General features: G+C 50.8%; 5 protein-coding genes, 1 non-coding gene and 1 pseudogene across 9 annotated transcripts in view; 6 read left to right on the top strand and 1 right to left on the bottom strand.

The window, feature by feature from the left end:
• Positions 1-3640: 3640 nt before the first annotated feature.
• On the top strand, positions 3641-5998 carry RPS11 (ribosomal protein S11). The gene is made up of 5 exons (XM_030851973.2): positions 3641-3800; positions 4488-4619; positions 4816-4891; positions 5220-5349; positions 5822-5998. Exons 1-5 carry the CDS (start codon positions 3786-3788, stop codon positions 5943-5945), a joined length of 477 nt encoding a protein of 158 aa, XP_030707833.1. The 5' UTR covers positions 3641-3785; the 3' UTR covers positions 5946-5998.
• On the top strand, positions 5019-5108 carry LOC115850228 (small nucleolar RNA SNORD35). The gene has a single exon (XR_004038299.1). It is a non-coding gene; the product is annotated as a small nucleolar RNA SNORD35 (small nucleolar RNA).
• Positions 5999-6108: 110 nt separating the features above from the next.
• On the top strand, positions 6109-8101 carry LOC132594011 (collagen alpha-1(I) chain-like; annotated as a pseudogene).
• Positions 8102-16630: 8529 nt separating this feature from the next.
• FCGRT (Fc gamma receptor and transporter) lies at positions 16631-25895 on the top strand. 2 transcript variants are annotated; one of them, XM_060289332.2, is made up of 7 exons: positions 16631-16744; positions 17154-17240; positions 17539-17832; positions 17955-18230; positions 23919-24188; positions 24921-25037; positions 25413-25895. In XM_060289332.2, exons 2-7 carry the CDS (start codon positions 17168-17170, stop codon positions 25490-25492), a joined length of 1110 nt encoding a protein of 369 aa, XP_060145315.1. In that variant the 5' UTR covers positions 16631-16744; positions 17154-17167; the 3' UTR covers positions 25493-25895. The 2 variants fall into 2 exon arrangements, with proteins under 2 accessions (XP_060145315.1, XP_060145317.1); XM_060289334.2 differs by having other exon boundaries at positions 16632-16744; positions 17581-17832.
• A 362-nt stretch (positions 25896-26257) lies between these two features.
• On the top strand, positions 26258-33996 carry RCN3 (reticulocalbin 3). The gene is made up of 7 exons (XM_030851877.3): positions 26258-26420; positions 26834-27081; positions 28950-29152; positions 30481-30653; positions 31385-31445; positions 32994-33193; positions 33442-33996. Exons 2-7 carry the CDS (start codon positions 26840-26842, stop codon positions 33547-33549), a joined length of 987 nt encoding a protein of 328 aa, XP_030707737.1. The 5' UTR covers positions 26258-26420; positions 26834-26839; the 3' UTR covers positions 33550-33996.
• A 6960-nt stretch (positions 33997-40956) lies between these two features.
• NOSIP (nitric oxide synthase interacting protein) lies at positions 40957-56337 on the bottom strand. 3 transcript variants are annotated; one of them, XM_030851872.3, is made up of 9 exons: positions 56136-56337; positions 46980-47152; positions 46293-46398; positions 44282-44363; positions 42674-42833; positions 42466-42584; positions 42145-42332; positions 41921-42029; positions 40957-41739 (listed from the first exon to the last, which is right to left on the bottom strand). In XM_030851872.3, exons 2-9 carry the CDS (start codon positions 47047-47049, stop codon positions 41668-41670), a joined length of 906 nt encoding a protein of 301 aa, XP_030707732.1. In that variant the 5' UTR covers positions 47050-47152; positions 56136-56337; the 3' UTR covers positions 40957-41667. The 3 variants fall into 3 exon arrangements, with proteins under 3 accessions (XP_030707732.1, XP_060144370.1, XP_060144369.1); XM_060288387.2 differs by lacking the exon at positions 56136-56337 and adding an exon at positions 54358-56114; XM_060288386.1 differs by lacking the exon at positions 56136-56337 and adding an exon at positions 46690-46899 and having other exon boundaries at positions 46980-47109.
• The window catches only part of PRRG2 (proline rich and Gla domain 2), a 6331-nt gene continuing 1570 nt past the window's right edge, over positions 56188-60948 (top strand). Inside the window, exons 1-6 of the mRNA XM_030851874.2 lie at positions 56188-56291; positions 57007-57072; positions 57725-57821; positions 58013-58188; positions 58372-58411; positions 60354-60489. Of these exons, the coding sequence (XP_030707734.1) occupies positions 57737-57821; positions 58013-58188; positions 58372-58411; positions 60354-60489 (437 nt within the window). The 5' untranslated portion in view covers positions 56188-56291; positions 57007-57072; positions 57725-57736. The remainder of the gene's footprint in view (positions 56292-57006; positions 57073-57724; positions 57822-58012; positions 58189-58371; positions 58412-60353; positions 60490-60948) is intronic.

Genomic DNA, 60948 nt, shown 5'->3' with positions numbered 1-60948 from the left:
CAATGATAATTAAAAATGTATCATTCATCACCTATATGTGGAATCTAAAATATGACACAGATGAACTTATGAAACAGAAACAGACTCACAGATATAGAGAACAAACGTGGTTGCTATGCGGGGCTGGGGGGGAGGGATAGATTGGGAGTTTGGGATTAGCAGATGCCAACTATTACATAAATAGGCTGGGAAAGCAAGGTCCTACTGTGTAGCACAGGGAACTATATTCAATATCCTGTGATAAACCATAATGGAAAAGAATGAAAATGTATATATATGTATAACCGAATCACTTTGCTGTACAGCAGAAATTAACAACATTGTAAATCAACTATACTTCCATAAAATAAATTTTAAAAAATGTTCAAAATTCACAAAGCTATTAAGTGTAAAAGAAATTTAAATAAACTTCAAATGATTTTTTGTAAGTTTGTAGCATTTATATTTCTGAAGTTATTACAACTTAAAAGACATCATATATATTACATATACATATATATGCAACCAGCCTTCGCTGTCTAGAAGGGCTTTTTTTTTTTTTTTTTTTTGCGGTACGCGGGCCTCTCACTGTTGTGGCGTCTCCCGCCGTGGAGCACAGGCTCTGGACGCGCAGTCTCAGTGGCCATGGCCCACGGGCCCAGCCGCTCCGTGGCATGTGGGATCTTCCCAGACCGGGGCACGAACCCGTGTCCCCTGCATCGGCAGGCAGACTCAACCACTGCGCCACCAGGAAGCCCTATGAGGGCATTTTTTATGTTGATAAAAAATATTCTAAATCTTCGCTGTTCAATATGCAAGCCACTAGCCACATGTGATTACTGAGCATTTGCAGTATGAATAGAATGAGTGAAAAATTGAATTTTAAATGTTATTCAATTTAAATAACCACATGTAACTAATGGCTGTTACTGGACAATGTAGTCTATAATACCTAAAAAGATAAGCCACACTATATCATGTAATAAGCTTTAAAAAATGCATTAAACAACAAGGACCTACTGTATAGTACAGGGAACTGTATTCAATATCCTGTGATAAACCATAATGGAAAAGAATATGAAAAAGAAATATATATGTAAAAAATTGCAGTCGTCCTATAGATTGTCCATAAACATTTGAATAAACGGGTCATCCCATGCCTCTTGTTCTGCACTTTGCTTTGTCCACATACAAATTCAACAGAGGGTAGAATATTTTGGAAGACACATTGGCAGATGATAACAGGGTGACAGCAATTGCTTCTGCAGAGGGAAACTGGGTGCACGTGTCCGGGGAGAACAGTGAGGGAAAGATTCATCTTTCACAATTTACTTTGTACTTTTAGAATTTTGTACCATGTGCATGAAATCCCTATTCAGAAGTCATCGCAAATTTAAAGATTAAAAAGTGAAACGTGTTTGGCAGCGTTTTCATTTCCGGATTGGTTGACTTACCTCATGTTTATTACGTGCTTGCAGAGTGGTCCACGATCAAGCTATGCCAGGATTTACCCATCTGCCTATAAGTGGACATTTTGGTTTATCTAATTCTCCATTCATTTGGTCAGTTATTTAACAAGGACAAACTGAGCACCTACTATGTCACAATCACCAGAAGCCCTGGAGAACAAAGGCAACGAAAATTCCTGCCCTCATTTTAGTGAGGAAGAGGAAACAAAGGATAAATAAGAAAGCATGAAAGGGGAGGGGGCAGGGGGAGTTTGGAATTAACATATGCACACTACATAAAATAGGTAAATGACTAGGTCCTACAGTATAGCACAGGCAACTATATTCAATATCTTGTAATAACATAATGGAAAAGAATCTGAAAAAGAATATATATACATTTATATGTATAACTGAATCACTTTGCTGTACACCTGAAGCTAACACAACATTGTAAATCAACTATACTTCAATTTTTTTTTAAATTGGAGAAAAATCAAAAGAATAATATTTTGTGACCTGTGTAGAAGTTTGTTGGGAGCACACATTTTATGTTCTAAATGCAATGCTTAAAAAAGTCTTTACTAGGGAATTCCCTGGTTGTCCAGTGGTTAGGACTCTGTGCTTCCACTGCCATGGGAACTAAGATGACACGAGCTGCATGGTGTGGCCAAAAAAAAAAAAGAAGTCTTTACTAGACTCATAAGTGAAAAAAACAAAACTCATGTCTTCTTCTAGTACATTTACGGTTTCATTCCCCAAACTCACCTAAATTTTATCCTTACACATCAGAAATTTACTTTGGCATACAGTAGGTGGTAGAGATCCAACTTTATTTTTTTTTCAGATGGTTGCACACTTGTCCTAACACGAAATCACTGAATATTCTGTACATTCCCCAAAGGTTTTATTATTTATTTATTGTGATAGGTAAGAAGTGGATTTATTTAGAGAGAACCACACTCTGTGGAGTTAAGAGCGCTGGGAAATTTTAGACCAAGACTTAACTAAGGAAAGAGGCATAAGACACCTATCCGTGCCAAGGTCTGGAGTTTGAAATCTCCCAACAAGGTGCAAGTCAGTTAGAGTGTGGACAGCTGTCAGGGTTGGTTTGAGACACCGGGTTCTTGCCACCACTGCCCAGAAGGGGGCCGGGTACCAAATAGGTGCTCATTAAGTGTGAAGTGACTGTAAAAAGGACTCAAAGCTTCCTTCTTTAAAGGTTAGTGACTAAGAACGCTGGAGCCAGACTGCCCAGGTTCAACTCCCACCTCTGCCTCTCATTTTCTGCGAAACCTGGAGCAACTAATGCCTCAGTTTCCCCATCTGCAAAATGGGAATAGTAACCGAACCATCCTTAGATTGTTAGCACAATGCCAGGCACATGGCAACTGCTCTGTTAGATTTTGCTTGACAAGAATTTAAAAAACAATAGTATTCAGTTATAGACGTGCACTGACAAACGCAGCAGATACTAGCCCCATGTAGCTATTCATATTTAAATCGAATAAAATTAAAGTTAGGGCCTTTCTCATCTTCTGGGATGGCCCACACTCTGTCTGTGGAATATGTTTCTCTCTAAATAAATCCACTTCTTACCTAAAAAAAAAAAAAAAGTTAAAAATTCAGGTCCTCAGTCGCACGCACCCCACTTCCAGTGCCAGTGACCACTGTGTTGCACAGCGCAGACACAGAACATTTCATCACAGCGGAAACTACTATTAGACAGCGCTGTTACAATCAGCAGAAGGCCTTTTTATTTTTTTAATTTAATTTAATTTTTTCCCGAAACCATTGTCTGGGGATGAAATGGCCCATAGAGGAAAACAACGTTCACTAAACTGCACAAAACTCGTGGGCAGTGCCCGCTCCTCACAAAGATGGCGGCGCCGCAGAGCATGCATGCTCCTAAGACTTTCCGGTCTCCGGTCCTGCAAAAAGATGGCCGCCGCCACAGCCCGTTTAAACCCTGAGCGGACACAGCCACACTGTCCCCAAACCCCACGTGGTCCCACTCCCCGCAGAAACAAGGCCGCCTCCCGCCAACTCTCGCGATAACAGGGCTGGCCACTCTTTCCCACCGTGACCTACCGCGACGGCGCGCAAAGATGGCCAAAGAGTCTCGCGAGACAGTGTCTGTCGCTTCCCGCCCCTCTGCCATGAACGTCATGGCAGCGTCCGTGCGGTCTCCGAATCGCGTGCTTGGGTAGGGCAGTCCGTCAATCAGAGTCTCGCCAAGGCTCCGCCTCAAATCGGGTTACCGTGCCCCTTTTTCGTCACTTCCTCTCTAGCTTCTGTGCAATCGATAAGGAAACCGGGACGCCGTCGCGGCTTTCCTTTTTTCAGGCGGCCGGGAAGATGGCGGACATTCAGGTTCGGGCTCGGGGCTGACGCAGACCTAGCGGGGCCCGGGCTTCAGGGGCGTGTCCTGGAGAGCGGGAGTCCGCGCCCCAGTTTGGGGGTTAATTCTGGGCGCCCTCGATTTCCCAGGGAAATTCGGGCAGAGGGCGCGTGTCTTGGCGTTAATCTCGATTGGCGCCTCCTAAATCTTAGGAACTCCGCATTTAGGGTGTAATTAAGGCTCAAGGTTTTTAGGAGTTATCTTTTTTAAAACCCAAGGTTTACAGAGTGTTTTTCTGGAGGCCTTAGGCTGTAGGGTTAATCCTGTGAGAACTGAGTCCTAAGGGCTACTCCAGGGAGCCCATCGTTTCGGTATTTAATTTTGGAGCCACATGTAATTAATAAGGAGTGACTCCTGGGTGGGTATCTTTGTGTCTTGGAGAATAATTCTTGCTGAAGGGTGTCCAGTGTGTTAGAGGGATGGTTCTGTATCTTTGGGTTTTAAGGGGTGAATTCTGCAGGCGGTGGAAGGTGCTTTAGACCGTAAATACCGACGTAACCCCGGGTTTAGAGTTGAGTCTGGGTTAGGGGTAAATTTGGGTGAGTGCAGCGTTTGGGGAGTTAAATACTGCAGACGATGAGATCTGGGGGGTTTGTGAAGCTTTCCAGACCAGGTTGCTGCCTGCTGCAAGCTTACCAGCTTCCACCTCATCCCTGTAGACGGAGCGTGCGTACCAAAAGCAGCCGACCATCTTTCAAAATAAGAAGAGGGTTCTGCTTGGAGAAACTGGCAAGGAGAAGCTCCCGCGATACTACAAGAACATTGGTTTGGGCTTCAAGACACCGAAGGAGGTACGGGGACCCTCAGAAGAAAGAAGAAGATCCCTGTTTCCCTGCACGTGTGCCCAAACTGAGTTGCCCTATCCGCATCTGAGTGGCTGTTGCTGGGGCTGCTGGGAAACGTAGTTTTGTGTCTACAGGGAGGCCACACCCCTGTTCTTTTCAGGAACTAGCATTTAGGGCTCGCTAATCCTCCTTATCCCTTCAGGCCATCGAGGGCACCTACATTGACAAGAAATGCCCTTTTACTGGTAATGTCTCCATCCGAGGGCGAATCCTGTCTGGTAAGTGAGGACCTCTGGGGGCTTGGGTTCAGATTCCCGGGTCTGAGGGAGGAGGGGCTGGGGACGCTGAGACCCCGGGGTCCTGGGTGAGGAAGGGGTTGGCAGACTCCTGGTTATGGCGGGCACTGGCAGATGATGTCTGTTATTTTCACGATGGTCTTCAGATGCCCACCGCAGGCACTGCTGAGAAAGCAGTTGGCACAGCTGATGCCAGGAGCAGGGCTTCTTGGGAACCCTGCTCAGCGGCCCCCGATTCCCAGCATGCCCTGGGCTGCCCATGGCTCCCTTCCGTATGGGGCCTGACCTGGGAGCTGCCCCTTCCCCCCAGGTGTGGTGACCAAAATGAAGATGCAGAGGACCATTGTCATCCGCCGAGACTACCTGCACTACATCCGGAAGTACAACCGCTTCGAGAAGCGCCACAAGAACATGTCTGTGCACCTTTCCCCCTGCTTCAGGTGAGCACGGTGGCCCCAGGTAGCCCCGCTGAGCTGCTCTCCCAGGCAGAGAGGAGGAGGTGGGCTGCACAAGAATCTGGGTGGCTTGGGATGTGCTTTGGCCGTTAACAGGACGCCCTGGCTGCCGTGTGAAGGTAGTCAGCTGTTGGGGGCGGGGGCGGTTAGTGAGGGGACCCTGTATCACCATCTTTGGGAGCCTCCCGTTCTCTGCAAAATGGAGGTGCTAGTTGGAGGTCTTCTGTCCTGGAAGGGTAGGAGCATTCTCTGCATGGCATTGAGCTTGGCGCCTTTCATAGTTATTGCTCATTAAATAACGACAGGGCGGCGTGCAGTGCAGATGGAACTGGAAATAGCAGCTTGGTTGGGGTTTGGAGGAGCCAAAGGTGACAGGTCTCCACCTGGAGACAGTCAGGCACCTTTAGGGCCTGCTTGGGGCAGAGTCCCTCTGACATGGTGCTGCTCACCCCCACAGGGACGTCCAGATTGGTGACATTGTCACAGTGGGCGAGTGCCGGCCCCTGAGCAAGACGGTGCGCTTCAACGTGCTCAAGGTCACCAAGGCTGCCGGCACCAAGAAGCAGTTCCAGAAGTTCTGAGACCAGACCCCTGCCCACTGCCCCAAACAAAATAAAAGTTATTTTCCCAGTCACGGGCCAGGTTCCGTATCCATGCCCTTATCAGAGGGAGGGCGTGTCCCTGGGAATTAAGTGGGGTTGATGTGAAAGATGGGGCTGTTTTTCATTCTCTGGGGGCGTAAGGATGGGGACCAAATCCTGCTTCCTGCCCTCTCGTCTCTGGGTGAAGACAACCTGTAGCAAGATGCTGCCCCTCTCTGGTCTTTTGGTCCTCATCAGCTTTTGGTGTCGGAGTACCTAATGCCTTCTACTTGGTGTTGAGCTCCCCCTGCAAGTCTCTGGGGAGGAAGTGAGTGAGGGTGGAGGTTCCTGGGTTCTCTAGACTCTGGGCCCTTTCTGGCCTCCGAGGGGACGGTAAGGAAGAAGTAGTGGCCCTCTGGGCTTTGCTGGGGGTCAGCATGTGTTGGGTGTGCTTGAGGAGTACACAGCTGCGCGGTTCGGAACTATGAGGGTCTTGACTTCAACCTGGGACTGTACCCTGACAGGGAAGGAGTGGGGCAGGGAAGCAAGGCACCCGCCCTCCTGCATGCTCCACAGTCCCCTCCTAGGTGGACACCATGCCTGTTTGCAGATAAGCAAACTCATCTAAGGGGGCAAGTTCTCTGCCTGGGGTCCCCCAAGGAGTAGCTGAGCTCCACGTGTCAGATTATGGACATTTTCTTTGCCTAAGAATGCAAGTAAGGAAATTAGCCTTTAAGATAAGTCGCTTAGTAAGGCCAGCCAGCAGTGCGGGGCTGCAGGCTGCTCAGAAATGGATAGGAAGTCCATGGAGGTGGGACTGATCTGGGACAGACCAAGTGGGGTGGCCTTGGGTGAGGAGAGAAATTGGAGATGGGGAGAAAGGGGACAGAGCCAGGCAAATGAAGGTGAAGGGATTTCTGACAGGGCAGGACATGGTGACCTTGACTGTCAGGGAAAAAACCTGGGAGATGGAGAGAGCTTAACAGCTGGTAATGGCAGGAAGGCTTTCTGTTAGAAGCAGAGAAAAATGGGGAAAGGAAGAGGGAACTTGAGTGTCAGATACAGAGATCAGGAGAGAGATTTGGGACAGAGCCCTCAGCTGAACACCGAACAGGGACAGAAACCACAGCCCAGGGACAGACTCAGATTCCAGAGGCAGAGATGGGCCTGGAGAACATGACAAAGAGGCACGCGTGGGGTGGGTGGCAGGTGCGGACAGAATGAGAAACACCACAGAGAGGGACCCAGGGACTTGGGGATCTGAAGCAGAGACCCTCACCAGAGCCACAGCTGGGCAGAGATGGAGGCATAGGCAGAAGGGAAGTGCCGGAGTCGCCCCGCTGCCTTCACCCCTGGGGGCCTGGCGCTGCTGGGTCCCCAGGTCCCTGACCCCCATGCCTGTACCAGGGACTGAGGCACACACTGGTACAAGGGTTGGGAGACAGGGCCGTGAGGAGAGAGGAGCCGCCGCTGCTGCCTCCCAGGACTTGGCCTCTGGACCGGCCCGGGGGCTCCTTTTTACCCAGGCCCGGCGAGGGCGGGGGTTCCTGCCAGAGGAAGCGGGGGCCGCGTCAAAGAGGGCAGGAAGGGGCAGGGACGGGTCAGAGGGGGGCACCGCCCTGAGGTTCAGCCTGCACGCCTGCCCCACCCAGTGCTGGAGGGATAGAGACCCTGAGGAGGGGGACTGGGACCCAGGGGCGGGGGGACAGAGCTGCGGAGAGGGAACAGAGACCCAGCGGGGGATCTGAGGCCACTCCAGGAGCCCACACCCACAGGTGTTTCCGTTTGGGGTGGGGCCGCCGTGTTTACAAAAACAACAGCCCAGCTCCCCTGCTTCCTCCCACGCGGCGGGTTCCTGGGCGTCTCCTCGGCACCCCATCATCAGGCTACCTAGTGTCGGTGAACGTGTGCCTGGTGGGGACACCCGACAGGCTTCCTGGTGGGTCAGCTCACAAACTCCAAGGAGAAGGCTCCCCGGGCTGTACCAGTTCTCTGGCCTGATGAGTGGGAGAGGACTTTACCTGCCTTTCTTAGAGAACTGTGACAGCTAGAGATTCAACTCCTAGGCCCAGGTCACAGCCTCAGAGCTTCCCCTCTGCCTACCTGCCTGCCCCCATCCTCACTCTGCCTGCACCCCTGACTTGCGCCCTCCTGCCTTTGCACTGGCTGTGCCCTCTGCCCCGAGGAACCTCTAACACCAGGCTTCCACCTGGCTCCCTCCCTCATCCCTTAATCTCTAATTCTCACCAACCTCTTTCCACTTGGAGAACCTCCAACCCTCCCAATCTCCCTTCCCTGCTTGAATGTCTTACATAGACAGGAAAACCCGTTTATGGCATATTTGCTGTACAAATCCTGTATGATATGGCACGTTTATTTGTTTACCTGTTGACCCCTGGAATACAAACTCCAAGAAGACACGGAATCTCTGCAGCCCCAGCGCCTGGAACAGATTGTAGGTGCTCCAAACATGTTTAGTTGAGTGAATTTATTTATTTATTTGTTTGTTTAGTTTTGGCTGCACCATTCCCTGACCAGGGATCAAACCCAGGCCCTTGACAGTGAGAGCGCGGAGTCCTAGCCACTGGACCGCCAGGTAACTCCCGGAGTGAGTCCATTTAAAGTTAAATCCTCACGTTCTCACAGGCCAGGCTTGACTCCTAGTGTTACCCAAAAACTGGGTTCACCTCTTGGTGGGTGTCGAGTCAAAAGACACACAGAGCGAAACATCAGGAGAACGAAGGATTTATTACCTGCGGCAAGTAAGGAGAACGCCGGGGATCTTTCCCAAAGCAGTGCCTCTCCAACAGCAAAATTGGGGAAGTTTTAAGCTAAGACGACATGCATATTCATGAGGGGGCTGGAGCAGAGAATTCAGCACAGAATTGGGGCAAAGGTCGCCAGGGTCCAAGCTTTAGTTGATTGAAGTCAGGAGGGTCAACATTTTTCTGTCCTTCACCTGGCTGGGGGCCTTAGTTCCTGAAGAGCTCAAAAACTGTATCAGACTGTTCTGTACATCCCTTGAGGAGGAATTAGGACTCTGATTATTGTTGAACTATTGTTTCTTTGACTGCTTTTCCTTTTCTCTTTGTTCCCTAACTTCCCTTAAGATCAAGGATTACTGAGACCTGTTCAAGGGCAAGCATTGCAGCCAGGCTTAGATCACAAAACGGCTTAAGCCAGAATGGCTTCTCTTATGTCAAGAAAGCCACTCCTGGTTCTTTTTTTCCGGGGACCCCCTAACCTATCTGTTTACACTAGGTCTCAAGGCATGGAGTAACCGGAAGCAGTGAACATGCTGAGAAACCTCCAAATGTAAGCATTAAGCCTGCGGGCTCTGTTCCAGATTCTAGCCCTGCTGTCATTAGCTGCATGACCTTGGGACCTTGGGCTTGACTCCCCCGAGAACCACAGAGCTTCAGTTTCCTAATCTGTAAAATCTTGCCTCCCTGCCCCATTGGGAGGATGAAATATGCTCACCTGTGCTGTTTGCGGTGGAACTAGTTCCAGTAAGTGATGCTTCTTAGGGAAGTGATTATGTCGCCTTCCTGAGCCTATTGTTAGAACAAAGCCCAGTGATGTCTTGGTGTAGCAGGCCCTGAGTCCCTTTGGACAGGCCCAAGGACAAGAGTCTTTGGCAGGTAGCCCCAGAGGTATTAAATGGTTGTGGAACCCTGGGTCTACTATAGCAAATCCTAGTGGCTTGTCATGGGATCTTGAGACTATTTTAGCATGCTTCTGGAATATTCTATCGTATGCCTCTTACAGGAGGCCCCAGTGGCCATTTTGCAGGGAAATTAGCTCCAAGCGCAATTTCATAGCAGGGTCCTGGCTTATGATGACAGCGGGTGTCAGGCCTGTTACATGAAAACAGGGCAGATATTGGTTATATCATAATGTATCATGGCCTCACATCTGTCACAGCAGACCACAGGATTGTTCTACTGTAGTCATACTGGCGAGCGTCACTGCAGCCCCCTGCGGTATTACAGCAGGACGTAGTAATGATGGATTATAGTGGGACCTCAGGGTCTTGTAGCAGGTTCTGTTGGCGGTTGCGACACCCAGGTTGTATGAGAGCTGGCGCGTGAGTACTATGTGTGGAGCGGGCACCAGGATTCATTTAACTGGCCCTGAGGTCTGTGAGTGGAGTCTAGGGAAAGGGGATCGGAGCAGGTTCATATGTTTGAGCAGCCCTGCTGCTATATTTTAACACTGCCCTGAGCGCATCAAGGGAAAACCCTGGGGTCTCACGTTATAGGAAGTCCCAGCTCCCAGACCCACGGATTGTTTCAGGGGTGAATATAGATTCTGCTAGAACATTCTAACAGGATACCAAGGCCGTTCTAGAAAAGTTATAGGGACATATTAAACCAGCCCAGGGTCATTCATTGTTGGCTTCATTCATTCTGCTAATGTTTCCTGTGCTGGCCCCTGGGGATGCAAGAGTGAGCAAGACAGATCCAGGGCCTGGTGTCTGCGAGCCTACCATCAAGTGCACCGCTGGGGACCTTAACAGCATCCTGAGGTGGGGGGGCAGTATGGGGAACAGGTTATTACTATGCTCTACTATGTGCCTTGTGCCAAACCTGTGAGTCATTAAAGCCTCTCTACCAAAGTAGGTACGATTATTATCCCATTTCACAGATAAAGAAACTGAGGCTCAGAGAAGCCCACCTGGAAGAGGCAGGATTTGGTCTTGAACTCAGGTGTGATTGCTTCCTGGGGTCAGTAGGGGGCACTACAGTGCAGGTGCAGAGAGGAGGGGCGGATGTTAAGGTGGTGATTCAGGGAGAAAGCTTGGAGCTGCCAGGGGCAGTCCCCAGGGACCAAGGCGGCTTCATGGGTGAGCGCTCCACGCTGTTCAAGCAGTTGTTCCAAAGGGACCCGCGCTTGGTTAGTTTTGAAGTCGGAACAAAGGGCCCCACGTTTTCATTTATCACTGGGCCCTGCACATTAGTAATTGTCCTGCTGGGGCTTTCTATTGCTTTATGATGGGCCCCTGAGGACATGATAGTAGGCCCCCAGGGGATCTAAAGGGCATAGGCGGAGGGACTTCCCTGGTGGTCCAGTGGTTAGGACTCGGTGCTTTCACTGTCATGGCCCAGGTTCAATCCCTTCAAGCTGCACGGTGCGTGCCACACCTCCCAAAAGAAAAAAAGGGGGGAGGTGTAGGCAGGGATCATTAGAGCATAGGACCCTGGGGATAAGACAGGAGACAGCCAACAGATGCTGTAAATGGTCCCTGAAGACATAGCAGGACCCCAGGATACTTAGCAGGGATTCCCAGTGGGTATTAAGGGACCTTGAGGGCTTTTTCTTTTGTAGCAGGAAGGAGGGACATTATGGGGAATGTTCAGGCCGACCTCTGAGAGGCCTCATGGCTAAACCCTGAGACCATTCTAACAGGAGGGAGAGGAGGTCAGAATGGGGACTTTACAGCAGGGGCACGGGAGGGCACCTTCCATGACCTTGACCGTGGTAGGCTGGATAAGGATCCCTCAAAGATGTCTGTGCCCTAATCCTCCAAAACCTGTGATTATGTGACCTTGTATGATAAAAGGGACTTTGCAGATGTGATTAAATTCAGGATGCAGAGATGATCTTGGATTATCCAGGTGGGACCAATGTCATCACAAGGGTCCTTATAAGAGGGAGGCAGAGGATCAGAGTCAGAGAGTTGTAAGGAGGACCACAGAAGTCAGAGAGGAGAGAAGGTGCTGGCTTTGAAGATGGAGGAAGGGGCCACAAGCCAAGGAATGCAGGCGACCTCTAGCAGCTGGAAAAGGCAAAGAAATGGATTCTTCCCTGGAGCCTCCAGAAGGAATAGTCTTGCGGACCCATTTTAGATGTCTGACCTCCAGAACTGTAAGAACATGTTTGTGTTATTTTAAGCCACTAAGTCTGTGGTGATCGGTTACAGCAGCCATAGGACACTAATACAACATTCTAGACCCACTGTGGACGGCCACTGATGCAGGATCCCAGGACGCATGGATAAAAGCCTGTGGGAATTTTCCCAGAGCGCCATAGAACACAGAATAGCAGGCCCTTGGTATGTTCTAGCAGGACCCTAAAGACTTCCTGGTGGGACTTCCCTGGCGGTCCAGTGGTTAGGACTCCAAGCTTCCACTGCAGGGGGCATGGGTTCAATCCCTGGTCGGGGAACTGAGATCTGGCATGCTGCACAGCGTGACCCCAAAAAACACACTTCATGGTAAGGCTAGAGGCATTCTAATAGGGTCCTGGCAGGGCCCCTAGGGCTTAGAGAGGACACCCCAAGTTCATTTTGGTGACCCTCAAGGCCACATGAGGGAAGACTAGACATATTTTAGCAGGATCCAGGGGACCTTCTGAGCATGCAGTGGGAGTATTGCAGGATCCTGGGGACGTGTTAACAGGAACCAAAGGACTTTTTGGCAGGACAGGTAGATTAGGGGTCCTGAGAGGTGTTGAAGTGACACCAATGGGACATTGTAGTAGGATTGAGGACACCTAGAGGAACAACCCAGGGCTGGGTAAAGCAGGAGCTGCAGAGGGATGTGAGCATCACAGATGGACCTGGGACCACTGGCAAGGCCCCCAGGGGCAATGTACTTGGGTCCTGGGAGCATAGTGACAGGAACCCAAGGGCTTGTCATCAGGGCTCTGGTGGCATTATTTTAGGGTCCTAGGCAATAGAGGAGAATCCTACAGGCTGTGTGAGCCATTGGAGTAGGACTCAGGGTATCAAAAGGGGATACACAGAGCGTGTAGCAGGACCTGAGGGCCCTTTTTTTAAAAACTATTTTTAAATTTTTATTTTATTTATTTATTTTTAATTTTATTTATTTATTTATTTACTTATGGCTGCATTGGGTCTTCGTTGCTGCGCACAGGCTTTCTCTAGTTGTGGTGAGCGGGGGCTACTCTCACTGCGGTGGCTTCTCTTGTTGCAGAGCACGGGCTCAGTAGTTGTGGCTTGCGGGCTGTATAGCGCAGGCTCAGTAGCTGTGGCACACAGGCTTAGTTGCTCCGCGGCATGTAGGATCTTCCTGCACCAGGGCTCAAACCCGTGTCGCCTGCATTGGCAGGGGGATTCTTAACCACCGCGCCACCAGGGAAGTCCTTTTTTTTATTCTTAGGTCGCACCAGGCAGCTTGTGGGATTCCCCAACCAGGGATCCACCCCGGGCCACGGCAGTGAAAGCGCAGAGTCCTAACCACTGGACTGCCAGGGAATTCCCTGAGGGTCCTTTTTTAGTGGGGTCTCAGGATGAGGGAGCAGCAATCCAGCTGGATGAGGGGCCACAACAGCAAGTTCCTGGGAAATGCGGAAAGTTTCTTGCCTGGTAGGGATGTTATAGAATGTCCTAGAGAGTCTGTCTAATTGTTTCTGTTTTTCTTTTCTTTTCTTTCTTTTTTTTTTTTTTTTTTTGGTGGCATTGGGTCTTTGTTGCTGTGCCTGGACTTTCTCTAGTTGCGGAGAGGGGGGCTACTCTTCATTGAGGTGCACAGGCTTCTCATTGCGGTGGCTTCTCTTGTTGCGGAGCACGGGCTCTATGTATGTGGGCTTCAGTAGTTGTGGCACGTGGGCTCAGTAGTTGTGGCCCACGGGCTTATTTGCTCCACAGCATGTGGAATCTTCCCGGACCAGGGATGGAACCCGTGTCCCCTGCATTGTTGGGCGGATTCTTAACCACTGCACCACCAGGGAAGTCCCTGTTTCTATTTTTCTATCTGTCTGTCTATCTGTCTACCTGCCTACCTACCTATTTGTCCGTCTGTTTTGTCCGTCTGTCTCTATTTTTCTAGCATCCATCTGTCCGTCGGTCTGTCTGTCTGCCTGACTGCCTGCCTACCAACCTATCTGCCTATTTTTCTATCTATCATCTATCTACCTCCTTACCTACCTACCTATCTATCCATCTCTCTGTGTCTATCTGTCTTTCATGGGGAGGTTCTGGATAGGGCAGGGCCTGGTGAGAGATAGTAATAGAGAGAACCCAGGAGTGGGCCTGGGGAGCCCCGCTCAGCTTTCTGACAGAACCTGAAGGATTCGCTCAGGTTCGGCAGCAGGGAGCGAGCCTGGGGCTGAGGGCACTTTGTGGCCGTTCCTGAGTGGGTCACAGCAATTGTTCTGCTGAGGGCTCAGGACTGATTTAGCAGGATTCAGGGATGGCGTGGCCAACTCTGTGGGATGTTGGTGTAGCCTCCTGAAGACTCTATCACTGGGTCTCAGGATACTATCTGGGACCCAAGGAGCTTGGGGGTGGGAGCCTGAGATTTTCAGAGACCCAGGGGCATGGTAGTGGCCTCTGGTGATGGTCCAGGAGAACTCCAGGGACACCAGCGTTAAAATTAGTTATGTCCATTAACAGAGGAATGGTTAAAGAAGATGCGGTACATATATACAATGGAATATTACACAGCCGTTAAAAAGAATGAAATAATGCCACATGCAACATGGATGGACCTAGAGATTGTCATACTGAGTGAAGTAAGTCAGACAGAGAAAGAGAAATATGGTATGATATCTCTTACAGGCAGAATCTAAAAATAAATGATACAAGTGAACTTATTTACAAAACAGAATCAGACTCACAGACTTAGGTTACCGGGGGGAAGGGTGGGGGGAAGGGACAGTTAGGGAGTGTGGGATTGAAATGTACACACTGCTTTATTTAAAATGGATAACCAGGGACTTCTCTGGTGGCGAAGCGGTCCAAGGAACATCAGAGTAGGGTCCTGAGGGCCTTTAAAATGAGAGCCCAGGGGCTGGAATGGTGCTCCGGAGACAGCTGGATCCCAAGGGACGTAGAGGTGACGGTTGGGCATGGCAAGTTCCCCAAGGTATTTTAGGACTCATGGGACATGAAAGCGGGATCCTTCAGCATCAGGGTGGATCTTAGTGGATATTCTAGCAGGACCCAGGGAGAGTCATGAAATGAACAGAGGTCCCTCACTTAGTTGAACATAGATTTACCATCTGTCATCGTTTAACCCATGTGTCAACTTGGCTGGGCCACAGTGCCCGGTTGTTTGGTCCAACATTACTCTGGATGTTTCTGTGAGGGTGTTTGGGATGAGATTTACACAGAAATCAGCGGGCTCTGAGTAAAGCCGACCACTCTTCAAAATGTGGGTGGGCCTCATCCAATCAGTTGAAGGTGGAAAACTCCCCTCCCCCCAGCAAGCAAAGGGGAACTCTGAGAGCAGACTGCCTTTGGATTTCATCTGCAAGATGAACTCTTCTTGGTTTTCCAGACTGCCTGCCTTTAGACTTGAAATGTAACTCTTTCCAGAGTCCCCAGCCTGCCGGCCATCCCTATCAGATTTTGAACTCACCAAGTCTCCACAATCACGTGCGCCAATTCCTTATACCAAGTCTCTTTATATATGTGTGTATATATATATATATATATATATCCTGTTGATTCTGTTCCTCCAGAAAACCCTGACTAATACATCATATGACCACCTAGCAAGTCCACTCCTGGGTATATACCCAAAAGAATTGAATACAGCTATGCAAAAACAAAACAAAACAAAAAACTTGTACACAAATGTTCACAGCAGCATTATTCACAATAGCCAAACAGTGGAAACAACCTAAATGTCCGTCAGTTGATGAATGAATGAATGAAATGTGGTCAGTCCCTACAATAGAATACTATCCACCTGATGAATTGGGAGATTGGGATTGACATATATACGCTAATATATACAAAATAGGTAACTAATAAGAACCTGCTGTATAAAAAATAAAGTAAAATTCAAAAAAAAAAAAAAAAACTATCCCCCCATAAGAAGGAACGAAGTCCTGATACAGGCTACCATGTGGATAAATCTTGAAAACAATCTTCTGGGGCATTCCCTGGCCGTCCAGTGGTTAGGGCTCCGTGCTTTCACTGAGATCTTCCACAAGCCGTGCAGCGCGACCAAAAACAAACAAAAACAGTATGCTAAATGAAAAGCCAGACACAAAATGCCACAATATTGTAGGATTCCATTCATCTGAAACGTCCAGAATAGGCAAAATCCATAGAGAGAGAAAGTAAATTTGTGGTTGCCAGGGGCTGGGGGGAGCAGGGGCCCCTTAACGTCTCTAGGGTCCCCTTTGGGGTGATGAAAAAGTTCTGGAACTAGATAGCGGTGATGGTTGCACAACATTGTGAATGCACGAAATGTAACCAATAGTAACTCCTTTGTTTTGTGCACTTTACCACAGTAAAACAAATGAATGGGAGCATTATAGCAGGAGTGTGGGCTGCCGGTGGGTGGTTGGAGGGTGCCCCGAAGCATGATAGAGTATACTGGGTCTGTGCGTTATTGAGGTCATATCAGAAGATATTAAAGAACTGCAGGCGCACTTTAAGGGGCCCCTTGGGGGAGGGGTTGGAAGGAGGAAGTGTGGAAGTATCTGGAGGACTTTTATCACAGCAGGAGCTAGTGACGGGCGTTGGGGGTGGTGGGGATAGACAGCGACCTAAGAAGGGGACGCACACAGACCTCCCAGTTTGGGACTCCGATAATGTTGATTCCCAACTTCGTCATGAATTTGCTGGGTGGCTGACACCCTCAAGATAAGAAAAGCAACAGATAGAGAAAAAAAAAAAAAAAAGACACAAGTTTCTAGAGAGAGGCAGAGACCAACACTCAGGCTGGGCCCAGGGCCCGGGGTGTGCCCTGCAGCTGGGGGGCGGGGTTGGATATTCCTGGAGTCGAGGAGCCGTCTCCGGGCAGGATGTGAGAGAGGAACTAGGGTCTCTAGTCACGGGAGCCAGCTGGGGCCGCAGGAGGGAAGGGATCGTGGCTGCCGTGAGCAGAGCTGGGGCCCAAGACCGAGGGTGGAGAGGGCCGGGCGCCCGGACTCCAGGGTCTCAGGGAGGAGGGAGCCCGGGATCTGGACTTTGGGGTTTGAGGGAGGAGGGGCGCGGAGGGGGGGGCCGGGACCCGCGGGTCTGAGGGAGGAGGAGGAGGCGGGGCCGAACTCCGAGCGAGGACTCTCAGCCTATCCAGGCTCTGTAACTAATTAACCAGCTCGGATCCAATTAAGGGGTGAAAGTTCATCGAGGAGGAGGGCCTTGTTGTCATCCTCCGGGATCGAACCCCTCCACCTGCAGTCGCTGGCGCGCGGGGTGGCCGAGGGGAGCCGAGCGGGAGCTGGGGGAGGGAGGGAGGGGCGGGGCGGGGGTCCGGAGGAGTCACGCGCCCGCTCCCGCCCCAGGTCTCCCATTGAGGATGCGGGTCCGCCGGCCTCAGCCCTGGGGGCTCGGTCTGCTGCTCGTCCTCCTGCCTGGGACGTTGAGTGCAGGTGAGGGGGCTCGGGGGGGCGCCGGGGCTGCCGCGGACGAGGGAGGTGGCGCCCTCCGGGAAAAGAGCAAAGGAAGCGAAATCTGTGGTCCCACTCGAGCCAGGCGCTTCCTTCTTTGCCTCATTTGACTTCGTTTCTCACGATCTCCTCCCTCTGGCGGTGTGTCTGGGAAACACCTGTCCTCTTCTTACTGGGTCTCTGTCCCTCTCTCTGGGTCTGGCCCTCCTCTCAGGTTCCGGCCCCTCTATCTGCGGTGGGGTCTTTTCTCTCTCGGGGTGTCTGTCCTGCTCCCATCTAGGTACCCCGGCCCATCTGCTCTCTTCACCTGTGTCTCCGGCAGAGAGCCATCGCTCCCTCCTGTACCACTTCACGGCCGTGTCCGCCCCCGCCTCGGGGACTCCTGCCTTCTGGGTGTCGGGCTGGCTGGGTCCACAGCAGTACCTGAGCTACAATAACCTGCGGGCTGAGGCTGAGCCCTACGGCGCTTGGGTCTGGGAAAGCCAGGTGTCCTGGTATTGGGAGAAAGAGACCACAGACCTGAGGAGCAAGGAGAAGCTCTTCCTCGAAGCTCTCCAAGTTTTAGGGGAAGGAGGTGAGACTGGAACTCCTGAGTCTGAGGATGGACGGTGCTGGGGCCTGGATCCTGGGTCTGAGGGAGGAGGGGACCAAGGCCCCTGCTCCTGGGCCCTGCTCATCTGTGTTTGGGCATCCCAGGTCCCTACACCCTGCAGGGCCTGTTGGGCTGTGAGTTGGGCCCTGACAATGTCTCGGTGCCTGTGGCCAAGTTTGCCCTGAATGGCGAGGAGTTCATGATGTTTGACCCCAAGCTGGGCACCTGGGATGGGGACTGGCCTGAGTCCCAGACCATCAGTATCAAGTGGACGCAGCAGCCCGAGGCAGTCAACAAGGAGAAGACCTTCCTGCTCTACTCCTGCCCCCACCGGCTGCTGGGGCATCTGGAGAGGGGCCGAGGCAACCTGGAGTGGAAGGGTGAGCAACCCCGCTGAGAGTCCTGACGCCCACGGACCCCTTCATCCCCACAGCCCTGCCCAAGGCCTCACCTTCTTCCCCAGCCTCTCCTCTCCAGCCTCCAGGCTTCAGTCTACCCCGCTTTCCTGCAATCATGTCCCAGAGGGTCTTTCTCCACCCCAAGCTGCCCCTGCCCCTCTCCTGCACACGGCCCTCCTGTGGCTCCTAGAGCCCTTGGGGCACAGCTCAGGCCCCTCAGCCGGGCATTGAGACGCCATGTGGCATGGCCTCTGTCCCTCTCCTCAGCCTCACGTTTCTCCATCTGCTCCATTTGGCCAGACAGAATCACCCGGAGCCCCTTCAGCTCACACCAGGCCTCCCATTTCTTCACCTTTGCCAGTTGCACTGGTGCCGGATGCCACCGGTGTCAGGTTCCACTCTGGCCCATGAGGCTTTCGCTTGCCTCTTTTGGACACCCACAAGATCTTGTGTGACCTCTGTTACACACAGCGTATGTCACTCTGAGCTATAATTACACACACGGCAGGGGAACTTAAGGGCTGTAGTTACAGCTGTCTTGTCCTCAGCCTCCCCCACAGTGCAATTCCTACTTCCATCTCGGCCCTCAATGTAGGCAGTCCTCCACCTAGCAGCCAGAAGAATGTTTTAAAAACATAAATGAACTCCCATCCCACCAGTGCTTAAAACTGTCCCATAGATCCCCACTAGTCTTAGACTAAAATCCAGATTCTGTTCCAAGGCCTGCAAGCTCCTCATGGTCTGGCTGCCTTCCACCACTGTAATTTCACAATACGCCCAACGACAGTGGCCTTCTCCCTTTCCTCCAATATGTCAGGTTCTTTCCTTCCTCAGGGCCTTTGCATCTGCTGTTCGCTCTGCTTTTGATTCTCTTCCTTGGGATCCAACCATGACTGGGTCCTTCTCATGCTTGAGGTTTGACCTTGGATGTCAGCTCTTCAGCAGGGCCCTCCCTGACCACCCTGGCTAGGAAGTACCATCCCACCCCCATTATTATCTCTCATGCCACTGTTTTGTCCATTCATTCATTATAGCATCTTTCTTTTTTTTGTTTTGTTTTGTTTTGTTTTTTATTGAGGTGTGACTTACTTACCTAAAATACATGGCTCAATTAATTTTTTAACTTTAAAAAAAAAAACATTTATTTATTTATTTGGCTGTGCTGGGTCTTAGTTGCGGCACGAGGGATCTTTAGTTGTGGCATGCGGGATCTAGTTCCCTGACCAGGGATCGAACCCGGGTCCCCTGCCTTGGGAGCATGGAGTCTTCACCACTGGACCACCAGGGTAGTCCCCTCAATTAATTAATTTTTTATTTTGGCCGTGCTGCACGGCCTGTGGGATCCTATTTCCCCAACCAGGTATCGAACCTGTGCTGGACAGCAAAGGAAGTCCCTCTCTTCCTTTCTTTCTTTTTTTTTTTGTCTCTCTCTTCTAGTCCACTGATTATTGGACTGAAATTCAGCCAATACCTCACTCTCTTGATTAATGTAGCTTTATAGAAAGTTTTGATATCTAGCAGTTAAGTTCTTCAGTTTTATTGCCTTGATTATGCCATGTCATTTGCATCTCTAGATACATTTCTGCTTGTCAATTTCTGCCAAAAATTCTGTTGGGATTTCAATAGTGATTGAGTTGTATCTATAGATTAGTTTGGGGAGAATTGACACCTTAACAATATTAAGTTTTCGAATCCATGAATACAGTATATCCCTCTACTTGTTTAGATATCCTTTATTTTCTCTCCGTAATATTTTGTAGTTTTCAGTGTAGAGGTCTTACACCCCTTTGGTTAGATTTTTTTCCCTAAGTATTAGACATTTTTTGATGCTTCTGTAAATGGTAATTCTAAAAGTTTCATTTTCTTATAGTTTGTAGTTTATAGAAATACTATTGGTTTATAGAAATACTATTGAGTTTTATATATTTTCCTTGTATTCAGAAACTTTGCTGAATTCACTTACTGCTATTAATTTTTCCTAGATTCTTTCGGATCATGTCATATTTGACATGTTTTATTTATTTTCTTTTCTAGTTTTAGTAAATTTTATTTATTTTTCTTATCTTAGGATCCCCAGTACAATGTTGAATAGAGTGGTGATAATGAACATCTTGTAGTCTCAAACTCACAGGGAAAGCATTCAGCGTTTTACTATTAAGTATTATGTTAGTTATAGATTTTTATGTTGATGCCCTTTGATGAATTAAGGAAGTTTCCTCCAACTCCTAGTTTGCTAAGAGTTTTTTTTTCTTTCAATTTAAAAAATATATAAATTTATTTATTTATTTGTTTTTATTTTTGGCTGTGTTGGGTCTTCGTTGCTGTGCGCGGGCTTTCTCTAGTTGCGGTGAGCGGAGGCTACTCTTCGTTGTGGTGCGTGGGCTTCTCATTGCGGTGGCTTCTCTTGTTGCAGAGCATGGCCTCTAGGCACATAGGCTTCAGTAGTTGTGGCTCACGGGCTCTAGAGCACAGGCTCAGGAGTTGTAGCGCAAGGGCTCAGTTGCTCCGTGGCATGTGGCATCTTCCCGGGCCAGGGATCGAACCCGTGTCACCTGCATTGGCAGGAGGATTCTTAACCACTGCGCCATCAGGGAAGCCCTCAATATTTTTTTCTTTAATAGATCTTTATTGGAGTATAATTGCTTCACAATACTGTGTTAGTTCCTATTGCACAACAAAGTGAATCAGCCATATGCATACACATGTTCCCATATCCCCTCCCTCTTGAGCCTCCCTCCATCCTTCCTATCCCACCCCTCTAGGTCATCGCAAAGCACTGAGCTGAGCCGATCTCCCTGTGCTATGCTGCTACTTCCCACCAGCCAACTATTTTACATTCGGTAGTGTATATATGTCATGTTACTCTCACTTTGCCCCAGTTTGCCCCTCCCACCCCAAGTCCTCAAGTTCATTTTCTATGTCTACCTCTTTATTCCTGCCCTGCAATTAGGTTCATCGCTACCATTTTTTTTTTTTTTTTAGATTCCATATATATGTGTTAGCATACGGTATTTGTTTTTCTCTTTCTGACTTACTTCACTCTGTATGCCGGACTCTAGGTCCATCCGCCTCACTTCAAATAACTCGATTTCGTTTCTTTCTATGGCTGAGTAATATTCCATTGTATACATGTGCCGCATCTTCTTTATCCATTCATCTGTCGATGGACATTTAGGTTGGTTCCATGTCCTGGCTACTGTAAGTAGTGCTGCAATGAACATTGTGGTACATTGTCTCTTTTTGAATTATGGTTTTTTCAGGGTATATGCTCAGTAGTGGGATTGCTGGGTCATATGGTAGTTCTATTTTCAGTGTTTTAAGGAACCTCCATACTGTTCTCCATAGTGGCTGTATCAATTTACATTCCTACCCCAACAGTACAGGAGGGTTCCCTTTTCACCACACCCTCTCCAGCATTTATTGTTTCCAGATTTTTTGATGATGGCCATTCTGACTGGGCGTGAGGTGATACCTCACTGTAGTTTTGATTTGCATTTCTCTAATGATTAGTGATGTTGAGCATCTTTTCATGTGCCTCTTGGCCATCTGTATGTCTTCCTTGGTGAAATGTCTATTTAGGTCTTCTGCCCATTTTCTAAGAGTTTTTCTGTTTTATTTTTTTATTTTGAATGGTGCTGAATTTTATCAAGTGACCATTTGCTTTGTCCCTTTTATTCTAACGTAGTGAGTTGTATTAGCTGACTTTCAAATGTTAAACCAACCTTGAATTCCTGGAATAAACTTCACTTGATCATAATGTGTTATCCTTTATATAAGTTGCTTGATTCTATTTTCTAATATTTTTAGAGACTTTGAGTGTATTTACATGAGTGATATTGGCCTTAAATTCCCTTTCTTGTTATGTCCTTGTGAGGTTTTGTTATTAAGGTACATTGGCTTCATAAAATGTTCTGGGAATGGTTTCTTCTTTTTCTGTTCCCTGGAAAAATTTGTGTAAGAGTGGTATATTTCCGGCTTCCCTGGTGACGCAGCGGTTGACAGTCCGCCTGCCGATGCAGGGGACACGGGTTCGTGCCCCAGTCCGGGAAGATCCCACATGCCACAGAGCGGGTAGGCCCGTGAGCCATGGCCGCTGAGCCTGCGCATCCGGAGCCTGTGCTCCGCAACGGGAGAGGCCACAACAGTGAGAGGCCCGCGACCGAAAAAAAAAAAAAAAGTGGTATATTTCTTCCTTAGTTGTTTTGTATAGTTCATTAATTATGTCATCCAGACCTGGATTTTCTTTTTTAAAGAAGGTTGTTCTATTTATTTATTTATTTTTAAAATATTTATTTTATTTATTTATTTGGTTGCGCTGGGTCTTAGTTGGGAAGAACTCTTGGTTGTGGCATACATATGGGATCGATTTCCCTGACCAGGGATCAAACCCGGGGCCCCTGCATTGGGAGCGCAGAGTCTTAACCACTGCGCCACTAGGGAAGGCCTTGGACCTGGAATTTTATTTGTAGAAAAGTTTTAAATTATTGATTAAAAATTTTAAATAGTTACAGGATTACTATTCAATTGTAAAACTTCTTTTTGTGTCAGTTTGAGAAGGTTGTGTTTCTCAGGAATTTGTCCAGGTCATTTAAATTTCAAATGCGCTGGCATGAATTCTTTTTTTTTTTTTTTTTTTTGTGGTACGCGGGCCTCTCACTGTTGTGGCCTCTCCCGCTGCGGAGCACAGGCTCTGGACGCGCAGGCTCAGCGGCCATGGCTCACGGGCCCAGCCGCTCCGTGGCATGTGGGATCTTCCCGGACCAGGGCACGAACCCGTGTCCCCAGCATCGGCAGGCAGACTCTCAACCACTGCGCCACCAGGGAAGCCCATGAAATTTTTCATATCCTCTTACTATCTTTTCTTTCTTTTTTTGGCTGTGTTGGGTTTTCGTTGCTGCACACGGGCTTTCTCCTGTTGTAGCAAGCGAGGGCTACTCTTCATTGTGGTGCGCGGGTTTCTCATTGCGGTGGCTCCTCTTGTTGCAGAGCATGGGCTCTAGGTGCGTGGGCTTCAGTAGTTGCAACACGCGGGCTCAGTAGTTGTGGCTCGCGGGCTCTAGAATGCAGGCTCAGTAGTTGTGGCACATGGGTTTAGTTGCTCCGTGGCATGCAGGATCTTCCCGGACCAGGGATCGAACCCATGTCCCATGCATTGGCAGATGGATTCTTAACCACTGCGCCACCAGGGAAGTCCCTCTCTTACTATCTTTTGAATGACTGTTGGGTCTGTCTTATTTTCCCTCATCACACTTTCATAAACTCTTTCCATTTTATTTACATGTACACAAATAATCGTCTCTCTCCCCTCATTAGAACACAAGCTCCATGAGTACAGGGACTTTTGTCTGCCTTGTTCACTGCTGTATCCCCAGTGCCTAGAAGAGTGCCGGGCACATCACATGGTAGATGCTCAGTATGTGTCATTGTAGGAAGGACTGGGTGAGAGATGGATACCCTCATGGTGGACAGGTTGGGTCTCTGTACCCCTGGGAAGGCCCTTCCCCCTTTACCATTATATTCTCTAGGCTCAGGAAGTCGCAGGTCACGTGGTGGGGCCTCCTGGATAGAGTGGAAGGAATCGAGTCCTCTCTATGTCCCTCTCCAACCCTGGGCCTGGCCTTGGGGGTTCATGGGCCTGGGACTTAGGCCTGTCTGCCTCTTTGTCTGCAGAGCCACCCTCCATGCGCCTGAAGGCCCGACCGGGCAGCCCTGGCTTTTCTGTGCTCACCTGCAGCGCCTTCTCCTTCTACCCACCTGAGCTGCAGCTGCGATTCTTACGGAATGGGATGGCAGCTGGCTCTGGTGAGGGTGACATTGGCCCCAACGGCGATGGCTCCTTCCACGCCTGGTCATCACTGACAGTCAAGAGTGGCGACGAGCACCACTACTGCTGCGTGGTGCAGCATGCCGGGCTGGCCCAGCCCCTCACTGTGGAGCTGGGTGAGGTCCCGCTGGGGGTGATGCTCCTTGCTTCTGCTTGCCTTTTCTCCCTCTACTGCAGCAGTCCTTCCTGAGTCTGACCACCTTCCACTCCACTGCTGCTAGTTCTTCTTGCGTCTGACTGTTTTCTGCCTCACCACTGCCAGTTCTTCCAAAGCCTGACAGCCTTTTGTCCTGTGTTGCTTGCCTCCCCAAGTCTGAGTGCCTTTCATCCTGCTGCTGCTGGCCTCATTGAGTCGGGCCACCCATTAACCACTATGGAAAGTCCTCCCTAATTCTGACCACCTTCCGTCCTGCTGCTGCCGGCCTCATTGAGTCGGGCCACCCATTAACCACTATGGAAAGTCCTCCCTAAGTCTGACCACCTTCCGTCCTGCTGCTGCTAGTCTTCATGGAGTCTGACCGTTCGTTGTCTGCTGCTGCCAATCCTCTATGAGTCTGATGTTCTACTGCTCTGTGCCCACCCCTCCTCTCCAATTTGGAACACCACCCACCCTGCTGCTACAGGTCTCTTGACCAGAGTGACTGAGACCCCTCTTGCTATGGCTGGTTCTTACATACAACCTGGGGGCTTTCTAGACCTAGAACATCATGTGAGTGGCCTTTCCACTCCCCCAAAACTTGGTGCTGGGATCTCTGAGCTTGGGAGGGACTGAGAACCCCCAGTCCCCTGTCCTGACTCAGATGTGCTGGAGGGTCCATTAAATATATCACAACATTCTCTGGCTGCAGAATCACCAGCCAAGTCCTCGGTGCCAGTGGTTGGAATCGTCATCGGCTTCTTACTGCTCATGACAGTGGCTGCAGGAGGAGCTCTTCTGTGGAGGAGGATGAGGAAGGGGCTGCCAGGTGTGGGACAGGAAGAGGGAAGTGCCTCAGAGAGAGGGACAGAGATCCCCCAAAAAGAGGGAGACACATTCCTGGGGGGACAGAGGTCTAGACAGAGAGGGACAGAGACCCAGAGAGTGGTGGGGACAGAAAACTGGAGGGGTGAAACAGAGACTCAGAGCGTATAGAAACCCACAGGGTAAGACAGAGACTGAGAAACACACACACACACACACACACACACACACACACACACACACACACACACACACACACACACACACACACACACACACACACACACACACACACACACACACACACACACACGAGGGGAAGTCAGAGACCCAGAGGATTTCAAAGATTCTAATCTCTCCCCCTTCCCTCTTTCCTCAGACCCTTGGATCTCTTTCCGTGGGGACGATGTAGGGGCCCTCCTACCCACTCCTGGCCTGTCCAAGGAAGCTGAATCTTAGGATATAAATGCATTCGCAGTGACTGCGGATCGTCCCCCATCCTGGCTGCTACCAGCTAATGTAGTCAGGTCCTTTTCATGCTGTGAGACCTCCTGGAATCCTGGTATTTCTGAGCCTCCAGAAGGAGCCCGATGTCTGCCCTCTGAATTTCTCCTTCTGTGGCCTGCCTCAGTTTCCCCTCCTGATATATATGGCTCTCTTCCACCTCCACATATAACATGGGTTTGGGCCCGAATCATTGTGTTCTCATCGTTTCAACTTTTTAGGAAATTGTGGGGGGAATAAATGGTGTAAGCCTTGGGCTTCAAATCTCTCCTGAGGCTAATTTGTTGCCATCGTGGAATCTACCAATTTTATATACCAAGTCATATATTTTTAATAAATTTCACAAATAATTACTGGATGTTTGTGCCCGGCATTTTGAGGAATTCTTGGCTTGGAGTCTGACCTGACTCCTTGGAGGAACGGAAGAGTTATTCCCTCCTTGAGGGAAAGGAAAGCCTCCTCAGGCTTCTTGCTTCCCTTCCTTCCTAAAACTTGCGGACAAAGGGGAAGATAAAACTACACTTCCCGTGAGGCTTTGGAGCTAGAACAACTGCAGGTGGTCGGGCACGGCGCCCCGACGCCTGCCAGGAGTTGTAGTTCCCCCGGCCGTGTCACTCCGGTGTTGCCCACCCCGCCAGCCCTGGGAAGGGGCGGGGCGAACCTCAAGGGGCTGCTCTTTCCTTTGTGGACGTGGCGAGGGGCGCCCTTGGCCCGCCCAGCTCTCATCGGCCCCGCCCCATGAGGCCCTCAAGAGCGCTCATTGGTAGGAGGGCGGGCCTCTGCGCTGCAGGAGGCGGGGCCTGGCTGGAGAGCAGCCAAATTGGGCATCTTTTTGGAGAACTCGGAGTGGAATTTAGAGAGCGAAGTGAAGCTGCCTGACCGGGTAAAGGGAGGCGGGGGCGGCTGCCCTGCCCAGCGAGGACGGTTCGGGTCCACTTGGGTGGAGGATTGGGGACCAAGCTGAAAGCGATGCCCGGGGGCCTGCATGATTTCTTTCTGGCCACGACCCCGCCCTGAACTATGCTTGGGAATTGCGCCACGTCTCCCGCTTGAATCCTCCCCACTTGCGGCCCTGGTACGCCTCTGGGACTTCCTCAGAGGATTCGGTCCCCACAGCTGGCTTAACCTCAGAGAACCCCGCCTCCCTTCTCCCCTTCCTGTCCCTTCTTGAGCTCAAAACTTTGCAGCCAGCTACCAACTCTCTGTCCTGTCCTAGGCTCCCCCATCCCCATCCTCCTGTCTCGTCTCTGTCCTGTTCTCTGTGACCCCTGACTCCTAGCCTCCACCACTCCTCAGGGACTGATGATGTGGCAACCGTCACTTCTGCTGCTGCTGTTGCTGCTCAGGCGCGGAGCCCAGGGAAAGCCATCCCCTGACGCCGGCCCTCATGGCCAGGGGAGGGTGCACCACGCGGCCCCCCTGAGCGAGGCCACTCATGATGACGCTCACGGGAACTTCCAATATGATCATGAGGCTTTTCTGGGACGAGAAGTGGCCAAGGAATTCGACCAACTCACCCCAGAGGAAAGCCAAGCCCGTCTGGGGTAGGAGAGAGATGGAGGGGGAGGAGGATTCAGGGTTGTAATTCTAAAGAGGGAGGAGGTCAGGGGAGGCCTCGATGAGAGGGTAATATATGAGACACGTGGGTGTATGGGGGAATAGCATTCCAGGCAGAGGGAACTGTAAGTGCAAAGGCCCTGAAGCAGAATCGGGCCTGATGTGCCTGATGTGTCTGAAGAACAGTGAGACCTATGTGACTGGAACCCAGTGAGTGGAGGGAGAGAGTAGAAGGTAGTGGCAGAGAGAACAAAGGGGTCAGGTTGTGCAGGGCCTTTGGGGCCACAGTGAAGTTTTAAGCTTTTCTCTGAGTGAGATAAGGGCTGTGGGATGGCTCTGAGCAGAAGGAGGACGTGAGCTGACTTAGGCTTTAACAGGATCCCTCTTGCCATGCAGGGCACAGACTATAGCGAGCAAGAAGCAGGGAGCCCAGTGAGGAAGTGACTGCAGTCTTCCAGGTGGGAGAGAAGAGACTAGGGTCACCAGATTCAGGGTGGAGATAGCGGTGGTGGCCAGGTCTGCTGGCTGGGATATTGTGCATGGATGGGGTTGGGTGTAGAAAGGACGGGGGAGGAAAAGCAGTGATAGACTTACACATAATACAATGCCTGGAGCTGTTCAAAGTGCTTTACGAGATTTAAGTCGTTTAATCCCCACACGGATTATGAGGTATGTTCTGTTATTTATCCCCATTTTACAGAGGGGGAAACTAAGGCACAGACAGGGTAAGTGACTTGCCCACGGTCACACAGCCAGCAAGAAGAGGTGGCAGGATTTGAACCTAAATGTCTGGCTCTAGAGCCCAAACTCTTAACCACCGCTGGAACCTCAGGGTAGCCGGACCCCTACGAAACAGAGCAGAGACAGCCTAGCGCGGGAGGAAGGGATCAGCGACCTGGGCAGGGCCATCTCAAATTCAATTCTGGGGACTGGTTTGCGGGGATTTCGGGACGGTGACAGGAAGAAGGGCTCCACGTGGCCTGTGTTAGCGCTTGGGCGAGAACACAGACCAATGACGGGGCATTGCCAGGGGAGAGGGATGGGACCTGGGAGCCGAGAGGCGTGGCTCGAGAGACGGGGCATGAGGTGGGGGCCTAAAAGGGCTTGACATGTGACATGGAGGTGTACAGGATCAGGCTGGAGCACGGGGAGGAACGGGTGGAAGCCGAGCCTGCAGTGTTGGGGCTGATGGTTGGGGCAAAGCCTGATAACGGCTGGGAAAGACTAGAGAAAAGGGGCGAGTCGCAGCATACCTCGGGGCTGCAGGGATACGGGCCTGAAATTGACGCTCGCAGCCCGGGAGGGGGCCGAGCAGAGGCCGGGGCTAGAGGGGCTAGAGGTTCTGTAGACTGGCAGAGCCAGGGGAAGGGGGCGGGGCCTGAGACGGCAAGAGGTCTGGAGAGTCTGTAGCCGTGGCAATCGGAGTTCAGAGTGAGTCTTGGGACAGGGAATCTGCGGGCGAGGGGCACGGTGTGACTCCCTGCCCCCTGCCCCCCTCCCCAGCTCGTTCAAGCTAGAGATGGAGCACGTGCAGGCCAGAGTGGAGAGTGAGACCCTGGATTGTCATAGGTCCTTTCCCCAAGCGAGCATGTCGTGGACCGCAGTGCCAGCCACAGGCCCGCCGCGTCTCGGAAAGGGCGTTATTGCCTCTGGGAGCGGACCCTGGATTAAGGGGGGGCAGAGCCCTGAGGAGGGCGTGGTACCGGGATTGACAGGCGCCTCCTCCCAATTTGCTGGCGACTCAGGGACAACATTTTCAGCCCTATGTGGGGGTGTGTCTCGAGTTCCTGGAAGAAGGCGGGACCCGGGGGTCGGCGGGGCCCGAGACTGACGTGTGCCCCGCCCCGGCTCGCAGGCGCATCGTGGACCGCATGGACCGCGCCGGGGACGGGGACGGCTGGGTGTCGCTGGCCGAGCTCCGCGCGTGGATCGCACACACGCAGCAGCGGCACATACGGGACTCAGTGAGCGCAGCCTGGAACACGTACGACACAGACCGCGACGGGCGTGTGGGTTGGGAGGAGCTGCGCAACGCCACCTACGGCCACTACGAGCCGGGTACGCGAACCGACCCCTGCTCCCCACACACACCATGACCCGGACCTTTTTGACACCTTCATCCTGAGAACGTTAAGCCCGTTAACCAGATTCATGACCTTTGACCTCCGACCCTTGACCAGGGTCTACCCACTTCTAGAACCCCATCACCCTGAAACCCCCAACCCTTTATCTCTGGTTTCTCGTTCTGACATCCACTGGGGAACTTCAGATCCTTGACCAGGGACATCTACCTCCTAAGCCCTATCGGCCTGACCTTTGATCTCTGACCTCTCATCCTGAGAGCCCCAAGCCATTTATTCCTCCTCTGCCTCTGGATTCCCTCCTCTCCAACCCCATGCCCCAGTCCTCGGCCCCCCACGGCTCTTATCCACTCCCTCCTGGACCCTCAACCCAGCCTCCGCCTCCAGCCTGTCCCTCGCATACACCCAGAGGGATCTTCCCACACTCAGAGCTGACCTTGACCTTCCCCTGCTCACAGCCCCCCATGGCTCCCCAGGGTCCCCAGGAGAGAGTCTTAGCTCCTCAGCCCAGTCTCGCCCAACCATCCACCATCGTTTTTCTGCATTTTCTGCCCCAGCTAAATGGATCTTCTGCAGTTTCCCCGAACTCACAGTGCTCTTCAAACCTCTACACTCTGCACATACTGTTCCCTTTGTTGAAAATGTCCTTCCCCTCCTCTGTGTCCAGCAAGCTGAGTCAGTATACTGCACCAGAGCGTGACTTCAGGGCCCAGTGGGCCAGTATCAACTCAAAGTCCATCCTTCCTGGCTGCGTGACCTTGGGCAAGTTATTTCCTCTCTCTGACAGTCAGCTTTCTCCTTCATAAAGTAAGAATAAATGAAAAAACGGAATTCCCTGGAGGTCCAATGGTTAGGGCTTCGTGCTTTCACTGCCAACCGTGCGGGTTCAATTCCTGGTCGGGGAACTAAGATCCTACAAGCTGCTCGGTGCAGCCAAAAAAAACCCCCAACAACAACTACTACAAAATAACTCATTTTGCTTGCTTTTTGTGAGAATTAATTGCAATTTTGTAGATAAAGAGCTTAGCACATAATAAGCTCTCACTACAAGGTAGCTACTATTAATTATTATTATTTCGGTGGAGGTCTCCCTGCCCTGACTCCCCAGAGTTAGATTCCTTTGTCTTTTTTTTTTTTTTTTAATTTTTGGCCACACCCTGCTTCATGTGGAACCTCAGTTCCCAGACCAGGGATTGAACCCGAGTCCCCTGCATTGGAAGGTGGAGTCTTAACCACTGGACCACCAGGGAAGTCTCAGATCCCTTTGTCTTAAAGCACATCCCACCAAGATCCCTCCTTCCCCAGGTGAAGAATTTCACGATGTGGAGGACGCAGAGACCTACAAGAAGATGCTGGCTCGGGACGAGCGGCGTTTCCGGGTGGCTGACCAGGATGGGGACTCAATGGCCACTCGGGAAGAGCTGACGGCCTTTTTGCATCCTGAGGAGTTCCCTCACATGCGGGACATCGTGATTGCTGTGAGTGGGGGCCTGAGGAACGCTGCTTCCCACCTCCCTCCCGGGACCCAGGCTTCTGATGCCAGGACTAGCCTCCCAGCACTTACCTTCGGGGCTCCAGTGCCCACCCTTCACCCCCCCAGTATCTAATCTCTCCTGATCTGGCCTCCCCCTTTCTGTGCTCACATCTGGGGTCCAGGCACCCAGCCTGCCTTCAGAAAACCACATCCCCCAGCAGTGCCTTAGATAGCCCCCATCCTGGCTGAACCCCAGGAAAATCCCAACCCCAGACATGCAGTGTCCACTCTGAGGCCATTCCTGCTGGCCCCCCATCTTCTATTACTTTATATATATATATATATATATATATATATTTTTTTTTTTTTTTTTGCCAACTCTGTCTCTATTTTAGAGTGGCAGGATTTTTTTCTCTTCTCTCTTTTCTTTTTTTTTCCATTAGACTTTAATTGCTAGAGCCATTTTAGGTTCACAGCAAAATTGAGTGGAAAGTCCAGAGATTTCTCCTGTACCCCCTGCCCATGCCAGGTGTAGTTAACTTCTTCCACCCAGTGGGGTTTCAGTACCTATAAGACAGCTCAAAGGACATGGCTCAGAATATTATCTATAGCCCTTGAAGAGGAACTAAAGGGTCCTTGACTATGCTTAATGACTAAACTAATAATATTTTGTTCTGTTTGACTGTTTTCCTTTGTTTCTGCATTTTCTCAGCCCTGATGCCTCTTTCTCCCCAGGAAACCCTGGAGGATCTGGACAAGAACAAAGACGGCTATGTGCAAGTGGACGAGTACATCGGTGAGTGGGACCTGATTCTCTTCCCAAGGAGGCCTGTCCTCTCCCAAGCATGGGTGGCAGCTGATATATATCAGCCATTAGAGCGAAGGCTCTCTGAAGTGGGGCAGGGTTGCTGCCTGGGTCCATCCATCCACCCAACATTTACTGAGTATCCACTGTGGGCCAGGCCTAAGGAACATTTACTGAGCACATATATTTCCTGGGCCCAACAAATCTTTATCAAACACCCTTTGTGTGCCAGGCTCAGGAAGCATTTATTGAGTCCCTTCTGTTTGCCAGACCGCAAAAGCATTTATCAAGCACCTACTGTGTGCCGGGCCAGGAAACATTTATCAAGCACCTACTGCATGTTGGTGGTCGAGGATAGAGCAGAGAATATCACAGAGAAGGTCCGTTCCTGGGAAAGTGTGGAGTTTCTACAAAATCAGGGCTCAGGAGCTGTGTTTGGTTGGGATAGGATGTCAGGGAAATTGTCTTGAGCCTGCATTTACACAGCAAATCCTGCATCTCCTGTTATTCAGGATGTCGGGGAGCCCTCAAGACACCCCCCAGTTCCCCATTGGTTCTGCCTCTGTCCCTGTCCTCAGGGGTACAAAGAATTTGGTTGAAGGGAGGCTATTAAACGTGGAAGTCTTTAAAGTTTGAAAACATTGCTTTATAGAATGCTTTTATGGAACAAACCCATAGGCAAGACATTTCAATTTAAGCATCATTTATTTTTTTCTGAAGAAGATAGAAGTCTCTCTCTCTCTTTTTGGTCAGAAAGAACTCCAGGGACTTCCCTGGCAGTCCAGTGGTTAGGACTCGGTGCCTTCACTGCCATGGCCACAGGTTCAGTTCCTGGTCGGGGAACTAAGATCTCGCAAGACGCACAGCATAGCAAAAAAAAAAAAAAAAAGACGTAAGACCATTAAAAAAAAAAAAAAGCAAGGCTGAAGGCTAAGTGGGTAATTGTGTGCCTGGCACACCTGTTCCATCTTTGAGGCCATCCCTCCCTGTGACAGCCCCCTGCCCTGGCCCCGGAGTAGAGGAAGGCATTCTGTCCTCATTATGGTGGCTTTGTGTCTGGTATAAAAAGACTTGTCAGGTTGTAATGTCTTCCGAATGTATCTGTGGGCCCTTGGGGTGAAGAGCTTTTCAAACATTTACAAATAATTGCAACAAAGGAGAGGCTCCTAGCATCTCCAGGGATGTTCTGGGTGTGGTGAGCTGTTCAAAGTGTGGCTATAGAGGATCTCCCACTATGGGTGCCCCCTATGTGCGAGGCACTGCACCACACAGCGCACACTCTGTCTCATGCGTGTGTCGATCAAATGGATGGATGATTCAATCAATCCCATGACCAATCAATGAAGCCAATTTCACCTGCAGCATAACGATCACCTGCAAGTCGGGTTTGTTATCAATTCCATTTAACAGAAGAGGAAACTGAGGTGAAGGAAAGTGAAGTGGGTGGTCCGAGGTTCCGGGCTCCAGGAGTGTCAGGGCCAGGCTGGGAGGCCCCAGGAACTGCCCCTGATGTCGCCCCCTCTCACCCCCCAACCCCAGCGGATCTGTACTCGGCAGAGCCCGGGGAGGAGGAGCCAGCCTGGGTGCAGACGGAGCGGGAACAGTTCCGGGACTTCCGCGATCTGAACAAGGACGGGAAGCTGGATGGGAGTGAGGTGGGCCACTGGGTGCTGCCCCCTGCCCAGGACCAGCCGCTGGTGGAGGCCAACCACTTGCTGCACGAGAGTGACACAGACAAGGTGCAGGGGCGCAGGGGGATGATGCTGGCCCGGTGGGCAGAAATGACCAAAACGTGGGCCTGGGACTTTGGGGTCCCTATTTGGCTGGAGAAAGAAAGAGGGACAAAGATGGAGTTGGGGAGGGAGAAAAGCAGGAACAGAGACTCAGGGAGAGGGGGACGGAGACCATGGGAGCCATACTTGGCTCCAGGGAGGAGTCTCACAGGCAGGGCCCCGTGGCATCCCGCTGACCTCTGACCCCCTCTCAGGACGGGCGTCTGAGCAAGGCTGAGATCCTGGACAACTGGAACATGTTCGTGGGCAGCCAGGCCACCAACTATGGCGAGGACCTGACACGTCACCACGATGAGCTCTGAGCCCCAGCGTGCCCACTGCAGCCTTGTCGCCCCATGGGCTGACCCGCAGAAGGGCCCCAGTGGCCAGGGCCCCCTGTCCGGCCCTGAAGGATGCGGACACAGCCTCCGGTGTCCCCCTGCTCCTGGGCTCTCATGGACCCACAGGGTCAACTTCTCTCCCTGAGACATCGCAGCCCCCCCAGATCCCCCCAAGGGCTCACAGACCCAAAGTGAGGGACCATCCACTTCTCACTGGCAGTCTCCCCGCCCAGACCAAGGCCCCCTACGCCAAGCTCAGTCTGTAAGAGCCTCCACTAACCCCCAGCTCCGAATCTGAGCCTCACACCACAGAGACGAGAAACACTCCCCCAGGTGCCCCGAACTTGCCCCCAGCACTTGCCCAAAGGATGCCTCCTCTCTGCCAGGGAAGCAATAAAATCTAGTGCTGGGGCCCCATCTGTGTGTCTCCCTGAGGGGGTAACAGGGGCCTTGGGGGCTGTGGCTGGGAGAGGAACATGCTGGGAGTTGGGGGGCTGTGGGCTGAAGGAGGGGACAAGGCATTTGAAGAGGGAGCTCTGGGGGTTGGGCAGGGTTTGAGGTCGTCCCTGGAAACAAAAAATAAAACTAGAGGGCAGAAGACCTAAATAGACATTTCTCCAAAGAAGACATTCAGTGGCCAACAGGCACATGAAAAGATGCTCAGCATCACTAATTATTGGAGAAATGCAAATCAAAACCACAATGAGGTACCACCTCATGCTACCAGTCAGAATGGCCATCATTAAAAAGTCCACAAATAATAAATGCTGGAGGGGGTGTGGAGAGAAGGGAACCTTCCTACACAGCTGGTGTGAATGTAAATTGGTGCAGCCAATGGAAAAGAGTATAGAGGTGCCTCAAAAAACTGAAAATAGAACTACCATATGATCCAGCAATCCCACTCCTGGGCATGTAACCGGAGAAAACTAATTCGAAAAGATACATGCACCCCAATGTTCATTGCAGCACTATTTACAACAGCCAAGACATGGAAACAACCTAAATGTCCATCGACAGATGAATGGATAAAGAAGATGAGGTACATGTATACAATGGAATACTACCCAGTCATAAAAAAGAATGAAATAATGCCATTTGCAGCGACATGGATGGACCCAGAGATTATCATACTAAGTGATCTAAGCCAAAGACAAATATTATATTATCTCACTTATATGTGAAATCTAAAAAATTATACAAATGAACTTATTTACAAAACAGAAACAGACCCACAGACACAGAAAAACTTATGGTTACCAAAGGGGAAAGTGGGGGGAGGGATAAATTAGGAGTTTGGGATTAGCAGATACACAGTACTATATATAAAATAGATAAACAACAAGGACCTACTGTATAGCACAGGGAACTATAGTCAGTATCTTATAATGACCTATAATGGAAAAGAACCTGAAAAAGAATATATATACAGCTGGATCACTTTGCTGTACACCAGAAACTAACACAACATTGTAAACCAACTATACTTCCAAAAAAAAAAAAAGAGTGAACCCTAATATGTCTATACACTTTAGCTAATAATGATGTATCAATACTGATTTACCAATTATAACAGTGCCACACTAGTGCAAGATGTTAATAGTAGGGAAAACTGGGAACTCGCTACTGTCCACTCATTTTGTAATAGGGAAGAACTTTTGTATTCTATTACAAGTTAATCACTAAAGGGATTTTGCCTTTAAGCTTAAATCATACATAATAACCCATCTCGGGGAACCCTGCCTCCCAGGTGACGAGCATTAAGCTAAAACACCTTTGTTTAGCTCAAGGGAAACCTCCTGACCAGGCCCACCTGTGAATGGCTGAGGGAAGGAAGAAATTAACACCTCCTGAGTCTGACCCGGAACCAGGACGTTCCCTCTCCCCTTTTAGTATAAAAGGAGCCTGAATTCTAACTCGGGGAAGATGGTTCTTTGAGATGCTGGTGCACCATCTTCTCAGTGTGCTGGCTTTGTGGATGAAGTCACTATTCTTTGCCCCAAGGACTCATCTCTGGATTTACTGGCCTGACGTGGGGCAAGTAGTACCAATTTTTGCAAAGCCGGCCAGGAGCCTTGCAGCAGCTCATGGCCAACCAGCCCCGGTTGGGGAATTTTCGGGTAAGGCCCTAGCAGCTGCCGGGACCGCTTGTCCTGAGGATCTTCCCTTCAAAATTCCCCAAAGCGGCACCATCTGACCCACCGCTTGGCAGTGGGAGCAAGAAATTGACCTGTGGGAGCCGACAGGCTCCATACAGCAGGGTAAGTAGTTCTGGCGTGTACAGCCGGAAACTTTTTCCTCCCCTTGGGGCTTTTTCCTCCGGAATAAGCCCGTTTGTTTTGTATTTGAGCGGGGGTACCCTGTTGGAGAGAGGCAATAACAGCTGGACTTTTCCCCGATTTGTGAACGGGATCGTTTGTTTCTTTGGATGCTGGCGTTTGTGTGCACTGTTTGTGTTTTGTTTGTCTTGTATTTCTGTCTTTAAAAATTGGGGAATGGGGCTTCCCTGGTGGCGCAGTGGTTGGGAGTCCGCCTGCCGACGCAGGGGACACGGGTTCGTGCCCCGGTCCGGGAAGATCCCACATGCCGCGGAGCGGCTGGGCCCGTGAGCCATGGCCGCTGAGCCTGCACGTCCGGAGCCTGTGCTCTGCAACGGGAGAGGCCACAGCAGTGAGAGGCCCGCGTACCGCAAAAAAAAAAAAAAAAAAAAATTGGGGAATGTTTCTACTATCCCTAAAGAAAGTCCTCTGGGGTGTATTTTGGGTAGGTGATCTGATTACAGCTATTAATCCATGACTGAGAGGAAGATGATATTTCATGGTAACAATGTGTGGCCACAGTACCTGTTAAGATCTCCACGAGAGGGCTAGGGAGGGTTATCTTGGGACCCTGTGCCCCATGTAACGTCACCCTTGCTGTGGTGTTAATTCCGTTGCCTGCAGTCTCCTGTGTTGTTGGTCTGGATCCAACAGCTCTCCAAGGAGTCGCGTTGCGTGAGGGTTGAGTTGATGGCTCTTGTGATATGTAAAATCCCGTGACCAAACTTGAGGGTTTCTTTAGGTTTTTGTTTGTTGTTAGGGGTTTTTCATTTCATTTTGTTTTGGTACCATTTTTTCATTTACAGATTGATGTCAAATGAAGGAAAGGAACACAGACACACACACACACAAACACCTGTCTGTTCTTGTCCAGAAGTGGGACATTCCCAGGGAGAAGAGAAAGGTTCCACTTGGTTCCTAAAATCACTGAGAGGCCCATCCCAGAATTCAGCCTGGTTGGTGGAGGCCAAGGCCAACAGGCATCCTTTTAATGGTTAGAGATGCTTCCTCGCTATTCATGGTTTTATGGTTGCCTTTGAATGGCTCTGTGGTTATTCTGTGGAGAAACAGGGAAGAATGATGAAATCCTCTAGGTGCAAGCATTTGTGCTACTACATTAGGGCGGGAAAAGTCAGACAGTTGTCACTTTATGGTAATAAAAACCCAAGGGAACATCTGTCGTACAGCAAGAAAAGGAGTGAGGGGGACTCAACACAAAGGAACCTGCCCTACCGAAGATCAGCAAATAGACTTAACTCAAATGCTTCAAGCTGCAGGAAATTTCAGATACCTGCTGGTGTTTGTGGACACGTTCAGAATGGGTGGAAGCATATCCCACCTGGACAGAAAAAGCCTCTGAAGTGGTGAAAGCTCTCCTTAAGGATATTATTCCCAGATTAGATTGTCTTACACCCTTCAAAGTGACAATGGACCTGCTTTTGTCTCCAGTATAACCAAACAGGTATCTAAAGCCCTGCAAATTAATTGGAAAGTCCATTCCTCCTGGAGACCACAATAAACAGGAAAAAACCCAGAAAATGAATCATACATTAACAAGAAGCATTGCTAAAATATGTCAAGAGACTAATTTAACTTGGGATAAGATCTTGACAGTAACTGTTTTGTTTTATCCAGAGTTTATAATTGTTATCTGTGGGAGGGTTGGAATTTTAATCCAAGTGTGACTCAAAGCTTTTAATTATAAACATGATGACATACTGCCCCCTAGTGGCGGACTGTGGAGAATTGGTTTAGGAAGGAGTAGGGCAAATTTGTAGCTCTCTGAGGGCTGCATGTTTGAAAACATTTTTTTTAAATCAAAATAATACTCATACATAGCAACAAATTATTTTTATGGAGAAACGTATGATAAATAGCTGCTCAGCACCCGGTCACTCTTAGTGTCTCTCCCCAGGTTTGCTGTTTTTTTTTAATCTTTTGCACATTTTAAATTTTGGCAATATACTCGTAGGATACAAAATTCTAAATACATATGATGATACTAAAACCAAAGCCTTCCTTCCACTAAGGTCGCCTCTTCTGGCAGCCAGTGTTTTTCTCAGGGAGAATTTACACAGAATTAAGCAAAAAATGCACAACTTGTTTTACTTCTAATGGAAATGATAGCAGATAATAACCTTTCTTGTTTCTCTTAATGCTTTTTTTTTTTTTTTTTTTTTTTTTTGCGGTACGCGGGCCTCTCACTGTTGTGGCCTCTCCCGTTGCGGAGCACAGGCTCCGGACGCACAGGCACAGCGGCCATGGCTCATGGGCGCAGCCGCTCCGCGGCACGTGGGATCTTCCTGGACCGGGGCACGAACCCGTGTCCCCTGAATCGGCAGGCGGACTCTCAACCGCAGCGCCACCAGGGAAGCCCAATGCTTTTTTTTTTTTTGAGCCAGAATCCTCCAATTTTATCTTTTTTTTTTTTTTTTTTTTCCGTACGCGGGCCTCTCACTATTGTGGCCTCTCCCGTTGTGGAGCACAGGCTCCGGACGCGCAGGCTCAGCGACCATGGCTCACAGGCCCAGCCGCTCCGCGGCATGTGGGATCTTCCTGGACTGGGGCACGAACCAGAATCCTCCAATTTTAAAAATTATTTATGGGCTTCCGCAGTCTTACAGCTGAGTGATATTCTTCTGGATAAATTATTTAACCAGTTCTCTACTGAACAAGATTTAAGTTGTTTCTAGTCTTTTCTCTTCCAAAGGATGCTGCACAGAAGGCACTAGCACATCCGTAATTTTCCATGAATTTAACTGCAGATAAATTCCTAGAAATGGAATTTATGAATTCGGTAGACACTGCCAAACTGCCAAGGACATCTCTTTGTTATTGCAGTGAATTTTTTTTTTTTTTTTTTTTTTTTTAATATTGCGCTACGCGGGCCTCTCACTGCTGTGGCCTCTCCCGTTGCGGAGCACAGGCTCCGGACGCGCAGGCCCAGCGGCCATGGCTCATGGGCCCAGCCGCTCCGTGGCATGTGGGATCCTCCCAGACCGGGGCACGAACCCATGTCCCCTGCATCGGCAGGGGGACTCTCAACCGCTGCGCCACCAGGGAAGCCCCTCATCTGGCTTTTTACTTAGCATGATGTTTTCAAGGCCCACGTTTTAGCGTGGATCAGAATTCCATTCCTTTTTATGGCTGAATAATATTCCATTGTATGTCTCTAGCACATTTTGTTTATCCACTCATCAGTTGATGGACATCAACTGGGTTGATGGGCTGTTTCTACACCATTAGTGCCGCCAGGATCATTCATGTAGAAGTTTTTGCATGAACATGTTTTTAATTTTCTTGGGATCCCTAAGCTGATTTTTTTAAGAGAAATGGAAATCTACTCACACAAAATGCCCCGCCCCTTTTCTGCATTTTAAAATTTTAATTCATATAAAGTCCACTCTCTTTGGTGAATTTTGACAAATCATCTTCATACAACCATCACCACAGTTAAGATTAGAACAGATCCATCCCCCCTCCTCAAACTCTTGTTAACCCTCCTTGTAGTCAATCCCTCCCCCACCCCTGGACACCAAGGATTTGCTCCCTGTCTATATAGTTTTCGCTTTCCAGAAAAGTCTCCCCAATTTAAAAATCTCAACAAGTAATCACAGTTGTCCTAAAGTACTGTTTGTGGCTGGTTGAGGCTGGAGCCACCAGTGGGCACACCCTACCAAGCCCCACCACGCCCATTTCTTGCTCTGAACATCATCTATTTTTAAATATTTATTTATTTACTTTTGGCTGCGCTGGGTCTTTGTTGCTGCGCATGGGCTTTCTCTAGTTGCAGCGAGCGGGGGCTACTCTTCGTTGCGGTGCGCAGGCTTCTCATTGCGATGGCTTTTCTTGTTGAGGAGCACGGGTTCTAGGCATGCGGGCTTTAGTAGTTGTGGCACGCAGGCTTAGTTGCTCCGCGGCATGTGGGATCTTCCCGGACCAGGGCTCGAACCCGTGTCCCCTGCATTGGCAGGCGGATTCCTAACCACTGCGCCACCAGGGAAGCCCCTTTGCTCTAAACTCTAGACCAGTGTCTAAGGAACCTCTGTTGAGAAAACACAAAATTTGTCTCCACTTCCCATCCCTCCCTTCTCCTGCCACAGCTTCAGCTGTGGTCTGACTCTTGCTTCCTCTCCTTGTTACCTTTGAAATCTTAAAGGAAACCTATGGCTTAGAGTGAGGACCTTGACTCACACCCCACCCCTCCCCGCAAAGAGTGTCTCAAAGGGCCTGTGAACTAAAGAGTGGCATTTAGGCTCCTTGTGGAAATCCAGAATTTCCAATCTTGCACCTTTAAATCTTTATTTGGGGTAGGGAGTGGTCTGTACCACACATAAACAGGATCCTTGGGGCGGGGGGACTGAGAGAAAAGACTCGGGGTGGTTGAGAGCTCTTAAGAGGACGGGGATTGGGGGTGTTTAGAGAAGGAGGGAAGATCTCTATCATTCTGGGTAAAGGGATGGGGTGGGAGCTTGCCAAGGTGGAGAGGTCTGTGGGTGGCAGTGTGGGAAACCTAGGGGAGGAAGGGTGCAAAGGATGTGGAGGAGGGCAAGACTGAATGAGGCGGGTGCAGGTATCTGGAGGTGGCTGACCTCTGGGTGAACCTGGGCTCAGCTATGGCCTTGAGCAGTGTGACTTTGGGCAAGTTGTCTTCTCAGCCTTGGTGGGCTGTTCTGCAAAATGGGTACAAGCATCCTCCCAAGACAATGGGACTGGGAGACCAAGAGTGGGGCGTGAAGGCTCTTAGGGACCAAGGGAAGGGTCTAGAAGCGTCTGAGGGAGGAACTGCTGGGTTTCCGGGGCTCCCCAGGGTGCAAGGATGACCCACCCTCCTGCTAACACCTTTCCCTGCGGCCAGACGCACCAACTGGTCCTGTACCAGACAGGGGCTTGCCCAGCACTCAAGGACACTCTGAATCTCGCCTGGGCATTGGATGAGAAGACCTCTTACCAAAATGAAAAGGTAGAGACTGTTCAATGAACAGAACAGTACTTGCACGGAAATCTCACTTTGGTTGAAAAAACTCATGTGAGAAAGACCTGGAAGGACAGGACCTGGGTATCGCTCAGAGAGTCAGGACTTTTAAGACTTTATTTTTGCAATCTTTGCTTGACTGTATGCTCTGGTTCTCCACACTGCACAGGGTCTGCTTTTGTGATTCAATGGTTATTAAAAACATAGCTTTAAAGGCCACCCCTGCCCTCCTAGTCAAGTCTGAGCTCCAGGCAGGTCCACTAGGCCTGGGTGCTCTGAACTCCTCCCTTGTCACACCTGCCGAGCGCTGCCTCCAGGACTTTGCACTTGCGGTTTCCTCTTCCTCTTCACCCTCCAGCCTCCAGGTGATGGGGGAGGAAGCGTTCCTGACTGCCTTCTCTAGACAGGGTGCCGGCTGTTCGCTTTCTCAGTCACACACAGCACTTCATTTCCTTTACGTGTCTTATCAAACTTTACAACGGGAGACGCGTTCCGGGTCGCCTCCTGGGCTTCAAATTTGGTTTAACTCAAAAGAAAGTGCGGGGACTTCTACAGTCCGTTAAAGTGGCGCCCTCCTGTGGTCGCGGCCCAGACTCCGACCTCTGGCCACTCAACCCATTTAAAGCTGTGCGTTTGCATTCGATTCAGATATTACTCTTAACGTGAGACCACAATCAAATATTTTTAGCCCACGCTTTCAAAGCGCAGTCATTCCTGAGCTCACGCTGTCACCGGGCTCTGGCGCGGTGAATGACGGCGCCACACGGCCTGTCGCGTCCAACAAGCCCATTTATTTGGTTTACCGCGCGCTCAGGCCTGCATCACTGGCCGGGACTTCTCGGCCTGCAGCTTCACTCCGGAGCCCGCGAAGCCCGTGCCGCCCTAGAGGAGGAGGAAGAGAGGCAGCGGGGAGCTGGGGTGCCGTGGGGGTTCCCTGGCCCGCGAGGTTCGGTTGGGCCCCCGCTCCCTTAGTGGGGCGGGGCCTCGGTAAGGGAGCGGGCCCTCTGGAAGCAGGTCGGGGTTACCGGAAGGCTAGGGGACAGGGAGGAGGGGTGCCACTCACCCGCTGCAGCACGATGATGTCGCGGTCCGTGAGCTTCTCTCCGGTCACGGGGTCCACCATGTCCTTGCGAATCAGCTTCTCCACGCACTCCACGGTGACCACGGCCCCACTGCAGTGAGGGTGAGTGTGGGGCACGACGATCAGAGGGCCCGCCCCAAAGAGAGAGCCGCACCCCAAGCCCGCCCCGTCCCACAGGTCCCCAGGCTGTACCCCAGGCGACTCACGAGGGCCGCAGGACGGCGCACGGTGTGGCGTTGCTCAGGCTGTCGCGGGTCACGGCACACACGTAGCGCTCGCTGCGCGTGATGAGCCCCACGCGGTCCACGGAGCTGTCGAGCGGCGTGAAGCGCACGGGCGTCAGGTCGGACATGCGCAGCGGCTTCCCGGACATGGGGCAGGTCACAATGCGCGACTGGGGAGCAGGAGGGGGGCCGAGTCAACAGACGGGGCTCGAGCCGGGCGGAGGGAGGATGGGGGCCCTCAGGACCCTGGCCCTCTCTGGCAAAGCGGGCACACACAGGCGCTTGCTGGAGTAGGGGGCTCACCGGCTTCTCCAGCTTGGTGGCCTTGGCCTCGGGGGTCAGCGATGGGATCCAGAAGCTGGGCAGCGCTTTGTCCTTGTCCTTGCCTGTGGGGCCCGCACTGGACCCGGGTCGGGCATCATCTGCGGGGGGGAGAGGGGTTCGGACGCAACCAGGGAGGCACCTGGCCCCGCGGGAGCCCCACCCACTTGCATGTCCACTTCTCTCTCACCTGGGCAGTCCCCGGAGGCGGCCTTGGGCGTGAAGGGGTTGAGGGGCCGGCTCACGATGGCCGCCTCCTTCTCCAGGAAGCCCCGCACCTGGTCCTGCGCGGCCGCCCGCCGCAGCCCCTTCTGCTCCTCACGCCGGGCGCCCCGCTGCTTCTCGTAGGCCTGCGGGCAGCCAGGCAGGAGCGAGCTAGGCATCCCCCTGTGGCTTGTGAGTTTGGGGCACCCTAGGTGGGGGCTGGGGTGCCTCTTGGAATTTAAAGGTGGGTGAACTGGAACCCATACAGGGGAGGTTCCTGGCAGAGGCTCTGTTTGGTGGAGGCTGGTGACTGCCTGGGTGTGAATGTTTAATCGGCTGCACAGTTATCCATGGTGTGCCTCTGCTGCCTTTGCCTGTCCCTTCACCAACTGAAGGGCAGTTAAGCCATTTCCACTTTAGCTGGTTTGGGACTCGGTGGTCAACAGCTTGGCTGAAGAGGGACTGCCAGAGCTCAAAGCCTGCCTTTGTCACTGATTAGCTCTGTGGCCTCCAGTAAGCACTGTGACCTATCCTGGCCTCAGTTTCTTCATCCGTAAAACGGGCTGACAATGGTGACCTACCTCGGAGGCTCACTGGGAGGGTTACACAGGAAGATTTTTTAAAACACTTAGCACCTGGCCTGGCACATAGTAAGTGCTCAATAAATGTAATTTGGGGCCATATGTTATTAATTATACAGTATATCTTATCACTTATCTATTATACAGTCCATACAGTGTAGACTCTGTCCCTGCCCTCAACGGCCCGAGTTCCAGGATAGTAGGGAGCAGAGAAGGTTTATGGAGCCATGAAGGCTCAGGCAGTGTGAGGGCAAGAGGAGACACTGCTCCGGCCACCGAGTGAGCAAGGAGGGAACGCTGACGCTGACTGATGCTCGGGAGGGCTTCCGATGTGGGCTGCACGATGAGGGGGCCACCAGGCTGGGTGGAGGACCTGGGCAGAGGGGAAGCCACGCACTCCAGACCAAAAGCTCAACAAGAACCTGGCCCCCAGTGCTTCCTGAGCTCTGGAAAAGCCGGCAGGACAAGGAGGGAGACAGGGTCCCTCCTAGCCACAAAATGAGCTCAGCAATGGAAGGTGGGCCTGGCTCCAAGAAAATGCCTAAGAAGTTCTTATCTGTGAGCATTTCTCGCATGCCCTGCAGTGCCCTCTAGTTTGGCCCTGTCAGCCCATTTTAGAGACAATAAAACTGAGGCCCAAGGAGATGAGCTGGCATCCACTCATTTACCAAGTATGTCCCGAGAACCTAGGGCCTTGGGGTGGGTGAGAGCCCCGCTCCCTGCCCCTGGGGCCTGTATCAGACAGCCACAGGTAGAGTCACAACTGTGACAAGTGCCAAAGAAGAGGTGACAGGGGCAGGCCCTCAGGGCCCTGGACTAGCAAGAGGCCAGAGGAGGCAACACCTGGGCTGAAATCTGGAGAACGAGAAGAATTTAACCAGAAGTGGGAGGGGACGGTGTGCCCAGCAGAGGGAACAGCACAGGAGAGGCCTGGGCGGGGAGGAATTTAGATGCGAGGCCCAGCATCGAAACCACCTACCCACGCCTGCACCCCCTTCTCCCAGCCCAACCACCTTCATCTGCCGGGCGATCTCCTTCTTCTGGTGCAAAATGTACTCTAGGATTGCCTCCCGCTCATACAGGTAGCCATCGGGGCTGCAAAGAGAGGAGGGGATGAGAAAACATGGGCCTGGCCCAGGCCACATGGCCAGAGATTGACAGTCACCTGCTGAACATCAGCTCCCTGCCCAGGGCAACCACTGAGCGTCTTCTAGGCAACTGCTCGCTCAGGGCTCGGCTCAGCTCTCTGAGGTGACCGCACTGTTTTAACTCTCCTGGCTTTATAATGTCTTCTGATGCGTAGGCAAAATCTCGCACTGTAAACGGTTAGCTCAGCAGGCCTGGGCTGTGCAAACCCTGCACATTCCAACCAAAGGACTGGCTCCTGGGAGGGCACCTCTAGGCCTTGGAATGTCCTGCTTGTTAAGAGTGTCTCTGTTTGCCTGGGAGGTTGGGACCATGTGGTGTGAGCTGGACCTCTGGAGGGGCTGAAGACCAAGGTCAGCCAGGCCTAGGTGACTAACGTCCAATAAAAACCCTGGACACCAAGGCTGGAGCGAGCTTCCTGGTGGGTAGTAACTGCTGCGGCGAAAATTAAGCGCTTTCCTGCGACTCCACTGAGAGAGACAAAGGAAGCTTGTGCCTGGTCTCTCTGGGACTCTGCCCCATGTGTCTTTTCCCACTGCTGATTTTATTTATTTAAAAAATTTTGGGGGGGCTTCCCTGGTGGCGCAGTGGTTAAGCATCTGCCTGCCAATGCAGGGGACACGGGTTCGAGCCCTGGTCCGGGAAGATCCCACAGGCCGTGGAGCAACTAAGCCTGTGCGCTACAACTACTGAGCCTGCGCTCTAGAGCCCACGAGCTACAACTACTGAGCCCGTGTGCCACTACTGAAACCCGTGCACCTAGAGCCCATGATCCACAACAAGAGAAGCCACCGCAATGAGAAGCCTGCATACCACAACGAAGAGTAGCCCCCGATCGCCGCAACTAGAGAAAGCCCGCGCGCAGTAACAAAGACCCAATGCAGCCATAAATAAATAAATAAATAAATAAATTTATTTAAAAAAAAATTTTTTTGGCCGTGCCACGCAGCATGTGGGATCTTTTATTTTATTTATTTTTGGCTGCGTTGGGTCTTTGTTGCTGCGTACAGGCTTTCTCTAGTTGCGGCGAGCGGCGGCTACTCTTCGTTGCAGTGGGCGGGCTTCTCATTGCAGTGGCTTCTCTTGTTGCGGAGCACGGGCTCTAGGTGCGTGGGCTTCAGTAGTTGTGGCTCATGGGCTCTAGAGCACAGGCTCAGTAGTTGTGGCGCATGGGTTTAGTTGCTCTGTGCTATGTGGGATCTTCCCGGACTGGGGATCAAGCCCGTGTCCCCTGTATTGGCAGGCGGATTCTTAACCACTGCGCCACCAGGGAAGCCCGGCATGTGGGATCTCAGTTCCCCGACCAGGGATCAAACCCATGCCCCCTGCACTGGAAGCTCGGAGTCTTAACCACTGGACTGCCTGGGAAACCACCCCCATTGCTGGTTTTAATCTGTAACCTTTTGCTGTCATAAGCTGTCATTTGAGGGTAGCTGCTTTGCTGAGTTCTGTGTGTTCTTCTAGTGAACCACTGAACCTCCCGGTGGCCTCGGGGACCCTGAACCGCGATCTACTTTCATCGCGATGTCTACAAAATGGACCAGTAACTGAGCACATATGTAGTCAGTGGACTAAGTACCTTCTACCCATTATCTCGCTGAAGCCTTTGCCAGACGCTAAGAGGTAGGTAACAGTAAGCACTCCACACGTGAGCTGTTATTATGGGCTAGCCACTTTCCAGGAGCCCTGCCCTCTATTGTGAATGTATTCTTTTCCACACCCCATGAAGCGTACTAGGATCATGCCCATGTCTCAGAGGAGAACACTGAGGCTGCGGGAGGGTAGGTGGCTTGCCAGGGCGCCCTGGCTGTGCAGCCCCCTCCTGGCGATTCCCTTGCCCTCGTCACCCTGACCCGCCCACCCGTGTTCCCAGCTTACGTAACAACAGGGTCGTGGCACGGCTGCAGAGAGAGGCAGCAGCAATCGAAGTCCTTGACGGCATCCCGGCTCAGTCGAATGTTCTGGGTGCCGTAGCCTGAGGCCGCTGGGGACAGAGAGAGGCAGAGGGATGGAGAGGCAGGAGATGTGCCCTTCTCCAAACCCGGAGAGAAAGGCACAGAGAGGACTCCGAGGTAGGGGGACTCAGAGAACAGGCAGTCAAGAGCTTGGGCTGTGTGTCTGCGTTGGGGACAGGGCTGCACAACCCACAAGAAGGCGTTCATCCCCAGAGGGTAAGTGACAGACAGGCCCTGTCCCTGAGGCAGCTCGGGGAAGAGGCTCGTAACTGACTCCCCTCGGGCCTTCTGGCTCTGTGACCAAGCTCAAGCGTCTGTACCTCTCTGGGCCTCCGTTTCCGCCTCTGGAATACGGCCTGACAACAGTGATTCCTTCCTCAGTGGGTGTTTGGGAGGCTTAGCATGGAAGGCACTTAACGCAGTGCCCACGACAAGGCAGGGAGAAGGTCGCTGGCTCACGTGGGCTGTTACGTTTCCGGTCGTGACCATCAGTCACGTGGCTGTTACTTACACGGTCGGGGGAAAGACACCTGCCCAGAGAGCACAACCAGAGGAGCAAAGTAACATGGGGACTTCAGGGTCCATTTGCCCCCTCCCCCAAACCCAGTACCTGTGTCCTTCTTCTTCTCATGGTAGGTGTAGACGGCCCCCGCCGTGCAGTTCTTGCCGTGGCGTGTCATCCTGGGGGGTAAGGAAGGGGCAGCTGCAGGGCTGTGTGTCCAGAGGGGGCCCACGCAGAGAGGACTGGACCTTTCTGGCCCCCGATCTGATCTGACGGGAAAGCTGGGAGTGGGGCAGGGGAAGAGAGTTTTGCACACGTTAAATGGTTAAGAAATGCCTATACCTCCCCAAAACAAATATGGCACTCAACCCTGAAAAAGACCTGAAGTTTGCTTGTGGAAGTGGTGTCGGAAGGGGTACACGTTGTGAGTTACGGTGAGGTGGTGGAAGGAGGGTTATCTGATGGAAAGTTCTAGCACCAGATGTGATCGGTGGGGCTCGTAACACGAATGGGGAACTGAAGCGCCCAGTAGATGTTCTGGATGTGTTGAGCGTGTGCTCTGTGTATGCCTACACGCTCATTTCAACCAAGCGCACCTGGCTTCATTTAGGTGCAACATGCCTTATGTTCAAATTGTTCCCTAATGTATCCATCGCATTGGAATAAATCTCGAGTTTTCAAAACAAGTGTTAGAGCAGAACTGACTGTACACGGAACGCTGGCAAGTCAACAAGAAAAACCCAGCTACCCCAAGAGGAAAATGAGCCGAGGATGTGAAGAGGCGATTTACAGAAGCAGCTCAAAGACTAACAGGTAGATGGAGAGATGCCTCAAATTCTCCTCACAGGAAAACCACAGTGAGACATCATTTTAAATCTATCACTAGGCTGGCGGGCGAAACTTTGAGAGCTGGATAAGATAGCTGGATAGGGTGACGGTGGGTGATAGGAATCCCCTCAGGTGATGCTGGGGGGACACAGGCTGGTGGTACTTCAGCAAAGTGAGTGCAGGCGATTCTGCACTTGGGTGTATGTGCCCCAAAGGCGACAGCACTAGGGAGCATGTGTGAGGATGTTCACAGTGGTGTTATTTATACTGGAGGGGAATCAAAGGCAACTGAATATCCCGCCCTCCTGGAATGGATAGTGACTGCCCCTCATGGAGACCACCCAGCAGTGAGATGCAACTGACCAGGTGTGTACAGAGCATCGTGGGTGACTTTTTTTCTTTTGGCAGTGCCATGCAGCTTGTGGAATCTTAGTTTCCCAACCAGGGATTGAACCCTCACCCTCGGCAGTGAAAGTGCGGAGTCCTAACCACCAGACCAACAGGGAATTCCTGCGGGTGGATCTTAAAAACACAATGCTGGGTGAAAAAAGTAAGAAATAAAACAATCTGCACATGAACAAAATGATACATTTTAAACACCTGCAAACAAAAGATGATGCCTATAAGAATGATTGCCCATGTAGGGGAGGGGACTGACTGGGGGATAAATAAGAATAAATGGAACGAGAAGGAGGGGGTTAGATGGATCAAAGGAATAAGACCGGCCTGGGCCTGAGTCCAGGTTGGCCCCCTGCTGGCTGTGACTCTGGACTTGTGATCTCCTCTCTGAGTCCTTTGGTAAGAAGTGGGGAGAACCATAGGATCTAGTTGACACGACTGGATTGCTGTGTGGACTAAATGAGGTCATACTCAGAGCATGGCATATGGAATGTTCAGGAAATACTCTCTCTGGCTCTGTGGCTGAAAGGAGGATCCAGAAGGTGGGGGAGGGAGGCACAACCAGGAGCACCCACAATGTGAAAGGCAACTTCATCTTATTTCCCGGTTCCGGATGCTTTCAGAAACTTGCCTTTCACTTTCAAAACTCAAACACCTCTCCTTGAGCTACAGATCTCGCACTCCCCCTACTGGCATCTTCCTCCCAGAAACCCATTTTTTGTTTTGTAGGTATATTTACGTAGAATAGATGCACAGACCTTAAGGATGCAGCTTGATACGTTCTGACAGTTGCATACACCCTCGTAACTACCCCCCCAATCGAGATGCGGAACATTTCTATCACCCCAGCCGCGGCCACTGTGCTGATTGCAGAAGGTAACCTTGGTGAAACACCCCAACTCCACCCACCGCCCCTCCTCCAGCTTCCCCTCACCCCCAGCTTTGGAGCAAGCCCAGCACCTGCTGCCACCCAGCTCACCTGCCATCCCCCTCCTCCGCTCTGGCCCCATGGCTTCCGCCCCAGCTCCCCCCTCCCCACTGGCACTCATGAAGGTCGAGTTCACCTCCTCAGGGACAAATTCCCCACTCTATTCTTAGTTGTCAACTGCTTTGACCCTCTGCGGTATTTGGCACTGGGCTGCTTGTCTTGTAGCCAAGTTCTTTGGCTTTGTGGACCGGGACATTTTCCCTCTGAGAGAGAGAGGAACCGCTATAGATGGAGCATTTCATTATTTTGCCAGGCGGTCATGGGAATAATCCCAAGGGACACTGCTTGACCCCTGACCCCCAGGCCAACTCTTAATCATCCAACCTCAGCCACCCTCTGAGGTCCGTCCCACTCCCATCTCCACTTTGGAGAGGGGCAAACTGAGGCACAGAAGTGAAGCCATTTGCCTAGGGCAGTGGTTCTCAAAGGAAGGTCCAGGGACCCCAGGGGTCCCTAAGATAGTTTCAGGGAGTCCACAAAACTATTTTTGTAATACTAAATCATGCTTGGGACTTCCCTGGTGGTCCAGTGGCTAAGACTGTGCTCTTGATGAAGGGGGCATGGGTTCGATCCCCGGTCAGGGAACTAGATCCCACACGCGTGCCGCAACTAAGAGTTCGCATGCTCCAACTAAAGATCCTGCGTGCCGCAACGAAGATCCCACGTGCTCCAACTAAGACCCAGCGCAGCCAAATAAATAAATAAATAAATAGAAAGAGAGCGCTCTAAAAATAAATAAATAAAACAAATGCGTTTGCCTTTGTTCCTCTCCTTCTCTCCAGTGTCTAGTGGGGTTTTCCAGAGGCTGTGTGACTTGTGCTTGTGCACCCTTGGGTTTTAAAAATGTCTGTTATATTATGCGGAGTGAACAGAGCCAGGTAGAAAAGGCCACGTGTTGTTGATTCCATTTATATGAAAGGTCCAGAATGGGCAGGTCCATAGAGACAGAAAGCAGATTGGTGGTTGCCACAGGCTGGGAGAAGGGGGGACCGGGGGTGGCGTGCAGTGGCTGCTAAGGGGTATGGGGTTTCTTTCTGCAGTGATGAAAATGTCCTGAAATCAGAAAATGGTGATGGTTGCAAAAACAGTGATTGTACGGAAAGCCACGAATCGTATACTTTAAATGGGTGAGTTTTGTGTCACGTGAATTATATCTCAATCAAGACAGTTTCATGCCTGTTTTCCTTTCTCATATGGCAAATCGCTTTTTCTTTCGGCCATGCAGCGAGGCTTGCAGGATCTTACTTCCCTGACCAGAGATCGAACCCAGGCCCTCAGCAGTGAAAGTGCCGAGTCCTAACCACTGGACTGCCGGGGGAATTCCCCTGATATGGCAAATCCTGATAGACAGAACTCCCACAAACAAAAGCTTTTTGGAGTCCTTGATGATTTTTAAGGTGCTGAGACCAAAAAGCTTGAGAACTGCTGACTAGGGTTGACCAGGGGTCAGCAGCTCTATTGTCTCCCCAGTGAGGAAAACCTCAAAAGAGAAAACAGAACTACTACCATCTCACGTCACTAGCTTTTCAGAGAGGCCACGTCCAAAGTAACATCAGCTGTTATATATCCTCCTTCCCATTTTACAGAGGAGAAAACAGCCTCATGAAGTCCCCCAGCTGGGAAGCGGCAACAGAGCCAGACTCGAACCCAGGCAGCCGTGTGGGTTAACCTTAACCATGTGACAGCTGCAGTCCTCCTGGGGAGGTTACAATCCAAGAATAAAGGCCAACTCATTCCCGTTCTCCCGGAAAGTCTTCAAAATCCAGAGTCTAGTCCACTCTCTCAACACACCTCAATTCAGACACGAAAGTTCCATTGCAGAAACTTGTCCTATATTTCGGGTTCATAAAATTTACAGGAGCAAATGTACATTCACACGCTCTGCTTGTGCCAAACGTACTTAAAAGTTTTCCGGGAATTGAATCCAGTATCGGTGCTTGAATTTGAATTAATTAAAATGAAATGATTAAAAAACACAGTCCCTCGGGGGCACTAGCCACATATCAAAGTGCCCCACAGCTTCTGGGGACTCGTGGCTACTGTGTTTAAAAAACATGACCACAATACCATTAATGCATTAATAATCCCTTCACATCCTTTACTATCCAGCTGGTATTCAAGTCTCCCTTATTCTCTCCCGACTGTCTTTTTCTGCAGTTGATTCGTCTGAATCCCGAATCTCTTGGGAGCAGAGAACCCTCTGAGAACTAAAGGATGCTACGAGCCCCCTCCCTTTAATAGCGAGGGTCACGCGGATGCTGCAGGCCGTCCCAGGCGGGCGGAGACCTGTGTTAAAGGAACCCAAAGGGTCGATTACACTCGAGGAAATCACAGACACAAACAGGATGTGTTGGAAGCAGGAAAGAGGGAGCTCCCTAAGAGCAAAAGCGAGGGTCTGAGATGTTCTATGAATAATGACTGGTATTTATTTAAGAGGTTTGGTGAACCTGGCCCTGTTCTAAGTATTTTATACATATTAACTCCACCAGACGCCACAACCCAAGCAGTTGCTACAAACAAGGAAACAGAGGCAGGGAGAAGGTGCCCAAGGTCATGCAGCCGGGGTCTGACCCAGGCATGAGTCTGTGGCCTTCACCACCCCTGATGCTGTAGCCTCAGGCACTGTGCTGACTCTCACGGTGGAGTGGGGCAGCTCCTGTAACCCTGGACCTTCCCCCTGGAAATCCCGTCCCCTTCCTCCTCCCAGGCTCCATCAGGAGTCGCCTCTTCTGGGAAGCCTGAGTTAGGCATTCCTGGTGCTCTGACAATGCCCTGATTTCCATCCATTATAGCTGCCACCCCTCAGAATTTCTCCCCCTAGACTAGAAGCCCCTAGAGGCGGGGGCTGGGTTGGACTCCAGGATGGGTCCTGGCACTGCATGGCCCCTGGGGGGCACAGAGATGTCAGATAGGATGTTAACCACTTCCAACCCTACGGCCGGGAGAGGTGTGTAATCAATGAATGAATCATCCATCCAATCAATATAAAAGCACTACAGGAATAGAAATGACCATCACATCCTTCCAACACTTATGCACCAGGCTCTGGGCGAAGCGCTTCACAGTTCTGAACGCATTCGGTCCTCGGGATAACCTGCGAGGTAGGTTCTCCCCATTTTAGAGGTGAGAAAACAGAGGCCCAGAGGGATTAACTGGTCTCTTCCTCAGTCTGTTCCTTGACAGAGGAGCCCTGGTGAGCTTTTCAAAAGGGAGCTTAGATCACGTCACTCCCTTCTACTGCTCCTTGGATGTGGCTCAAGGTGAAAAACAGCTTGGATAAAGAAATGTGGGAGGAATGAAAGAATTGGAAAGCCACCATTTTGCAACCCCTGATGACATAACTGATTCACTAAGGCACCTGATGGCAACTGGACATCCGCAGGGTGCTGATACTTGCTAGCAGAAAGGAGAAAAACGTAGCTTTACAACGGCGTGTCTGTGCTGTTCCTACCTGTATCAGTCAGCTAGGACTGCCAAAACAAAGTGCCATAGGCTGGGTGGCTTACACAACAGACGATGATTTTCTCACAGTTCTGGAGGCCAGGAGTCTGAGATCAGGGCGCCACCATGGCTGGGTTTTGGTGAGGCCTCTCCTCCTGGCTTGCAGATGGCTGGCCACCTTCTGGTTGTGTCCTCACAGGGCGGAGAGAGTGCTTGCTCTCTGGTATCTCCTGCTCTTCTAAGGACACCAACCCCATGGATTAGGACCCCACTCTTATGACCTCATTTAACACTAATTACTTCGGGAAAGGTCCTGTCTCCAAATAGTCATATTGGAGATATAAGGTTTCGGGTGGGGTTGGGGACAAACGTTAAGTCTGTAAACACTACCTGAAGCCCCCGATCAATCTCACCGTCCCTAAGAGTGGGACCGCCAGGTGTGAAGCTAGCAGCGCTGAAGCCCCCATGCCAAGATGCCTGAAGCTAAATTAATCAAGCCTTTCCATTTAATTTCCTGATTCCAGGAAGCCAGAGGCTAGAGCAGGGATCTGCCAGAAAAGGCTAGAGAGTAAAGATTTTCACCTCTGTGGGCCACCTGCCCCTGTCACAACTACTCAACTCTGCCCTTGTATGGCAAAGCATCCGTGGACACTATGTAACTGAACGGCCATGGCCGTGTTCCAATAAAACTTTTATGGACACTGGTATCTGCATCACATATCACAAAATAGTATTCTTCTTTTGATTTTTTCCAATTTGTAAAATATTGAAGTATAGTTGAATTACAGGATTGTGTTAGTTTCAGGTGTACAGCAAAGTGATTCATATATATATTCTTTTTCAGATTCTTTTCCGTTATAGGGTATTACAAATATTGAGTATAGTTCTCTGTGAGATACAGTGGATCCTTGTTGGTTACGGTCTTTTCCAATTATTGAAAAATGTTAAAAACCATTCTTGGTTTGCAAGCTGTACCAAAACAGGTGGTGGTAGCCAATCATCTGTCTGACAAAGGAATTGTATCTAGAATATATAAGAAATTTACAACCCAATAATAAAAAGACAAATAACCCAATTTAAAAATGGGCAAAGGATCAAAACAGACATTTCTCCAAAGAGGATATATAAATGGCCAATAAGCACATGAAAAAAAATGTTCCACATCATTAATCATGAAGGAAATGCGGTCAAAACAGCAGTGAGGGACTTCCCTGGTGGTCCAGCGATTAAGACTTCGCCTTCCAATGCAAGGGGTGCGGGTTCATTCCCTGGTCCAGGAGCGAACATCCCACATGCCTCATACCTCGTGGCCAAAAAAACAAAACATAAAACAGAAGCGGGGCTTCCCTGGTGGCGCAGTGGTTAAGAATCCTCCTGCCAATGCAGTGGACATGGGTTCGAGCCCTGGTCCGGGAAGATCCCACGTGCCACAGAGCAACTAAGCCCATGCGCCACTACTACTGAGTGTATGCTCTAGAGCCGGCGAGCCACAACTACTGAGCCCGCGTGCCACAACTAATGAAGCCCACATGCCTAGAGCCCGTGCTCCGCAACAAGAGAAGCCACCACAATGAGAAGCCAGTACACCGCAATGAAGAGTAGCCCCTGCTCCCAGCAACCAGAGAAAGCCCGCGCACAGCAATGAAGACCCAACACAGCCAAAAATAAATAAATAAATAAATAAATTTAAAAGAAAAAGAAAAAAAGCAGAAGCAATACTGTAACAAATTAAATAAAGACTTTAAAAAGGGTCCCCATTGAAAAAATCTTAAAAAAAACAAAAACAAGAAACAGCAGTGAGATACTACTTCACACCCACAGGATAACTACCGTCAAAAAGTCAGACGATGGACTTCCCTGGCAGTCCGGTGATTAAGACTCCGCTCATCCACTGCAGGGGACACAGGTTCGATCCCCGGTCGGGGAAGATCCCGCATGCCACTCGGCATGGCCAAAAAAAAAAAAAAGTTGGATCATAACAAGTGTGGAGAAATTGAAACACTCAGACACTGAGGGTGGGAATGCAAAATGAAGCAGCCACTTTGGAAAAGTCTGGCAGTTCCTCAGAAGGCTAAACACAGAGTTACCATTTGATTCAGCAATTCCACCGCCAAAAGAAATGAAAACTTATGTCCACACTAAATCTTGTACACAAGTGCAAGCAGCATATTCACAATAGCCAAAAAGTGGAAACAACACAAATGTCCATTGACTGACGCGTGGATAAACAAAATATGGTATATCTCATACAAAGGGATATTATTTAGCTTTAAAAAGAAGTACTGATACATGCTACAAAATGGATGAACCTTGACAACATTATGCTAAATGAAAGAAACCAGACAGGAAAAAGATTCCATTGATGTGAAAAGTCCACATTAGGTTAATCCATAGAGAAAGGGTGTGGCAATTGGGGAGGGGGGTGCAGCGGGAATAATGGAGGAATAAGTGAAAGGCCATCACCACTTCAAAGAAGCAAAAAGACAAGTTCAGATGGTGGGATGATAACGGAATAACTGATCCAGTTTCTTCAATGAATCAATTGCCAAGGAAAAAAACAGGGTGGGGTGGAGGTGAGACTGTTTGAGATTAAGAGCAATTTAAGAGACATAACAATGACTTGAATGGATTCTGATTCAAAAAAGTGAAACTTCTTTTTTTTAAAGGCATTTTTTCAGAAGGAGAATTTGATTATGGACCAAGTAATAGGTAATATTAGGGTTGCTTTTGTAAGTGTAATAGTATTGTGGTCATGGAGGAAAATGTCCCTGCTTTTTTGTGTGCGTGTGTGCTTTTTAAAAATTAAAATTTTTTTTTAAAGTTTAAGTATAGTTAATTTACAATGTTGTAAAAATGTCTCTGTTTTTTACACATGTATCCTGAGGTATTTACGGGTGAAATGTCACGATGGATAGAATTTGCCTTATATATTTAATCTTAAAAAAATATCCAGCCAATATGTCAAAAAATATTAATAATTGGTAACTCTGGGCGATAGGGATTCTTCTATTATTCTCTCACTTTTATATAAGTTGGAACATTTTCATAATAAAACATAATAAAATATTAAAGTGAAATTGCTTTAAGGACCCATCAAGACCCGAGTTCACACCGAATCAGCAACACCATCAGGAGGTGAACCCAGGACTGCCTGACCCCAAAGCTCCACAGAGGAAAACGTTAACCCAACAGCTACTCCGAGAGGGAAGCGGCTGTCAAAAGGGTGCAGGGAGGCCGCGGCAGGCGACTGCACAATCCTTCTCCGCCCTCCCCATCACAGTCTGGGAAACGGAGGCCTGGAAAGGGGTGCTTCTTCCTCAACTCTCACTCATTAGACCCCTAGGAGTCCCAGTCTCCTCTTTCCCCTGGGATTCCCGGCCCATCCGTCTGCAGTGGAACTAAAACTCTACTGAGAACTGCCGGCTGAAGGTTTGGCTACCTCCAGGGAGGTAGTCCGGCTTCAAACTTGGGGCGCCTAGAGTGCTCTATTAAGGATTGCCAGGAAGTCAGGAATTCAAAATCCTGTCCTAGCTCCCTCAGGAGCCCAAGACTCTTGCCCACCGGAAGGCGATCTCACTAACACTAGCCTTCCACCGCCTGGAACTCACCTCACGAACGACTCCTCCCTCGTCGGTAGCTACTTCAACTGTACCCCTACACCGGAAAGGAGCGCTGTTTTCCCTCTCCGCTCCGCTCACTTCCGCCCGGCAGAAGAGACCGGAAGTAGATCTGCCCCTATTTGCGGAGGTATCTCTTCTGGCTTGGTAAGTGCTCCCTTCTTCTCTTCCTTCCTCCGGAAACGTGAGTGGCAAGTCGAAGGTTCCGGTCAGTGAAACTGGCGTGAATAGAGGGCGTGCTTCGTATATACTAGGCGTTTCCCTGGGCGGGCGCTTTGCGTCTCCCTAAGCCTGTGTTTAAGGGCTAATCACTTCGCCCAGAGATTGTAAAGTCCGCTTACCAAAGCATATCATCCACTTTTCTGCTGCAAAATAAGAGACAATAGAGAAGGGACAACTCCTCTGTCCCCACTTTATAAATGGAGCAGTTGAGAAATCGGAAGTCAGAGCCGTTCTCAGGAAGCAGAAATTTACTACGGCATACCCACCTACCCCCAGGGACCAACGCACAAGTTTCCCGCCAGTTTCTAGATACCTAGATATCTGGAGACCTAGCTGTTTATTTCCCTAGCTCTGTCTGGCGAGCTCTCTGGGGGGAAATTGGATAGGAGGGAAGGGGGCGCCTAACCAACTCCCTAAGTGTCCCACGGTGTCGGAGACCCTGGCCTCCCTGTGGGGCTCTGGACCTTAGACCCTTAATCATAAGGTCCCTTTAAATACTTTGTCCCTTACCTGAGTCCCGCCCAGGGCAGGTAATCGCAAACCCCGCCCCTCTGGCCAGAAACCGGGATTTTGCCGACTATAGTTAACAAGGTAACCCCTCCTTCCTCTCCCCTCCCTTCTCCCCTGTCCCCCTTCACAGCTGGCTGCAGCTGGCCGAGGAGGCCCTGATTAAGGAGGAGGGGACAGTGCTCACAAGTCTAGGCAGGTAAGTGAATGTCCCTGGAGGCAGAGCTTGGCTTGGGGACCCTGGCTACCTGGCTCCCTGCTCTTCTGGGACCCAGAGGTTGGGGCCCCCAAACCCAGGAGTCCAGGACCGCTGCCCCCTCCCCCAGCTCCTGGACCCCAGGATACAGGCCTCTGGTTTTACCTCTTCTGTAATCTTTGATTCTGTGGCTGAATGTGGCAATGGGCATAGAGAGGTGGATATACATGGAAATTACCAGGAAGAAGGAATCCCTATCAATGGACATGTTTATGAGCTCCTACTTTGTGCCAAAAGCCATGCTGGGGGCTGCAGACACAGCAGAAAAAAAGATAAAACTCCTGGCTCTGGTTTCTGGAGGGACACTGCCTTTGCTGAAATCCTGCCTCTGAATCTTGCAAACTTTATGAACTTGGGCAAGTTCTTTTACTTCTCTGTGTCTCAGTTTCCTCCTGTATCAAACGGAGATAATAATAGCACCGTGGTGAAAATGAAACTGAGTTGATAGAGGTAAATGACCTTGAATAGTGCCTGGTCCAGGATACAGGCCACGTAAGTGTCTGCTATTATTATAATTCCTGGACCACAGGGTCTGGGCAGGGAGACCTGGCCTCATTCTCCAGGAGCTGAGGCACTTCTCACCTAACCACATTAGTGTCCACAAAATATGAGGAGCCACCGCTCTGTGCTGCTGCTGTACCTGGGACTGACCACCTGCCTGGACACCTCACCCAGTGGGGAGCAAGACCAAGGTGAGCGTTTGCAGGAAGAGCTGGAGTCCAGGCACAAACATCCACCTTCCTCTGGCCCAGGAAAAACCCTGCCTGCAGTTGCCTCCTCCCCCAGGACCCCATAGCTCTTCATCCCCTTAAGTTCTGGCTCCTTCATGTCCCCAGTCCTAGGAACCCTCCATTTTTCTGTCTCTTATGTTTTTTGGGTCCAGAAGTCTTCCTGGACTCCCCAGAGGCCCAGAGCTTCCTGGGCAGCCGTAGGCGGATTCCACGAGCCAATCACTGGGACCTGGAGCTGTTCACGCCAGGGAACCTGGAACGGGAGTGTCAAGAGGAGAGGTGTTCCTGGGAAGAGGCGCGGGAGTACTTTGAGGACAATACTCTGACGGTGAGGCCCTGGGGTCCCCGGAGTCCCTCTGTCTTCTCCAGGACCTGGGCTCGGGGGGAGGATCCTGCCCCTCAGCTCCCTCTCCCCTCGTGCCTCAGAGATCATCAGGGCGGGCTGGTTTGGGGGTGTAGAATCTCCCAGTTGATGCCTCCTTTCTGCCTTCTCTCCTCCTGCCCATTCAAGGAGCGCTTTTGGGAGAACTACGTCTACAATGGCAGAGGAGGTGAGTCGGGGGAGCCCTCATTCTGTGCAACTAAGGCAGCTCCTTTCTGTGGAGGCTGAACGAACATCCCCCAGCCCAATCTCACCCCCTCCATGTTCCATGCTCCTGAGTTCCTGGACGGGGTTGGTAAAGAAATCCCCTCCTCTGAGACTAGAGCCCTTGCCCGAGGAACCCACCACACCTTATTCGGAATAGGTCCCATGTCCCCAGGAAGGAGGACAGTTGGAAGGAGAAGCTACAGCCTCAGGCTCAGAGGCCCTGGCCCACCTGAGCCCCTCTTTGGAGTCCAGAGCCCCAGCCCCTTCTGCAGCTTGGTTGCTAGGGGGGTTGCTCCCTAGCAACGGGTCTGGGCTAGGCCAATTGGTGGAAGCCTGTCTGTCCTCACCTGCCCGATCAGCCCAGCCCCAGCCGCAACCCCTCCTCTGAGTTCTGAGGCCCCATCGTGGCTGCAGCCTTGTTGCTAAGAGGGGGCTGCTCCTTAGCAACAAAGCCTGGCCAGGCTGGACCAAGGAAGACAGCAGCACTCACTACCTGGTTGGCTTCCCCTCCCCCACAACCCCATCCTGGCTTCAGCCTGGTTGCTAAGGAGGCCTTCCTCCTAGCAACCACACCTAGCCAAGCTCAGGACCCAAGGCCTCCTGCCCACAGGAGGACCCCCCTCCAGGCACAGGGCATCTCACCCCTGAGTGGCCTGGTTGCTAGGGGTGTTTCCACCTTAGCAACAGGCCCTAAGTCTGGGCTGAAGTCCTCACATTGGTTGCTAGGGGAGGTAACTGCTTTGCTACAGGCCTATCAAGGCCTGTTGGCTTCTCAAGTCCACCTGAAACATGTCGGAATCAGGAAGGCCGTCCCCCACCCCCGGCTTCTTAGTGCAGCTTTTTGCTAAGAGGGCTAAAAGCCTGAGGTTTACTGTTTGAGGAAAGTCCCCCCTGCCCAGTGCTAAAGGGAGTTTCCCCAGCAGCAAGACCTAGCAAGGCCTCACAAAGCCAGGGTCCTCCCTGTGCCCCACCCCCCTTTTCCTCAGACATGAAGCTTTGATTGCTAAAGGCGCTTCACCTTAGCCAAGGGTCCACATGAGTTCTAAACACCAGCAGTCTGTTTTTGAGGGGATGTCCCTACATTCCTCCTTGATAGATATATTGTTCCTAGCCTTCTGGTAAGGCCTTGCCCCTCCTTAGCCTGGTTGGTAAAAGGTATTGCATTCCAGAGGGGACGGGGTTGCCAGATAAAATACAAGACAGCTCCCCCCACAGCCCAGTTAAATGTGAATTTCAAATACACAGGAATAATTTTTTAGTATATCTCATATATTCCATGGGACATACTTATACTAAACAATTAGAATTCCCTGGCAGTCCAGTGGTTAGGACTCCGTGCTTCCACTGCAGGGGGCATGGACGGGTTCGATCCCTGGTCGGGTAACTAAGATCCTGCATGACGTCTGCGGTGGCCAAAAAACAAGAAATTCACTGTTTATGTCAAATTCACATTTAACTGGGTATCCTCATTATTATTTGCTAAATCTGGCAATGCTCAGTATGGGGGTTCGGAGAGTTGGCTGTCTGAACTCCCTACCCTAAGTAAGCATGTCACCTGCAATCTTAGGAGGGTTCTCTCTCCTCTTAGAGAGACAATTGTCCTATTTTCTAGTCTCAGATGAGGTTATCCCAGGCCCTTTCTGCATTTAGTTCATTGCATTTTTGCAACCTATTAGGGAGGGGTTATTATTCCCATTTTACAGAGCAGGAAATGGAGGCTCACAGAAATGAGTGAGGTGAGTTGCCTGAGTTCACACAGCTAGGAAGTGGCCTCAGCTCTGCCTTCTTGGCCAGTCGTCTTCCCTCAGGGGAAATCTGGAAAGGTTTCCCCTACCTCAGGGGAAGGTATCTGGATGTTGGAGAGGGTGACAGCCCCTGACGCTGTGCCCTCCTCCCCCCCACAGGACGTGGACGAGGGGACGTAGCAAGCATGGCTGTGGGGCTGACAGTGGGCATCCTGCTCATGGTCCTGGCCAGCCTGGGAGCCTTTTGGTATCTGCATTGCCGTCAGAAACGAGGCCAGCAGCCCAGTCCTCAAGAGTAAGGGGGCTTTGGGGAGGAGGGGCTGGGGAGCAGGGAAGGGAGGAAGGGTCAACCTAAGGAGATGGGCCAGATTGGGGGCGGTTGGGCGCTGCTGAAAGATCTGAGGAGACCGTCATGTGGAGAGTGAGTCTGCGAGATTCTGTGTCCAGTTGTGGCATCTCTCTGACTATATCCACAGCACCTGGCACAAAGTAGGAACTCATTCAATATTTGCTGCCTGGCTGTCTTTGCAGTACCAGTTTTATGTGTGATTATCATTCTGTGGGTATTATATCTGGTGAGGCTGCAGCCTGTGGTCTGTGGGTGTCTGTGGGATGTCAGTTTCCGTGGTGACAAGGTGTAGCTGTGTTTGTGTGTGCCTGTGTCAGTTGTCTAGGTGTGTCTCTCTCAGTGGCAGGGTCGAAGAGAGGGCTTGAGCATTAGTCTTGAAGTATAGTGGGTCTAAAGGTTTCTAAG

This window comes from Globicephala melas, chromosome 19, assembly GCF_963455315.2.
Source record: "Globicephala melas chromosome 19, mGloMel1.2, whole genome shotgun sequence".
Taxonomy (NCBI): Eukaryota; Metazoa; Chordata; class Mammalia; order Artiodactyla; family Delphinidae; genus Globicephala; species Globicephala melas.
The sequence above is the reverse complement of the archived record's forward strand: the minus strand, read 5'-3'. Positions and strand labels throughout refer to the sequence as shown.

Excerpts from the sequence above, each read along its gene's own strand:
- NOSIP (XM_060288386.1), bottom strand. The coding sequence starts at position 46,858 with ATGGTCACGACCGGAAACGTAACAGCCCACGTGAGCCAGCGACCTTCT. Across the intron at positions 46,399-46,689 it reads GGAAACGGAGGCCCAGAGAG|CGGCCTCAGGCTACGGCACC; the intron begins GTACAGACGCTT and ends CTCTGTCCCCAG. Across the intron at positions 41,740-41,920 it reads ACATCATCGTGCTGCAGCGG|GGCGGCACGGGCTTCGCGGG; the intron begins GTGAGTGGCACC and ends CTCCTCCTCTAG.
- RCN3 (XM_030851877.3), top strand. The coding sequence starts at position 26,840 with ATGATGTGGCAACCGTCACTTCTGCTGCTGCTGTTGCTGCTCAGGCGC. Across the intron at positions 27,082-28,949 it reads GAAAGCCAAGCCCGTCTGGG|GCGCATCGTGGACCGCATGG; the intron begins GTAGGAGAGAGA and ends CCCGGCTCGCAG. Across the intron at positions 33,194-33,441 it reads ACGAGAGTGACACAGACAAG|GACGGGCGTCTGAGCAAGGC; the intron begins GTGCAGGGGCGC and ends ACCCCCTCTCAG.
- RPS11 (XM_030851973.2), top strand. Across the intron at positions 4,620-4,815 it reads GCTTCAAGACACCGAAGGAG|GCCATCGAGGGCACCTACAT; the intron begins GTACGGGGACCC and ends TTATCCCTTCAG. Across the intron at positions 5,350-5,821 it reads CACCTTTCCCCCTGCTTCAG|GGACGTCCAGATTGGTGACA; the intron begins GTGAGCACGGTG and ends TCACCCCCACAG.
- FCGRT (XM_060289332.2), top strand. The coding sequence starts at position 17,168 with ATGCGGGTCCGCCGGCCTCAGCCCTGGGGGCTCGGTCTGCTGCTCGTC. Across the intron at positions 17,241-17,538 it reads GCCTGGGACGTTGAGTGCAG|GTACCCCGGCCCATCTGCTC; the intron begins GTGAGGGGGCTC and ends GCTCCCATCTAG. Across the intron at positions 17,833-17,954 it reads CCAAGTTTTAGGGGAAGGAG|GTCCCTACACCCTGCAGGGC; the intron begins GTGAGACTGGAA and ends TGGGCATCCCAG.